General features: G+C 40.7%; 1 protein-coding gene and 1 long non-coding RNA gene across 5 annotated transcripts; one reads left to right on the top strand and one right to left on the bottom strand.

Annotated features, from left to right (window-relative positions):
• Window positions 1-3,951: 3,951 nt before the first annotated feature.
• On the bottom strand, window positions 3,952-14,073 carry LOC310849489. The gene is made up of 2 exons (XR_014566923.1): window positions 13,948-14,073; window positions 3,952-4,365 (listed from the first exon to the last, which is right to left on the bottom strand). It is a non-coding gene; the product is annotated as an uncharacterized lncRNA (long non-coding RNA).
• ANKRD33B (ankyrin repeat domain 33B) lies at window positions 13,962-49,467 on the top strand. Of its 4 annotated transcripts, none has more exons than XM_083749713.1 (4): window positions 13,962-16,137; window positions 33,875-34,004; window positions 41,401-41,541; window positions 46,549-49,467. In XM_083749713.1, the coding sequence occupies exons 1-4, from the start codon at window positions 15,643-15,645 to the stop codon at window positions 47,379-47,381; spliced, it is 1,599 nt and encodes a 532-aa protein (XP_083605839.1). In that variant the 5' UTR covers window positions 13,962-15,642; the 3' UTR covers window positions 47,382-49,467. The 4 variants fall into 4 exon arrangements, with proteins under 4 accessions (XP_083605839.1, XP_083605838.1, XP_083605841.1 ...); XM_083749712.1 differs by having other exon boundaries at window positions 13,963-16,137; window positions 46,528-49,467; XM_083749715.1 differs by lacking the exon at window positions 41,401-41,541 and having other exon boundaries at window positions 13,963-16,137.
• Window positions 49,468-56,953: the final 7,486 nt, after the last annotated feature.

The raw sequence follows: 56,953 nt of genomic DNA, 5'->3' as shown, positions 1-56,953 counted from the left end.
CTTCATCTGTTTGTGATTATATCTATACAGTGGTACCTCCGGTTGCGTACAGGATCCGTTCCCGAGCTCTGGTCGGATACCGAGGAGGGACTGCTTCTGCACATGCACGCACGGTGAAACCTGGAAAAATACGGGTTTGCCGCATTCGCATCCTGAAGGATACGCAACCGGAGGTGTGCGTATCTAGAGGTACTACTGTATATCTCTCTCTAAATGTATTAACAGTAAAATATTTTGAATTTCTCCTACTATACACATTTCTATATGCAATTTTCCCATATGTAACTATGTTTGAATGCTATTTTTATGCATACATGCACAGTTTACCTTAGTATATGCATTTTTGCACATATTACTTGGCCGGAAAACTACATTGCAAAATTTGGAGAAGTGAGAATTTCAAAGGATGATTGTGTTCCAATTAACATATGTTCACCTTTAATGCAAACTGAATCAAATTTTCCCCTGCTGAATCTCTAATGCCTAAAGGGGGTGGGGAACTTGTAGCACTTTTGACATTAGACTGCAATTCCCATTGTGCCTGACTGCTGGCCATGCTGACTGAGGCTGCTAAGAGTTGGAGGTCATTAGCAGCTGAAGGACCATAGGTTCCCCCTCCCTGCTATAAAAAAAGTGAAGGTGAATGGATGCCCCAATGATGATAAACCTCTTGGTAGGAAACCTAGATTTCCAAATCACACAGCAAAGGAAATGGGCATTGTTTCTCGGGAGTCCCTGTACCAGCAGCAATGCTTAGTAGGTACAACCTCACTTCTGTTTGCTCTGGGTGGATAATTTTGTGAAGTGATACCATTTTTTGCTCCTGGCAAGACAACGTCCTAGTTTAATCCATTCCTGAGTTTCATGCAATAACAGAGTGAAAACTAGTTCATATAGTCTCAAAAGGTTTCAAATAAATTAATCAGCAGCCACCATAACTCAATCAAGGTAGTTGCTATTTTTTTTAGCAGGTAGCAAAGTCTTGAGATACCTGTGGCTTCCCTTGTGGACCCGCAAGACAGAAAAAGCTAGGCGTTCTGCTGGCAGGATGAGGTACTGCAGGTGACTCCAGAATATTTGCAACTTCACATCACTACAATTTTCCAGCACAGCCAGGAAAACAAATTATCAGCTTGTCAAAAATGTAAGAAGCTATGGTGTTAGGTCAGTGGCATTTACTGTGTGGCTACTGGGATTTGAAAAGGACCCTTTACAGGAAGAGCCTTTACAGAGTAGCCATATAGCTAAGGTACACCAGTGCAGGTTTGCCCACTCCCTGATTTTCATTTTCTTTAGACATTAAGAATCAAAAGCATACAAAGATATCCTGAAAAGTCAAATATTAATGTTTTCTTTCAGACTTCTGAGGCAGATAACATTATCTTCGCTAAGCAAGTGTGCATGCATAATTTTCATGCATAATTTTATGAAAAAATGCATTTTGTTATATTACATTCAACTAAAAAACAAAACAAGTGAGAGTCAGAAAGTGCATTTAAAAAAAAAATAAACACTGCTGTCTGATTTACATTTATTTAGTTTAAACTGCACTTAGCTACCAGCATTCATACACGCCCGTAGGGATAAATAAGTGTCAAGGCCAGGGAATCCGGAGGTGAAAAAAGAAAGACAATGCTCAGAATACCTTACATAGTTTCCTAGTTTTCACTCTCAGTGTTAATGTTTAAAGGTAAAGGTACCCCTGCCCTTACGGGCCAGTTGTGTCCGACTCTAGGGTTGTGCACCCATCTCACTTAAGAGGCCGGGGGCCAGCGCTGTCCAGAGACACTTCCAGTTCACGTGGCCAGCGTGACGAAGCTGCTCTGGCGAGCCAGCATCAGCGCAGCACACGGAAATGCCGTTTACCTTCCCGCTATAAAGTAGTACCTATTTATCTACTTGCACTTAGGGGTGCTTTCGAACTGCTAGGTGGGCAGGAGCTGGGACTGAAAGAAGGAGCTCACCCCGCCGCGGGGATTCAAACCGGCGACCATACGATCGGCAAGTCCTAGGCACTGAGGTTTTACCCACAGTGCCACCCGCATCCCTGTTAATGTTTAGGTGACTATTAAAAGCAGTCCTGGTCACACTTGAAGGCTGCTATCCTATACATACCTGGAAGTAAGTCCGATTGAACATAGTGTTACAAAGGTTGCATGCCATGTCCAATCTCTGCTGAGATTTGAGGCATCTTACCCAGGGTCATGTTTCTGTAGGCAATCAAGATGTGGTGGAGACTGTCGTGACTTTATGATAGTTTATTTTTCATATATTTACACCAGAAGCTTTCAATGGAGGGAGTGCAGCAGTTATAGCATTCACATCTCAATAGGGGCTTGTTCACCCAGTAGTCCAGCACTAGATACTCAAGACTTCTCAAATGCCATCTTCGTGGCTTTGTCCCAGCCTGACAAGATGGATCTGATCTACAGCTCCCGCATGGAGTTCTGCCTCCTTTCTCCTCCTTTCCCAGAAAACCCTTTGCTCCTCCCCTTCTGTCTGCTTCCTGCCCCCACCACCATTCCCAATATTCCAAGCCTACTTTTAAAAGGTGAACATTTTTCCTCTAGCCTATATCATTGCTCAGCGTAACTTCGGCAACCTCTATTGGCAAAGACCCAATTATTTATTTGTGATGGACCATCCACACCTCATCCCAGGTAAGGCTCTGGCCTGGAAAGGAAGCTTAATCTGTATTTTTCACGCTGGCCTGGGATCTTGACTGTGGTTTTCTTCTGGAATGCCTTGCCAGGATGGGGCTAGGGAGCACAATGTTGCAGTGGTTCTTGTGTCATCAGAATGCTATCCAACTCTGTCTTTCTTGTCAATTAGATTTTAGGGAGGCAATGGAGGTCCTGAACTGTTGTCTGTCAGTGATTGACTAGATAAAACGTAATCCAGATAAGACAGAAGTGCTTTAGGTCAGTAGGAAAGCTGATCTCGGATTAGGTGTACAATCTGTTCTGGACAGGGTTGCTCTCCTCTTGAAGGATCCAGTTCACATCTTGGGAATGGGCCTAGGTCTAGTCTTGTTAATGGATGATCCATTGACCACTGTAGCCAGGAGTATATTTGCTCAGCTTCTGCTAATGCACCAGCTGCCCACTTTTGCTGGAGATGACAGATCTGGCTACTACCAGGCAGACTGGATTAGTACCATACAGTACCTTTGAAAAGTATTCATAAACTTCAAGTACTTTGAAATACTCCAGTTAGAATGGCAATGAGGGCTGGTTTTTCAGAGTACAATATTTCAATATTATACTCCCAAGATTGGCTTCTGGTCCATTTCTGGGCTTAATTCAAAATGATGGTTACAACCAGCACAAAGGAAGGATGGTAACTCAGTGGTAAAGCATCTGTGTTGCATACAGAAGGTCCCAAGTTCAATTTCCCAGCATCTCCAGGTGTCCTGAAGCACATTCCCAGGTGGGAGTGTCCTGTCTGAAACTTTGGAAAGTCATGACCATTTAGTGTGGGCAATACAGAGCTACAGCTTCCAGTGTCCCTAACCTTTGAATCCCTAAATGGGTTGCAAACAGGATTTTCAAAAGGCCTAATTCTCCCACATGATTCTGCCTACCCATTTAGATCTTTGACAGTGGCCTTGCTTCACATCCCTTTGCCAGCAGAGACACGGTTGGTAGGTATATGGGGCAGGGTCTTCTTGGCTATAGCATTAAGTCTGGGGGTGGGGAGTTAGTGAACCAGGTCTGGTTTTAATTGATAGAAAAGCAGTAACTAATTATAGAATGATCTAACTAGAAAGCAGGTAAAGATAATCCACTCTAGCTCCTAAATTAAGCAAGAACACACTATGTTGAGTTAAAGTATACCCAACCAATATATTTGTACTTGTCAGATTAATCTGTTAAGGATAATTAGCTCAATCATGTCAAATTCCCAACGTTTAACCATTTTTTAGTCCCATCTATAAGTGAGAACAATCTGTTTGTTGTTTATATATATATATATGTGTGTGTGTGTGTGTGTGTGTGTGTGTGTATGCATAGTGTTGACCCTTCTGCTGGAAAAGTAATTAAGTATTATACTTGTTCAGGATTAATTCCTCATGAGGCTGTTTCTGTTCTTGTTTAATTTTATTACGGTAGCCAATATGAAACATATGAAGGACGTCTCACTATTTCAACACAATGTTTTCAGTCTTGTAATTTCCCAGATGGGGATGTAGCAGATGTAGGTGAAGGCAGTTGGCGGATGGACAGACTCGGCCACGTCTGGAAATGGTACACCCACACCTGACAGGGGATTTGTTTCCTCAAAGCAGTGATCTGCATAAGGACTCCTGCTGGCAGCCAGCCAGGTGTAGATAAGGTTCCAAATGCTGAAGAGGCAGAGAACCTGCTGTAAAAATGACACAGTTCAGCAGGACATTCTGCACAGTTCACAGTTAAATCAATAGGAACTCCATGAGAATGTTGTTTATTTTTTTGCCATCCGTCTGTCTCGAGACAATGGAGTGCGCCTCCACGAGTGAAGTCAAACTGCTGCATTAGCAGCACCAAAATGACCTCCCCAGGATGCAAGCCTGAGCAGTGTATATGGAGGTCATGGGCTGCCCAGACAATAATACCCTCTTCCCAGAATACGTGTGGCGCCAGCTTGGCTGCAGGAGTTACCAGAAGGAGGCGTAAAAGGCACCATCCAACAGGCATAGGAACTCCATTCTGGATTTGTGTAGGGTTTATTCCTTAGCCTTTTCTTCTCCTGAAGATATGCTGCAAGACAGTAGAGGGTTAGGATGAGTTTTCCTTCTAGATGAATTACCTTCCCAGGTGGGTGAGTCCCATCTGAGCCTCACCTCCCTCTACAGCCCATGCAGAAACCATCTTCTTGACTGTGGGACCCATTATTGGTCTCATATGCTCAATCCACTGGAGCCTTTGTATGCAGGGGAAGTCCCTAACACACTGGGGGTTTGAGACCCATCAGCTGCAAAAATCAAAGGCTCACCTCGAAATCAGTGTATCTTACTTCCAGGTAACTATGTGATTTGGCTTTTATTTTATTGTTTACATATTTTACTTGTCCTGTCTAGAAAATATGAAAACTACACAAAGTATACATATTTTGTATACTCTAAACAAAAAAATTATATTTCTGGTTTAGGGTTTTTGTGACCGTGTTTTGGCAGTACAGCAACAAAATCTGTTGCAGGAACAAAATGGGTTTTACAACCTCTGGAACTTCAGGGATTCTGTTCAGGTATGGTTGAGGTTTGCCTGGTTAGCTGCCTGTATCGTGGATATAACAGAATGTGTGGGGTACTGTACCCTAATTTAATTAATTCAATATTTGCAAAGCACATTTTACCTCTCCAATCATATTTTTAAAATAACATTTTAAAGACAAAACCATGTAAGTGTGCAGTTATCAAATCAGCTTTGATGCCCAGTAGTTTGCATTCTAACTTTGATGGAAATAAGGTTGGTTTTGAAAATTGCCTTTGCTACACCTGTTGTTGACAGTATCCCCTTGTCCCACCATTAACTATTCAGGCCAATTTTACAAAGCAAAAACAGTTTGTAGAAGCAGCTGGATATTCATGAAATAAACATATTTTGCAGTAATTATTTTAATTAATGTTAAACTTTGTCTTACTACTGAGTCTTTTGGTGTTATCCGACACCCCTTGAAGTTCTGTGGTGGAGTGCATCCAAGACTGCCTCTCTAGGGCACAGTCTCACCATATTGTCTTGGAATGAGACAAAGGTTTTCTTATGCTCTAGGGTTTATTTTTAAAACACTCTCCTGCTTGCAGAAATAATGAACTCAGACAGCTCCATCTGCATTGGATATATTATCAGTAAAATTCTGTCTCATTATAAAATTGGGCAAGAGCATAACTGGTGCAACATCCCAGAGGCAGAGATTCTCAATAACTCATGCTGTCACCTTTCTAGGTCTGGGTCCTAGGCCGGCTAGGGGGGAAAGGAGAATATTTCCTTCAATAAAGTTTCCTCCAATTTTTGTTCTTATTGCTGGTCCTGCTTCTGCTCTTTCCATTGTTGTGGGCTTGGAGTACTTGGAGGACATATACCATACCATACCATACCATACCATACCATACCATACCATACCATACCATACCTATAAAAGTCCTTGGGATGTTGATTACAATATATAATCTATATTGAGTCTATACCTGAAGGAACATCTCCACCCCCATCGTCCAGCCCAGACACTGAGGTCCAGCTCCGAGGGCCTTCTGCAGGTGCCCTCACTGCGAGAAGTGAAGCTACAGAAACCTAGGCAGAGGGCCTTCTTGGTAGTGGCACCTGCCCTGTGGAATGCCCTCCCATCAGATGTCAAGGAAATAAACAACTATCTGACTTTTAGAAGACATCTGAAGGCAGCCCTGTTTAGGGAAGTTTTTAATGTTTGATGTCTTTTTTATTATTAATATTCTTTTGGGAGCTGCCCAGAGTAGCTTGTGAAACCCAGGCAGATGGGTGAGGTATAAATAAATTATTATTATTATTATTATTATTATTATTATTATTATTATTATTATTATTTTAAATTGTAGAGTTGGAAGGATCTCAAAAGAACATCAACAGCAACAACACCAAAACCCATCTATATAAAAGGGTTGCATTATTAACACTGCCCGGCACCTTACATTTTAGATTACATTGGAAAGAGAGGGGCTTTCTCAGTTGCCACCTGCAATTCTGGTTCCTCTTCTCACTGCTCCACTTTGAAAGATGGTTCATAGCCTTAAAGCCTTTTTTCTGTATTAATTCCTGCCTGTTTTGCATTTTCTGGATATTTTATACTATTTTTAGATGGTAGAGGGAGGAAATGTTTAGTGGGTAAGAGGGACTAGGCCTCACAATTATGAGTGTAGTGGTCTGAAGGAGATGGCAGTAAAAGGTTAGGCTCTTCCGGGGAGCAAAGGTTAAGAATGTGAGAGAATTTCCCTTTCCAATTCTCCCAACCTATGGTGACTTCCCTCCTAGCCTACTGTTGAATTCCTGGTCCATAAATGGACCTTGGCCAACTAGGGCTTGATCTTGAATTAGAATGCTGATCTGTGTGATGGAGACACTTGGAACAAGTAGGAGCAGTTCACTTTCTGTGCCTGCTCACTTGTTGAGATCTTTGGAGGGCGTGGGGCACTGTTCTGTATCCTACCATTAGGCTGGTGGGTATGTGAGACTAGACTTTCTCCATGGTGACTTTGGAGTTGCATTCCTTAGGAAACACATTTGATTTATTCATTCTCTTCATGGCAGATGTTAAGCCTTTTATGATACCTCGGGTTACATACGCTTTAGGTTACAGACTCCGCTAACCGAGAATTAGTACCTCGGGTTAAGAACTTTGCTTCAGGATGAGAACAGAAATTGCGCCGCGGTGGTGTGGCAGCAGCAGGAGGCCCCATTAGCTAAAATGGTGCATCTGGTTAAGAACAGTTTCAGGTTAAGAACGGACCTCCAGAATGAATTAAGTACGTAACCAGAGGTACCCCTGTAACTGAGCCTTGGTGTTGTGCATTTTCAGTCTTTTAAAAATCTGTGATGGTAGCAGTATATTAAAATACAACATATATTTATTTGCCATGATTTGTATTTTACTATGCCATCCGTGTTTTAATTTTTGTTAGGCGCTTCAGGGACCTTTGCCTAAAAAGTGGTATAGAAATAAACTATGACATGACATAATATATGAAAATGTGGGGGGGGGGGGAGACAGTGACCATTCAGCTCTTTCACTCAGTTTCTCATTTTCCAAACATTTAACAGCTCCCATTTCCTATGAGACATAAATTATTTGAATTCTTGACTAGGCTCATTTATGGTTACATTTAGCACACCTGCTGATCATGGCAGTTGCTAATTATTATCACTATGTAATTTTTGTTGCTAAGTGGCTCATAGGTTTTTCCAAGACTTTCTCTACCTTGGCTTTTCTGCCCACCAGTCAGAGTTATCTCTTCTTCTTCTTCTTCTTCTTCTTCTTCTTCTTCTTCTTCTTCTTCTTCTTCTTCTTCTTGAAAAAAGGAAAAACTGCTCCTGCTCCTGTGGTTTTAACTACAAGCCCCTATACAAAAATTCACCAAACAGCTGAGTTTTTTCAGGTATCCTTCTACTTATCTCCATTCCATACCTTTTAAAGCTTTACTTACATGTGAACATTTTAAGGAAAGAAGCATTATCTAATCCCTGCGGCTTACATCGAAAGAGCTCCTAGTAGTGTGGGAGGAAGAGGTTTACCATTTCCTGCTGATTTTCTCCACCACCCTTAAGTTACAGCCTGTGTCATGCTGTTCAGGAGGGTATACCAGCCCAGGGAACAGATTTCAGCAGGCGTAAAGAGTTGAAGCAGGAAAGGGAGCAGCAAAAGCTCTTTGCATGAGCAGAATTCCTCTTGCTGTTCTTTGGATAGTAGTGTGTGCTGGGCTGTTACTAAAGCATGTGAGTGAAAAAAATGCCAGTCCTCCTACCAGTTAAAATAATGCTGCTGGACTAATCCAGAAAAGGATTTTCTAAAATGCCTGGAAAATTGTTTTTTTCCTTTCTGAAATCAGCTGGCAATGCTTCATCTGCTAAGGCTTAGCCTAACTATGTTCCAGTGGCGTAGCATGGGGGGTGCGGGGGGGGGGGCGGCCGCACCGGGCGCAACATCTGGGGGTTAGGGTTAGGGGGCGCAAATCCACGGGTTAGGGGGCGCAAATTACCACTTGCCTTGCCCCGGGTGCTGACAACCCACCCTACGCCACTGCTATGTTCATTGTTCTTGGAGTATTTGATTAAAGATACACCTGCGACTACAACCCTGAGAGTAAGCCCCAATGACTTAAATGGGACTCACTTGTAAGTAGACACATATAGGATTATTCTGTGTGTCAATGAAGTTTCACCCAAATCCTCTTCATATATATTTTATACTAGCAAGCTCTTACCTATAGTTGCTTGGGCACTCTAAGAAACCACAAAATCAGTGAAGTTTTGAAATAAGTGGTTAAAATCAATTCAGATTTGGAAGATTCACTTCGCCATCTTAATTCAAGATGAAAGCACAGAGGCTCTCTTAAAGCGGCAAAGCAACCTTTGAACCAGCTTCTCTCTTCCTTTAAAGGCCAAGGGAGCTTGGTAGAAATGGTGCTTAAATGCAGTCTTTGTGCTGTGCTTCCATTGGAAGCATGGAGACTGACTTACAGTGGCAAAGCATCCTTTGAAGCAACTTCTTTCCTTGCCTCCACCCCAAGGGAAGAGGCTATTTCAAACAGCACCTTGCTCTGCTTCTCCTTTAAGCAGGTAGGCAGTAGCATTGGCGCCACCCCATTACCTGCTGAAAGGAGAAGACAAATGACTTTAATCTCTGCTCATCAGCTGAAAAGCGGAGATTAGATCCTGCTGCCTGGCAGCAAGATCCTGTTCCTTGCTGGGAGCACTGCCAACTCATGATTAAACCCTGTCCTCCTGCCCATCAGCTGACAGCAGTGACACCAGCTGGTGGGTGGGTAGGTGTGGGGCTTTTTTGGGGGGTGGAATAGCCTGGTGGACCAAAGTGGAACCCCTGGTTGGTCAAGTTGGCCCATGGGCCAAAGATCCCCCATCCCTGCAGTTAGAACTTATATGATCCCGTTTTAAAATAGCCACATTAGTTACCTGTTTGTTTCTAGGACCTATTTGAGGTGCTCACATTAGTGTCTAAAAATCCTGAATGACCCAGGTTCCAAACATGTGAAAGACTGTCTCCATCTCGACCAATACTCTTGGGTGTTAAGATATGTACAGGGGGTTCTATTGGTAGTTCTGAGACACCCTCAGAAGTGTAGGGCATGGTGGTCCAGAAGAGGGCTTTATCTGTGGAACTCCCTCTCCACAAAGGCGCTTCACTGTACAGCTTTCACTATATGCTGAAGACACACTTCTTTACCCTGGACTTTGACATCCAAGGTATATTGTTTTGTGGGACCCCCCTCTTTTGCTGAATGAACAGGATCTGAAAGTGATCACTATGTAATAATCCACAAATAGTGCAAATCTCTCTGTTGCAGTTTGTGTAAGAAGTGTGTGATTGTTGTGAACAGCTGAGCTGTGCCACAGTACAACACTCCCACAACAATATTTAATATCAATGCTGTTGTAACCTTACTGAACCCAAGGGAACATACTGTTTTATATATACAATAAAAATATAGATTGTTACTCTGAAAGCACAGTTCACTTCTTTTAAGTAATGTTCAGTGCATGGTACAAAATATATGCTTTATAAATTATAAATAGCAAATATAAACAAAGGAAGAAAGAAGTAGGCATTTTGCAGGCACGTTATACCTTTTAAGACTACAGTATTAGCAACAGCTAAAATAAACTGCTTGCTGTTCATGAAATTTCTGCTGGATCCTGCTTCTTGCCTGCCAATAATATTTATGTCAAAACATCCAAACATTCTTATAAAATACAGTCTTTTAAATGTTTGATCATCAAGAATGTTTGCAGAGCTTGTTATTAAATGGGATCTTTGATGATAGGAATATTATTTGTAAGAGATCATGCAGGCATGAGTAATATTGGGTTCATTTAACTATTACAGTATATATCCTTGACAGCATTTACGGAGTTCCAAGCACCCTCCCATTTAATTACCAGTCAAGGCCAGTTCTATTTAGGTGGAGAGAGAGAACCAGAAGAGCAGCTTTTAGACTAATAATAGCAGATCAGCATTTTGCCACATTTATATTCACCACTGCTTGCTCATTTCAGAAGCTCCAGAAACCATGGAACACTATTATGCTATACTTTCCACAGACACAGGAGATGGAAAGTCCTGGTTAAAGGAACCATGTAGTCTTGACAAGCCATACTGAAGAGATGTTATTATCTTTGCTATTTTACAGAGGATGGAATGAATCCAGAACTAAGTGAATGGCAGAAGTAGTAACTAACATCTGTTCTGTGCACCCCAACGTATTAGCTACCTTACAAGGGAAACAACTATTATATAATTTCCATGGTCCTCCCTGACTGCTCACCCTAAAGCTTTTACTACTGGCATAAATAGATAGGTCTAGTTACAAATGTTGACTTTCAAAAGTACTGTTGTATTTGTGTTTTTTAATTCACCGGATGCACACCTTAATTAATAGTACAGAAGGGAGTGAGGCCATCTGGGCAATGAGTTGTGTCAGAGATGAAGTGGAATTTCATAATGCCAGTGGATAATTTAAGAGGTGTAGTAATTAGTTGCACACGAAGGCAATTGATACATCTAAAGTCTAAGAGGGCAGAACTGAGGCTAAGGATCCCCTACTGGTGGAGCCATTGCACAAAGCACATTGCTCTTTGCATTCTTTCAAGTTTTATTGAAAATCAATAAATATTGTGAATCCCATCCATTTTAATGAAATCTGTATGGGAGAAGTTCCTGGTGAATTGTGCCCATATCATTAAGGATAATGAAAAAAGCTATCTAAGCTTCGCTGAATGCAGGAGTAATTAGACTTCCAAATTTATTTAATGATGCTTGGCATCATACTGCAAGAAGAACATGTGCATCCTGGAACATGGAAATCCCTTCGGTGAAAGAATTGATGCTGCCTGAGGCTTTGTTGTTCCTTTATCATCTATACTTCAAACTTAGGAGTGCAGATAAAACACCATGAGAATGATAAAACATAACAAATATATTTATTGAGAATGTAAACAGGCTTCCAAAATACTCACCTGCTAACTGCTTTTTTTTGGCACACCCTGACTATAATGCTAAAACAAATTTTCATTGATGGCAGATCTTAATATAAACTAGTTAATCTCAACACTTAAACCTGAAGCATATGAATCACAATAAAGGCAGTACCTCTGAGCACATGCAGAGTGATTTTCACCTCTGAGTAACCACAGCCACGTGACCCATATCTGGGATTAGTGAAGGATTTTCAGGTTAAATGTTTTGAATTCTACGTCAAGATTCAGCTCAAGCACATGCCACACTACAAATTAAGCATATTTTAAAGGCTACTTAGATCTAGCGGTGGCACCAGGGAGAAAACTCTTTTCTTCTCCTGCCACAATCTGCCAACACCACTATCAAATGCTCATATTTACATCAACCAATTTGTATGGTCCTAAAGAAAAATGGAAAGCACAACATGGGAAGTTGTCTTTTACCAGGTCTCACTCCATGTCACAAAAAGTAGGACGTACAGCATGCTTTCAAAATAACTTTTGAGATTGCCTATATTGTTTCAAGACACACTGTTACAATGAAAACAGTAATTAAAGCAAACAGGGTATCTGGATACAACATTTCCCTGTCAAGTGAGGAGAAGCTGGCAAGTGTTTACTGTATAAGGCAACACACACTTGCTGCTTTTCTTTTAGATTATTTCCCCTCTTCCTTGGTTTTTCCTTGCTGTATTTTTTGCTATACTGTATTTACCGTATTTTACCTTTTCTTTTTCACCAATTTATCCCTTGCTCCCCCTCCAATGAAGTTCCCTTGATAGCTTTGTTAGAGCACACATAAATGACAGATTCAAACTAGTTTAAAATTGGTTTACTGTTACAGCATCTTCCAAAGAACTATGGGAACTGTGGTTGAGTGCAACACTGGGACTCCTTTGATACAGAACAATCCTGTGGTGTTTACTTAGTTTCCGTTGTGTTTAATGGGGTTAGGGATAGCCAACATGATGCTTTCCCCTGTTTTGGGACTACAACTCCCATCATCCCTGACCAATGACCATGTTGGCAGGGGCTGATGGGAGCTGTAATCCAACAGCAGTATAGAGCACACCGCGTTGCTTACACCTTGTTTCCAGGCAAGGCAAGCTTGAGGATAATAAGTATAAACTGACCGTGTCACAAAAGTACTGATCACACCAATAAATGATGGGTCATATTTGGCAGTAGCTCTGGCAAGTTGCTTGCAGGGAAGGAATTGTTACTTGCCCTGAACAAGTTGTACAAATAATTATTTGCAAGGATGATCTAAACTTACCCTGGAAATCCATTTATGTATATGTCTTCCTTACAGCTTTTTAATATGGTTATGAAAATACTAAAATTCTTGAATTTTAAATACCTGCTCCCTTTCCCTTCACTCACAAGCAGCAGCAGCAGCAGCAGCAGCAGCAGCAGGGAAAACAAGCAGGATTGAATCTATGTCAATTTGCAGAAAAACTTGCAAGAAAGAAAAGGTCCACTGGCAACAGACAAGCATTCAATAGAGAGTTCTAAATATAGATCACTCAAAGACAAGATGAATGGAACAGATCACAGGCATTTAAAACTATAATCCTATTAAATAGCTATGCTTGAAACTGCTACCTTGCAACCCTACAAAGGTCTTTACTCTGACGTATTTATTACACTGCTCGCTTTGAGAAAGGCCACCCTACTTCTGTGATTGTTGTTGTTCTTGGTATTACTTTAAAAAATGCCACGGAACCATTGCCTCCTTGGCGTAAACTCAGTTGACTATTGTCTCTGTATTGACTAGCTCCTGCGACTATTTCAAGGGATTTACTACATTCAAACGTGGAATAGGCGATTCCAAGAAAGCAGGTTCCGTGTGATTACTTTTCAAACGCATCTTTCACTCTTAAAATATACCCCTAAAACGTGTATAAAATGTACTTGTGTCTCTTCATACAATGGATTTGTACTTTTTTCCGCAGCGATGTTAACTCACAGCTCCGCCCCGCAAAAGTTATGGGTTCCCGAATAGTTGCATTCAGCAACTGTAACAACTCCATTTATGTTTTAATTTACTCTTCCCCACCCCGATTTTTCACACCCGCCGCCCAGAAAGTGTGGGGACATCTGACGACGAGCCTGAGGAAACTTGGAGGTGGGGTCGTGTAAAACATTAGCGAAGCCATGCATGTCTGCAAAACTACTGAACTAAGAAAAGGAGAAAAGGCCGGCAGGAGATAAAGTTGAAGGTACTCAGGGAATTCAAATTACTCACCTGTCAATAGCAATTTTCTTCGCTGGTGCATAAAACCCCAACATGGACAGCTGCATGTAAATCGCTTTGCAAATGTGTCCCTGATGTCAACATGCTAAGCTGGAGCCTCAATCTTCTGGTGATCGGATTAAGAGTCACTGCCAGGAGTTTTCTAAACGTGTCGGTCGCTCTGTCTCTTCCCGCAGTCTTTCCCGGACCATATTTGGAACAAGATCTATCGCCGGAAATATTGCTTATTGTTGTGGTTTTTCTCCAGCACCGCCCCCCTCCCTCGTTTTCGCGACAAGGGCTTACGAAAGAGTGGCTGGCCTTCTGAAAAGCAGCCGGCGGCGCGGAGAAATTTTGCTTTAGCTCATCGGACCGTTACAATAAAATTTCAGGAAATCGGATGGTCCCCGAGGGAAGGCTCTCAGTTCAGCTGCTCCCAGTTTTGCCGCGTGTGCGAACAAACTTCGGTTTCGCTTTCTGGCGGGGAAAAAGCACCCTCCTGGTTGCAAAAGTCACCCTTTTGGTAAAAGCGAGGAGCTTTGGAAACCTTTTCGGAGTATTGTGCTCGGTTGAAACAGGATAGCGTGAGAAGTGCTGCTTTTGTTTTTTTTTCTGGAGATCAGCGAGCGCCTTGCCCAGAAAAGCAAGAGGAAAAGAAAGTTTGTTGCATTCTCGTTCGCCTCGGCGTTTTGCAGCCCCTCTTGGAAAGGAACGAGCCCGGGTTTTCCCGCTTTGCAACAGCGTCACGAGCGACCGCTCGTGTTTCCCCAAAACTTTCCACCGCCGTGTCACCCACGCGCATCAGGAAGCTGCGGCGGGAAAGGAGGTGGGGTGAGACGCTGCTCAGTCCCCCTGGGCAAGAAATGCCTTGTCATCCCAACGGCTAGGCTAGCCTAGAGTCGCCAATGCCTGGTTTTTCTTTTTAACCTGACAAAAATGCGGGAATAAACCCCAACTCTTTGCGTTTGGCTCAATAGAAGTCGAGGCAGGGCAAAAAGATGAGTGCAGTAGTATTTTTGCATCTGAAGTGCTCTTGAGATAACGGCATAGATTATGGGGCGGGGGAGTGTGATCCTCAGTGGATCCCTTCTTGATCTTGTCGCTCTGGTGCGAGTTAAGTAGATTTGGGACCGAGAGACCTAGTTTTTCGTGTGCACCTGAAGAGGGGCTGTGTTGCATGTCAGGGCATTGCAGGCCCCTTTCTTTCCAAAAAAATACTTGGACTGGGTTTTGTGTTTTAGTAAAAAAAAGAAGAAGCGGGGGAGCTCCACGGAGTGTGAGGATGTTGTCCTTGGGGCCAAGGTTTGTTCTCTAGAGAGCTCAGCATTGGTGGCTTGTTCTCAGTATGCTCTTGCTCTCACTGTGAAAAGATCCCTATCCATATTCTGCAAAGAATAATAAAAAGATTTGGATATTAGAGAGCTCAGCTTTGCCCCACGCTGCGCACACACGCATCCCCTTTATTTTGGAAAAGGGAGGTGGCATTTCCCTCTCAAGACAGGGGTGCCTGTTGCAGCTCTTTATGTCGCAGGTCCCCAGCCCCTCTTCTTCCCTCTCTGGTCATCCCGCCGGGCCTTGCACGTCTGAACACGGATGCATGCGTGCAGGAGACCTGGCGGCGCCTCAGGGGCGACCTTTTGCTCCCGAAGCTAAAAGCTCCCTAGAGAAATAAAGTCCAAACACCTCCCTCCGTGAAGGGAGGCGACGATGGTGCTCCTGTCTGGAGACGGCAAAGCGGCCGGGGAGGGCCGGAGTCCCGCCGCGGCAAAGCACCTGCCCGTGCCGCCCTCGGAGCCTGCCGCCGGGCCGGGAGCCGCGGCGCCTGAGGGGAGCGTCGTCGTCGGCTCCAGCCCAGCTGCCGGGGCGGAGAGGTCGCGAAGGGGCAGCGAAGGCGATGGCGGCGCTGAGGGAGGAAGCGACGAGGACGACGCTGGCGGCGACTACGAGGAGTACGAGGACTTCTCGGACCTCCCGGACACGCGCAGCATCGCTTCCGACGACTCCTTCTACCCGCCGCGGGCGGACGGCGACAGCGACGACGGCGACGACTGGTCTCTGGGAGAGTCGGACTCGTCGGCGGTAAGCCCCGAGGCGCTCTCTCTCTTCCGAGCTTGCTGCACCAACAACGCCGTGGCCTTGAGAGCCATCATCCGGCAGGGGCCCGAGGAGAAGGAGGCCAAGGAGACCGACCGCAACAAGAGGGTGAGCACCGGGGTGCAGGGGTTGGGGGAAGCGCCTCACGCGACGCGCGCCGGGAGCGCGAGGAAAAAGGCGGGAAAGTAGGCCTCAAAGTGCTCCCTCAGCTTTCGCGCCAAACGCCTCAGTTCACCTCAGGCAGCCCACTTGTCCCTGTGTCCTCCTCCTCCTCCTCCTCTTCTTCTTCTTCTATTATTATTATTATTATTATTATTATTATTATTCCTTCTCCTCCATATCTGAGCTTAGGCCACATTACGCTGTGTATGCCCGCAGCCTCTGTTTGTCAGGGGGGGAAGTAACCGTCGCCCTCGCCTGCTGCCCTTGCTGGCATTCACTCCTGTGCAAATCAAGCCCTGCTTCTGGGCAGGCCCAGACATATGGGCCACTTGGACCTGGCCTCCGATTCCAAAAGGGGCCTTGGTCAGCATATTCACAATTATTTATATACAGTGGTACTTCAGGTTACAGACTCCGCTAACCCAGAAATAGTGCTTCAGGTTAAGAACTTTGCTTCAGGATAAGAACAGAAATCGTGCTCCTGTGGCGTGGCGGCAGCAGGAGGCCCCATTAGCTAAAGTAGTGCTTCAGGTTAAGAACAGTTTCAGGTTAAGAACGGACCTCCGGAACGAATTAAGTACTTAACCTGAGGTACCACTGTACTTACTTATTTATAAGACTTCACGGTAAAAAAAAAAAGAGGGGGCACATTATCTACCTGGCCCGGGCCTATGCCTGGCTCTGCAAGGCCCTGCTTCTGGGCCCCTATCTTGTAGCCAACCCATGGTTCAAAATCAAACTGTAGTTTAGGCACATTTTATAATGTGCCCCAGTCACAGAGGTGCAGATCACAAGTAAAAGCCGCAACTGGCAAGGCCTAGCCTTCCTTTGTCCTCTTAACAGCCCCAAGTCCCAAGGCTGTCTCCCAAGGACAGACCATTTCTTTCCTGTCCGTAGTGTCCAGCCCCAGAATCTCCTTCTGGGCTCCGTTTCCACCCATCAGTCCACTTCTCATATTCCCTCACACACATTTTGCTAATTCAGAACAGAGTTGTGGGGTTGTGACCATCCCCACGTTGCTGCTGGTGCAGGTGCACTGGGCAGACTGTAAGAAATGCCTCTTCAAATGCATAGACTAGAGAGCCTTTACTTGCTTTAAATGCATGGAGGAGAGTTTTCTGTTTTGCATTTCTTTTAGCTGCCTTGTCTCCTCTGTGGCTATTTCCTCTCCCTCCCTCAACATAGCTTACTCAAGTATGAGCAAGGTCAAGATTTTGCTGTAAACCGCTCTGAGGTTTTTCCCCTCCTTAAAAAGTACAAAGCAGTATAGAAAGGAAGTGAAGAATAACATTTGTTTTCACTGTCCCGTTTCTCTTTTCTCCCAGTTTACGCGTTCTCTGCACTCGTTTTTCAACCTTTAGTCTCTCTGTCCCTTATATTCTCTGAACACTAGGACCTCTTCCCAATCCTTAGCTCCTCTATGAGGCTGTAATCCCAGACAAATGGACAGCTTTCCCTTACTTGCAAAGCTACTGTAGACTATTTATTTCCCAAAGTTCTATCTATGGCATTCCACCAGCTCAACCAGTCTCCTTCAGAAGTTTTACTACCACACGGGCAATACAGTATAGATGGGGTAAGTAGAAAGCACCACGAGGTGATCTTTTTTTAAATCTTAAACAGTTTCACGGATTCAGTATACATTGCTTTACTTTTTACCTGTTATGTTTATCGTGAAAAGGATTTTGCGGACAGCTTCCACTGAGGCTGTAATAATGTCTAGTATTAGTCGCTGATTTGTACATCCTCACCCCAAAGACCATCAATAAAGGGTGTCACACCTACATCATATTTTGCCAAATTTTGCCAAATACTTTGCACTTTTTTCTTGTAACTTTATTTACCGTATTTTTCGCCCCATAGGGCGCACCGGCCCATAAGGCGCACCTAGTTTTTTTGGGGGGAAATAAAGAAAAAATATTTTATTTCCTCCCCCAAGGCGCGAGGCTGGGGTGGGGGAAGCCCAAGCTTCCCCCGACCCCAGCCCCCAGACCAGGCTGCTCTCCGCAAGCCGTGGGAGCCCTCCCGCGGCTTGCGCAGAGCTACCCGAAGCCCCGGAGCGACTGCTCAGCGCGCCAGGGCTTCGGGGTGCAGGCAGCTCTGCGCAAGCCGTGGGAGCCCGGCAGGAACTCCCGCGGGCTCCCACGGCTTGTGGATAGCTTCCTGAAGCCTGGAGAGCGAGAGGGGTTGGTGCACACCGACCCCTCTTGCTCTCCAGGCTTCAGCAAAAGCCTGCATTTGCCCCATAGGACGCACACACATTTCCCCTTCATTTTTGGAGGGGGAAAAGTGCGTCCTATAGGGCGAAAAATACGATACCCACTTCCTTGCCTTTGATGCTTGAAATTCTGAATGGACAGCTCCTAGTGCTGGGGCTTGAAATGCAGTGGGATATCATCCCACTTTTAGACAGACGTATCATCATCTCAGTTCTTTTCAGGTGGAAAATAGTTGGGCCTAATCTCCTACTTCCTTTTTACCCTACTATGACACGTCTCACTTCCTTCAAAACTATCTCACTTTTCCCTCCCGCTTTGAAATAACTTTCAAAAACATCCCATATCCTATTTTCTTTTGCTTTGAAAATATCCCTCTTTCTTCAGAAACGTTAATTCTTCTCTTTCTTTTCCCCACTTTGGACACTGTATGTGTTTCTATGCAGATACTATCTTCCACTGCTGGTGATGCTGTTCGGAAGATGAAGTAGCAAGTAAAACAGAAGTAAAAGGGATAATTTCCAGTAATCTCCACATGTTAAACATAATATGTAGATTGGCCCTTACAATGTAGGAGATGCTTTAATAATTGAAACAACTGATATTTATCACATAAATGGATTCCCTGATTTGATAAAGTTTGGCCTGAATACACCTGCTGTTTTACACTAACGGCTAGCTAAGAAGTTCAGTTTGACTTGCTAGTGGTGATCATGCTTCTAAGATAACGTATGAAGTGAACACCTTGATTCCCTAGCCTTTTGTGGTCAATCTTATGTGCCATCAGTAATGAAATGTTTCTCAAATATTTTCCACATAAAATTGATAAGGTACCATTATCCTCTAATCTGTAGTTGCTTTAGTACACAAAAAAATCAATAGGCAAACTGGGCCACAGTAGATTAAGATACCATGCTTCACACCTAGTTGAACAGGTAAAGGTGTATGTATGTGTGCACGTGCAACAGAGATTTCACATCTTTTAGACTAGTTTGTAATCCTCCGCCCTGGATGATGAGTATACTATAGAGGGATGTGTTCATGGGTATATAATACATGTTATAGTATCCCTGTCTATTCTTTTCCTATACACTCATCAAGGATTATGTTGACAAAGGGAGGGAATGCAACTACAAAAGTCCCCAGCCACCACCAGTCCTTACAATCATTTATTAAAAGACTTTCCACACCACCATTACTGCCAAGGAAATTTTTGTTCTACTGTATTGATATCTGTACATATCCTCAGATACTCACTCCATCTCCACCCGCAGCCTATGCATTAAATAACTTCAGGTGTTGTGCTCTATTCATGCAGCAGTCCTATCAGAGACTCCTGGCAGCACTTTCTAAGTGTTCCTATAATATGTATTCTTGTAGTAGCAGCCAGTGGAGCTGCACTGCTCTTCCGCCTTCCCAATCCCACATATCTATGCCTCATATTAAGAGGGGGAGAAGCAAGGCAGTGGTTTGATGGGTTCTGGGGCCAAGGGCAGATCTAATCCAATATTCCTGCACTGCACTCGTGCCAAGCTCCTGCTACCTTGCTCCTCTCTCTCTTGGTAAGTGATAGCAACACACATCATTGGAAAAATAGGACTGCAGGCTTTGTTACAGTTATGAGTACACATTTTAATATATGAACTATTGCAGGACTTCTCAAACTTTTTGTCCCCAGAGCCCAACTGAGACAGCTAAAAATTACTGAGGCCCACCAGTCACAAAAGGATGTGCAGGGACAGTCAGTCCCAAGATGAGGCAGAGTTTGACATACTCAGCTTGCATTTAAGGACATAATTTTCTACTGATATCTAATTCGTCTTTAGAAATTGCTAAATTCTTTGCTACAGCATTTTCCTAGTGGCAAGGAGTACCATAGCTCAGACTTCCACAACTTAAATGCAGACATTTGCTGTGGAGATATTGTGACTCAGCCTTCCCTTTCCTGGCAGAATTTACTAGAAGCTCTAAGGAGAAAAAAAAATTCTTTTATATTTTTCCCTTCCCACACTCATATGTCCCTCAACCATTTTTACCCATCTCCTATAATATATTCTCCCATTCTCCTTTCACACTCAGGTTGTACTTTATTCCATTCTCCCCACAACCAGCCAGTTTCTTTCAGCCTTCCTGCCAGGTACTTTAAATTCACATCTTCCTTCTATAAGAGTTTTCCTTTCTTATCTTCCTTTTCCATTCTCTGTTTGATAAAGATGATTATATTAACCTTTTATCTCATTTTTTCACCTCCTCTGGCCCTTTCCTCTCAGAAGAAGGAGACCTTCTTTTCCCCTGAACAACTCTGTTTCTTGGCCACCTTTACTCAGTGGTCAAGGAGTCACCAGTGCTGGCACTGGTCCAGCCAAAAGACTGGCAAGACTAGGGAGCGGGGAAGGCAGGCAAGGGGGCCATGGGCAGGCTGTGATAAAGAGGCCCACCTCAAAGTCACCCAAGGCCTTTTTGAGAGACACAGAACTATGACATATGTATATCATGAACATGGGTGTTTTATTGTTTTGTTTCAAATGCTGTAAACTACTGTGTTTTGGAAAAGGCAGTATAAAAATCTTGAAAATATACAGGTACCTAAATATTATGGGTACAGTCCAGCCAGAGATTTCTGTGCCATTGATTTCATTGTGAGAATCAACTGTGCGCTTAACTGTCTTATCATTGAATTTAGTTGCACCCAAAATTGCTTACACTAGAATGGGATGTGACATATATGTGCATTCATGCATTTTGTGGGTACAGATGCAAGTTCATACATAGAGGTAAGCATATACTTACGTGTATATTCTATTGCTAATCTAAAATAACAATGTCAGAAGGCTAGTAAGATGACTGGGTAAATTTAATAATTCATAAATAATTTAAATTTAAAAACTCTAATATTGCATCAACATTTTTAATACACGAGAAAATTAGTGCTGAAATATAGTTTTGCTTTTATACTCAGTACTTGTTTATAATCCCCCCCCCCCCGATACTGGGGTCATTCATTTGAGCCTTTAATTTCCCCCATAGTAAATGGGAATAATTCACTTTTTGAATGGTGATGCTGTATGTTCTGTATTAAAACACACAGAGTTGTTGCTAGGCTTTTTTAAAAAAACACATGAATGCTGAATTGTGAAGTTGCTTCAGCAGCCGGGTGCTAAACATAAGCCTATGAAGCAATACACTAGAGAGGAGCACAGAAATATCAGAATCTCATAGGTATACATTATTTTGCTCACTAACCAAGCAAACAAGAACCTATTGCAACCCATTATAAGCACACATTAAACAACAAGCTTGTCGTAGAAATGAGAGTTCATTCCAGCTATTGAACAAAACTACTGTACTGATGAAACAGGGTAGGATTTTCAAAAGGAATTAAATCTTTTGGAGAGTTTCAAAAATAAAGACCCTGGAATAAACAGAGAAAAGCTCTGTTGCATGCAACACTGATCTCTTTTTTTGTACGTTCCATCTGTACTGTTTAAGGTACTCCACAGTGAATTATATAATCAAGACTATGTCTCATCTGCAATTCTATACTTGGGGAAATTGTCCTCGACTACTAAAACATGATCTAAAATAAATAATAATAATAATAATAATAATAATAATAATAATAATAATAATAATAATTTATTATTTATACCCCGCCCATCTGGCTGGGCTTCCCCTTCTTATCCTACTTTTCCCCAGCCACTCTGGGCAGCTTCCAAAAGAATATTAAAATACATTTAATTGCTGGTAAATTGATTATAGCACTCATACTAAAAAAAACCCATACATTCTGAATAGAGGGTAAATAGAGACTGTTTTCTTAAGGATTTAGTTAAATTGACCAACATGCCCCTTTTGAGATTTATTTTTTTAAAATTCATGTGGGCAAAGTCCAATAATATTGAAGAAGTATTCAGTATCATAGTAGACCAAGGATTGAAGTGCCTCATAAAAATACACCCTAGAGGGCAAATTCACATAGTGATGTACATTACTTAGCCTACTGTTATACTTACCCTACTTCTCTGAGCAGTGAGAGAGGTTTCTTGGATATGGCAGTTACCTAGGCTTGTTTTCCTTTATATAGTAGTCATTTGAGCCTTTTGGCCTATCATGATATTTGAATTTATTTGCAAAAATATAAGTTGAACACAGCTGGAGACAAATAGCGGAAACATTACAGCACCAAAATCTGTTGCCCTATATCAGATCTCCAGAGAGTTAGCCAATACCCCCCAAATGTTTATTTAGCTGACAAAAACCCAAGGCAGCACTCCCTCCCTTTCTCTGTCACTCTACAATTCAAAAATAGCAAATTTAGTAGGTAGGGAAAATATGCCTTTCTATCCCACTTAGAAATTTTGGGGAAGCAACCACCTAGCAATCTCCCTAGCAAAATATGTACCTGAAAACATGTCACCAAAGACTGGGAATTTTCAGCATCTTCAAAGCCTTCTCTTATCTAGACCTCAGATTTTACAACCCCATCATCTAGTATGCCCAATACTAGTAGTGATTAAACTCCCCTTGGCTTCATTTCTCTCATTGGGTTCAGCAAAGCAAACTATTACTCCCAAAATGGAAATTAGCTTGTTCTTCCCTGAGCCCAATTCTGAAATTCAGATCCCATCATGTTTCTGTGATGCAATCAGTGAGAGCCTCACTTTATTAAACCCTAGGTATCCTGAGAGATCCTGCCCTGCCACACCTTAACTTCCCACTAGCCCAATTATGGTGAAGAAGCCATTCTGTGGAGCCTCCCTCCTTTCCTTGGACCTTGAACTCTGCAGAAAGTGTGTATCAGGTAATTTCCAGGGAACTCCATTGTTCATGTTACAGAAAAACCCTTTAAATCTATGTTTACTGGGATACTGACTACTGTTGCAGTTACATAGGCACCAGATAAGATGATAGGTCCACAGTGATACCTCCTTACTGTTGCTGAGAAGAGAAGTAATGCTGGAACAGAGTTCAGGGGGCTCACAGGGGATTGGGGGATTAATGGGGTATTAAAGTCCCTACCAAGCTCTGTTGGTTCAAATTTTGGAATTGGGCTTGTGAAAAAAACAAGCTATTCTCCAGTTTGGGGGATAATACCTCAATTTGCCAGGCCAAGTTCTGAACTGCATGAATACTTATATGCAAAGGTTTAGATGGTTAAACAAACAACTTTGCTTAGAAAAAGAATGCATTTACACAAGGATATTCATCTCCCAATAAGTACAAATTTAAATGAATGAAATCTGAAATAGCTCTCAGAGATCAAATACTACAGAGAGAATTTTCCCATCACCCCAAGGACCTTTCAAATGGTGGCAGGACACACTGTACAGTGGTAATCATCAAGTGTTGATAATTCATTGATAAAACATCAATATGTGTTTCCCCCCTCTAGTCTAAAATTTTACATAATAAATATTTTATACCATCCCAGGAGTAGAGATACATCATAAAGTACCCAAATGTGGACAGGAACTAGACTAGTTTTTCCCAATTGTGTTGTCTCCCAAGCAAGAAGTGATAATTATATTCTATAGTTGGATTATCTAGGCTCATAATAGTTTATTCTGAGGTTCTCTCCACTTCACCTAGAGCTTTTTACCTGCATTACCCTTGGGAAATTTTGCTGTCTTGTTTCACATGTCACACTTTTTTTGACTGGCATTAACTTGCTCCAGCAGAACACATTGTTTAAAAAATAGCTAGCTCTTGTTCTCACTGTCATAGCTGACCTATTTTTGTAGAATATAATGGAAACAACTGTGTACAGTAACAATATTCAATATGTGACACACTGTTAATGTAGACTTTGCATTTAAATTGGCATTCTCTTTTAAAGACCAAACAGTTAAGAGATGTTTGCAACGTTCACTCCACGTCATAATAAAGAATAATTAAGAACCATATGAAGATTAGAGCTGCACATTTTATGTTGTCACATCTGGGTGCAAATTAGTAATTATATCGATTGTTAAAACCACAATGTGGAAAGATTCATTTTTTCCAAGTTATTTTGTTTTTTCTCATGGGAAACAATTCAAAACTACTCTGTGAAAATCAGACTTATTCTGTTTTCTTTGCAAATTCCCACCATTTCTAAGTTCTTTGAAGTTCAGATGCATTTTGTGGGGAAGAGCCAAAATGTATTCAATCATATTATGTGCTGCAGATGAACCTTCATTGTGGCATGCTAGATTTTTTGTTTATGTACCATACAATGCCTCCTATTTAATTATACCCATGACTGAAGTCTCTGAGGTCTCCATGTGAATGAAAAGCTGAAAGCCGTGTATGATGATAGGTATTTTTAGGGATGCAGGATTTATGTGAGTAAAGTTGTATTTAAATAAGTAGGAGTTCTGACTGCATTTGTACTGCAGAATTCGACTTCTAAAATTTTGTCTTGCTGCAGGATTGCAATAAACACCTTGTGAAGCAATTAGATTGCACATCATTTTTTTAAGTAGTTGGTGGAGGACACTGAAATTAGTGTTTAAAAGAGTAAAATAAAAGCGTGTTTAAAAGAAATGTAGGAAAATAAATCCTGACAGAATCCTCAGAGATATAAAATGCATAGTTTAGTACTTAATAGCCTGGTCCTCTACATCTTCTATCAGTGCTATCAGTGCTTTTTTGCCACTGGAAATGAAGCAGCATCCTATGCTTAGTTCAAAGTAGTATCATTGTACTTAAGAGAAAAATACAAGAATTTGTAAACATTTCCACTTTGGGTAATTGTGTCGGTCATGCTGTTATAGCAAGAGTAGTCAGTGTTGGGTCCCCATGATATTACTTGGATAAATAAAACAAGCACAGGGTATTAGGTCCACTATGTACATAGGTTCTAATATGTCTTTCTGTGCATAATTCTAGCATTTTCCTTCTTAGTGTAGGAGTAGCCAAAGTATGGCAGTTTCCAGGCAAAAAATGTCATGTCAAAACAGTCTTTGCTTTGCTGCTTCCCCCGCTAAATGCTGGAATCAAGAAAACACGAGATGAATAATTGGCAGAATCACTGTCTGTGGGAATTGAAGGCTTGGCAGTACAGTAATGAGAAACTGCAGCAGCACATTCACTACCTAGGGATTGCTAAGGGAGGGAGAACTGTGATGGAGGACTGGGACGGCTATGAGCAGAGGAAAGGAGCTATGGGTAGTGGCTATGCGAAGGGAGATCCAGTGGCAGAAGCTGTGGGGGTGTGGAAATGGTTGAGGTAGATGCTGTAGCAACAGAGCCTGTGGTTTTCACCTTAATAATACTTTAGCCTTAGGATAACCTTTGCCTGTTACTGTTGAGTTAGTCATAACATTCAGAATTAACATATCCATATATGTGAGCGTTGGGATCACCTGCTAAAATTATTATTTAAGTCTTGGGCAATATATTTTGCACCATAAGGAACAGTCCTGTTTTATGTTTAAAACATCATTCCCAAAGTCCAGTGGACTGCTTTTCCTTACAGTAGCTCCCGACAGTTCAGTAAACATATTTTTGTGTACATGTGACACAGATGTATCTCAGATGTATCACTGAAAAGATACTGATATGGGAGTTAAAAATCATGCGATTAAAAAACCATTAATGACTTATTTTTACTATTCTCACTGCCCATGTACACAGTGGACAAATACCCAAGAGGAAGAAAACTGTGTTTTATTTTATTTTTTTAGAAAACCAATATGAACAGATCCCTGTGTACAAGAGTCCAAAGGAACTCTTCCACCAGAACCTCATTTATTTAGACACTGCCAGTGTACCCTTCTTGTTACTCTTATGAGAGTGAACAGTTATCCCTGGATGGAGTTGCTTATCATTTCAGACTCTTACAGGGATATCTCTTGTAGGCTTACTGAATTTTTTTTCTGCAAGAAGGTTAAACTGGATTCCTTTCAGCTCTCTAAGCGAATTCCAGAATTGGCCATCCAAGAAGCAAAGTAACCTCCTTTGTGTGGGAAAAATAGGTGGTGCAATGGGTCCCACAAGCCCAAAGAGACTTACAGTGCCTTTTTCTTTTCCTCTGGTCATAAGTTTTACTGCTCTGGGTTTCTCTCAATGAGTTGTAATAATTAGTTGAGTTGTTTAGTAGATGTCTGGTAGGTGCTGCTGTTCTCACAGACATTCCCCACCTGCAGCTCTCTACACTCAGATTTTTCCAAACTGTGTGTCATGACACGTTAGTGTGTAGGTCGCAGTGTGTAAGTGTGTTGTGTGAATGCTCCCCAAGGTCCTCCTGGGGCTGGAAAGGGGTTAGTTTAACCTCTGGTTTGCTAGTAAAATTGGATTACTGTGTCATGAAATGATGCATGTCTAAAAAGTGTGCCACCAACATGAAAAGTTTGGAAAGCTCTCCTCTATGGTCTACTGTTTTAAGCTTGCATAGAGTCAAATGACCTGTTCAAAAATATGATACAGTGTTGCCCTCGGGAAGGGTGATTATGCTACTTAGAAAGAGTGTTTTAGGTGCAAATGTTGCCCACCTCCCTCAGTAAAGCTAATAGGGAAGGCTAAGCTAGAACCATCTCCCTAAGAAACTAGCTTTCAGCTGATAATATTTTAATGTGGGAGAGCATTCAAATACAGATTCCCACCCCTATCTGCAAAATGAAGAAGTAAATCAGAGTAGGGCTATACTACACATTTCTAAACTTATCATCCAGCTCTTCATCTAATATAGTGTTCCCCAAACTTGGGTCTCCTGCTGATTTTCGATTACAACTCCCACCATCCCTAGATAGCAAGACCAGTGGTTAGGGATGATGGGAATTGTAGTCTGAAAACAGCTGGAGACCCAAGTTTGGGAAACACTGATGTAAAAGATTCAAAGTTCATGTAACATTCAGAATACCCACATTCCTTAAATTGAATGGAGAGCTCACAGAGATAGAGAACCTTTTGCACATTTATGCATGTTGTTCCATTACTGAGCCACAATTTTGGCCTTGCCAATTCAGTGATTGGCACTATTTTAAATAAACATTTCAGTAAATTTTGCTTAAACCATATCTTAAAGTAGGAGCTCTGTCCATTAGTAATATCATTCACAGGAGAATAATCAGAACAATGTAAGATAATATAGTGATTCGGAAATTCGTACCTCTTTAAGAAATACATACAGCAGATTACCAAGATCTGAAACTAAGCATGCAGTTTTATAGCAAAATTGTGATGTTGCATGTGTGTTTTATGATTTGAAAAAGCAGTGTTAAGAGATGCAAAAACATTTCAATATTTACATTTTTTTCTGTAACCCTTAACAGTTTTATATTGTATTTTGGAGTGTTTTATTTTGACTGCTATTGAGATGACAATACTACCATTATGCAAAAAAGGATAGGATAAGTATGGTGTTTTCAAAAAGAATGTTTATATAAATATAACTAAATATAGAGATTTGTGAAGAAATTATAATTTGTTTCTGTACCACTGGCAAATAAATAGACCACAGGCCAGTGATGAACTTAAATTGAAAAAAAGGGGACAAAAATTCTCAGTTTAAACTGTACAAAATTAATTGCAGCAATTCTTATACACAACACTGGGTTTAATAAATACTTCTGTACACTAGCTTCTCCAGTGTTATCAGCTTTGGCAATGCCCACCAACTGCTGTAGGCTGGGGGAGCTCTTGGATCTATTCCCCATCAAAAAAGTGGCAACCATCTGCTGGGTGAGGTGCATACTTGTATATATCTTTTAAGTTTTGTTTACTAAATATAAATCAAATAAACATGCAAAATCATATCTCCATTGATTTTAGGGCAGTGGATTGTAACCCCTGTGTAAGTGAGGAGACGCTTGTATATGTGTTCTTAGAAGTAAGCCCCACCCTAAGTAAATTAAAAAATGTTACACATTAATACCTGATTTTGAATACTGGAATTCAATTTTATTTATAAATTAACATAAATCAATGTCTTTTGATGAACTGTAATCTTGCTGGCATGATCAGTTTTGCTGATTAGCTACAAAGTGGATGAAATAAAGTCTTAATTTAGGCAGCCCATACTAGAAAAAATATTATTCCTTTTCGTGTTCATATTAGAAACACTGATGACTTTCATAAAAGCATTAAAGTGTTTTCTGGATAATACATGAAACAAAGTGAGTGCATTCAAATTAACTCTGAAAACTGATTTTAAAAGGATTCAAGAGGACTGTCATGCATACTTTGCCTTCTCCATCAAAGTAGTTCTTGAAGAGATGGATTAGTTTAGAGTCTCTGTAAGGGACCATCTTGGGACGCGGGTGGCGCTGTGGGTAAAAGCCTCAGTGCCTAGGGCTTGCCGATCGAAAGGTCGGCGGTTCGAATCCCCGCGGCGGGGTGCGCTCCCGTTGCTCGGTCCCAGCGCCTGCCAACCTAGCAGTTCGAAAGCACCCTCGGGTGCAAGTAGATAAATAGGGACCGCTTTCTAGCGGGAAGGTAAACGGTGTTTCCGTGTGCAGCTCTGGCTCACCAGAGCAGCAATGTCACGCTGGCCACGTGACCCGGAAGTGTCTTCGGACAGCGCTGGCCCCTGGCCTCTTGAGTGAGATGGGCGCACAACCCCAGAGTCTGGCAAGACTGGCCCGTATGGGCAGGGGTACCTTTACCTTTACCTTTTAAGGGACCATCTTATTGGGCCCTTAAGTTTGATTCTCCCGCAGAGCTTCAATACAGGTCCTGAGCATCATTAGAGACTGATTAATATTTTGTGCTTCCCGTAGTCTGTTCCCTTCCGCTTTGGTTCTGTTGGTTTTCCCACTCCCTGCTAAGTTAACTAAATATAACTGGCTCAAGGTTATCAGCTCTCTGTCCTGTAGAACATTATCCCCAACTGGCATCAAGTGGTGCCTGCAGTCCATTTTGATCAGGAACACACTATGGGAACAGCTGGATTCATGATTGAGTTCAGTGTTTGCAATGTGCCTCTTCTTTTGGCCTCTCCAGAAGACTTCAAAGGCTTCCTCCGTGGATGTGACTCCCACCTCCGTGCATCCTGCAATGTACATGTTGTGCTTCTGATCCTTGTGGAAATTTTTGGACTGGGGAAGTTTTGGTTTGATGGGGTTGAAGGGGCCTTCATCCAAAAGGTCATAGATGTAGTTGTTATAGATCTCAATGTTGGAAACAAACACACTGTAAACATTATCTTCATCAACTTCTTCTACTTTGCAGTTGTCTTGGACATTGATCATATCAGTTATTTCAGGGTCAATTTGCCACCAGTTGCTAGATGGAGTTTTTGGAGTCTGAAAAGCTTCTAGTTTCTGAAGTTCAAGTAAAGCATCAACATCACACTGCACCTCAAGCCCATTCTTATCATCCAGCTTGTACACATATTGTTTGGCCTGCAGAGATCCCATGCTGTTGAAGATCATGTCTAAGCAGCAAGGAAGCAGGCCACCCCCACCAGGAGAGCCAGTCATGGTGTGAGTTTTCCCACTCCCAGTGACACCGTATGTAAAAGGGAGACCATTTCCCCCATGAATCAGATCATCCACTAGAAGTTTAGCAACGTCAAACACATGTCTCTGAGCCCCGCCAACATTAAAAACCTCTTTGAACGAATATTGAACCTCCTTATACATGCTCCCCATTGCGGAAAATTCAGTATCCATCTGGTGGGTGAACCTTGACTGTTGTAGTATTGATCACTTTTATGCAGCATTCTTGGTCTGGCACACTGACTGGGCGCAGCCTGCAATATACCCCAAAGGGTCCTTCAAACTTTTCCTGCATCCATTTTTCTGCCCAGGCTTCCTTTAGGTTTCGGTTTTCACGGCCTCCTTCATCCCGCCGAGGCCGCCCCACTCATCCTTCCTTTTCTCCCTCTCGCTGTCCTCTTGGTGAAGCTTCGGTTTGAACATTCCCTCCCTACTCTGGTTTTCCTGAGATCGTATAAATCTTTCAGATCATGTGTGTGATTCAAGAGGAGTTGTTTTTAAAGTAGTTGATGCACAACAATATAGCAGCCTGAGTCAAGATGCTTATACTGTCAAAGTGAAAGAAGTGCAGGAAACGATATTCCTACTTTGAGTTGTGAGCTGGCTTTAGCATGAAGATCCTGGCCTGTATCGAGCCCAGGTTCCTCATTACATTTTAACTGGAACCAGGAACATTTTAACAAACCAGGAAAATGAAACAAGATCATATTCAGATTTATGAAACTTCAAACAATCATCCAAACCAGGCTACTGTGTTTGTTTGTTTTTTAATTTTACCCTCATGTGTGCTGGTAACACCTCCCCTCCCTCAATCAGTGGGTCTGCACAGGTGTAACTAAAGCTCGATTTTGGACTGTGTTCTGTCTGTGAAAATCTCATACTTAATCCTCTGTAATCTAAATCTTTGCTAAAAATAGATTTTGGAGGAATAGAGTAGTGGTTGCTTCTACATGCAGATGACAGGAAATGGCATTATCTGCTAAGATGGCTGATATAGTGATTAGGTTTCGCATTAGCATAAGTTTAAAGAATTCCTTCCAAAATTTGTATGAGAATATACAGATTGGCAGAAACTCTTGGGCTACAAAAATAAATTGCGTTTCTTAGGGAAAGTGACATCACATACAACAAAATTTATGTGCAAGGACATGTTCACTTTTGCTTCTCACAGGTATGTTAAAAATGCCTATCTTAACAGAAAGCGTCTGCTGAAGGTGAAGCGGAATGTTTTTTGGCCAGGTGCAACTAGGTGGCTTATACTCCTTTAACCAATCTTAGTAGATTCAAGGCCAGCAGGAAATGCTGTCATGGAAACGTCACTTGCAGCTGTAGGCTATTTGCCTTTTTTTTTTTTGCAATATTTATCATTTTATTTGTATGCTGCCCTTTCCATAGTTAAAACCATGCTCAAGGCGGTTTACAACATGAACAAAATTACATAATTACAAACATAACAAAAATCATCATAAAAATAAATAAAACATCAAAATGATTTCCACATTCATGATAAGATCTAAAATAAAGATACAAATAATAATTTAAATAACAGCAACAATGCCCTCCTCCCAATCAAACCCTCTAAACAGTACCCCACTTTAATGGATTTTAGAAGCAAATACAAAGCCTTAAAAAAGCTAAATTGTGTGATATAATATTTAGTGACCTGGCTGCTCTTTAGTGATGTGGATTTTCTAGAAAAAAATTAACTGGAACATTTTCTCAGGGGGAAACTGCATATTAGACTGATTTGCCTATGGAAATTTGTATCAGATTTTGTTTTGTTTTGTTTGCAGTGGAAAATTTTGTGATGTCCTAGGGAATGATCTAATATACCATGTTTATTTAGTAAATTAAACTAAGGATGTACCCCATGTTAATTTATTGTTCCAATACAGCTCAAATGTGACCTGGATTCAGTTAACCTATTGTGCTAGCAGAAACCAACACAAAGGCTTCTGCTAGTGCAATGGGGCTTTCCTCCCATGTGCCCCTGCACTTCCTTCAAATCTGCTCTGCTTCTTTGAAATATCTTTTTAAAAATGTAAATTTGGAAGTGAGGATTCTGTATCCAGAAGCAGGCTTCCAAACATGGATTCTATCTCTGCATTGAGAATCATGCACACATAGCATATGTAGGGAGAGCATTGGGTGTGCACTGCATGACAGTTACACATTCACAGGCAAATAGTCCACGATGGCGATACTTTGCATGACAGCCATAGGCAATATACTTGGAAATACTTGTAGCTGGAAAGCACAAGAGGGGAGAGTGCTCTTATGCTCAGGTCCTGCTTTCAGGTTGCCCACTGTGAGACTAGGATGTGGGACTATATTGCCCACTGACCTAATCCAGCAGGGCTATTCTTACGTGCATATTAATTTCTCAGCAAAGAGAAACCATAGTGCTTAGCTAAGCTACCATAAATTACTGTCATAAATAGTACCTAATGTGCACAGTGGATTAAATGTCCCCTATCAATTAAATGTATATAGTTGCATTCCCGAGCGTTACAGTAATCAGCAAATATATTCTTAGTGCTAAGTGCAAGTAGAAGTAGTTGGGTAGAACCGTTTCAGGGATGAAACTAAAATGTTACAGAACTTCCATTATACTACAGCTCTTCCCTTCTGGGACCTATTTCTGTTTCCTGCCTTTGCTTACATGAGATAAGTGGAACAGAGCAGTGGATTATCCAATACCTTCTTCTAAATGCATCTGAGGGAAGGAAGATAATTATTTAGGAAGTAACAGCAAGATATTACTGCTCCACATTTCAGGCATAATCTATGGGGAATGGTATTTTGTGCAGCTCCCATTTATTTTAGAAGTGTTTGCGCAAGAGAATTTCCCCATGATTGTGCCCTTCATCTCATTTAGCAATTTGCTTAGGGCTATGAGTTCACAGTGGGACGCGGGTGGCACTGTGGGTTAAACCACTGAGCCTCTTGGGCTTGCTGATCAGAAGGTCGGCGTTTCGAATCCCCGCGACAGGGTGAGCTCCTGTTGCTCAGTCCCTGCTCCTGCCAACCTAGCAGTCTGAAAGCACACCAGTACAAGTAGATAAATAGGTACCGCTCTGGTGGGAAGGTAAACAGCGTTTCCGTGCACTGCGTTTCCAGAAGTGGCTTAGTCATGCTGGCCACATGACCCGGAAGTTGTACGCTAGCTCCCTTGGCCAGTAAAGCAAGATGAGTGCCACAACCCCAGAGTCATCTGTGACTGGACCTAATGGTCAGGGGTCCCTTTACCTTTATGAGTTCACAAGTAGCCTCTGTATTTTAGCCTCAGCTCTCCGAGGCTACACCTATTTTTATAGGGCTCTTCTGAGTACTATTATCAAAATATAGGACATGTAGTACTAGTACTATATAATCATTGTCATAATAATCACTAGCTCTCAAGTAATTAGCAAAAATTGTCTAGTCATGAGGAAATGCTGCAAACTACCCCCAGAATCAAACACATAGTTCAACCAGCTTTGGCGGAATTGCAGTCTTTCATCCCCACATTTCTATTGCAGCCCTGACTTTGTGAATATCTAAATGTAGAAGCTCTTTAGTTATGTGACTTTCTCTCTTCCTTAGGAAGCCCAAACACAGAATTATTCAGAAAAAGTGTAGAAAGGCTGTGGCGGGGGTGGGGTGGGGTGGGGACACACGGGACCAGTTACACTTTCATGAGCTAGACACTTATAGATCTGCCTCCTAGCACTGCTTTATCCTGTCCTTGATTGGGTGCTTTGTTTTCTGCACATTTTGTTGCATTGTTTTATTGAATAGTTTCCAGTTATTTTATTAATTTAATCTCATGCACTTATATATTTGTTAGCTGCTTCCATGGAGTAGGAAATCTACATTTTAAATGTTAGAAGTAAATTAGAAATAATAATAATCAATGCATTCTGATTTGTTCACTTGGTTCCCACTGCTAAGTATTTAGTTTACATTAATGCCCTCATGTAAAATAATAAAATGTGAAATAAGATTTGGAGTTCAAAGTGCTTGAGCTTGCTTCCCTTTAACCACCACTTTATTTTTTATTTATAGACTGGCCTTATTGTTGCCTGTTACCAAGGGTTTGTGGATATTGTAATGGCCTTAGCACAATGCCCTCACATTGATGTAAACTGGCAGGACAATGAAGGAAACACAGCTCTAATTACAGCGGCCCAGGCAGGTAAGGAGGTTTGGTCCTCATTTCATTTTTTTTGTCCAACAGTTCATGATTGTAAATGCCTATTTATTGTGATTGCATTGAGCAAACAAATGCCAGGTCCCCCCCCAACGTGAGTCTTGAGGCTAGCCCAGCAAGTATTGCTGCTCTGTCCTCTTCCGTACATTTCAGAGAAGCTTGTCCCTTTTAATGCAGCTCAGCACTATAATTAGTGACACTATTATTAATTTAATGCACACCAGGCTCTGCTTACTAGATTAAATCTTCTGGAAGTGATTAATACTTTTCATGGGGAGAAGATGATGTACTCTCTATTACTTCTATTACTGTATACCATTAAAGCTACCATATTAGTGAAAAAAGTGTCCACTTTTATTTCTGACCAATATTATTACAAATAATATTACAAATGGGAGCTACAACAAAGTGTTGCATTGTATCCATCCTCCTAATACTCTTGTTAAGGAAGTTATTCCATTAAAGAAGGGTATTCAACTTTGTTTTCTATTTCTCTTTTCTTGGTTTTCTATTTTTCTTTTCTAACCCCAAGCAGTTCTCTGAACCCTGAACATACTTTTTCCATTGCTGTGCTGACAAAAAAAGAATTTAAAATTGGCCTTCAGACAAATATACAGAAGAGTCTAAGGCAACTGTGCTGCTGCAGCCTTAGAAAAAGAAGTAATGAGAGCATAGCAACACTTGGGCTGCAGATAAGCCTATCAGTGAAAACGTTTGATGAGCACAAAAAGGTGCCTAGCACAGCTTCCCTGCTCTGAATCCTCTCTCTCTCCAGCCCCCCAAGATCATGTTATGTCCTGCATACAAAAGCTTTCCTATTCAATTCAGTGAAAGAGTGCAACAAATATCAGGTTGAGCACAGATGCTTTAAAATATTATTTTGCATTAAGAACCAGGAATGTAATCATGTTCAGTTCATCATACTGTGCAATACAGAATTGGCAAAAGAATGAAGTATGAAGCTTTGAAATGATAAATTCTGGGAAAATTCATTTTAGTTATATTATTTAAGAGTTGTTTAGAATTATAAACTAAATATAGTTTGTGCTAAAATTATTAAATTAATGACAACAGATTCTAATTATTGACAACCTATAGACAGTGTAATGAAAAATGTGTCATGTTGAATTTAATAAATATTTGGTGAAATGCAAGCATGACAGTTACTTCCTTCTTGAGAATCACTGAATGCTGTTGTAAAAAAATATTAGAGCTGATACAGAATAATGATTCATAATTATCTTCTGGAATCCCATTACCAGAACATGTGTGTTTTAACTAAGCTATATTCATTTTAAAAAATGAAATGAAAAACTCTTACCTTATCTGATAATTGTTTTGTTTCATTTTAAATGCACTGTGTGGCTATAATTTTTTCTACAAAAGTATTTGTGTGTTTTCACAGCTGCCTTTATAGAAAACCAATGCCTGATACAGCTTTTTAACAAGAGTTAGGCGGTCTCAGATATTGTATAACCTGCTTTGGGTTTTGTCCACCCAGGATATATATCTGTCCTGTTAACGGATTAGATTTAAGGCTGCTCTTTTCTGACCTTTATATTTAATTATAATGAGCTCAGTATTAATCCAGAGTGTTGACATTGGCTTGATACTGTCTGCCAGTATCTGATACTGCTCCCTAAAGAAAATGAGGCTAAGTAGACCACAGGATATATAAGAAGTTTCCTATAATTGTATGGAGTTATTTTCCTCTTTTCTAAAGCTGAATGACATTGGCCTTGATCACATATCACTGCGTAAGCTGGGGCTAGGTCTGCGTGCATGATCCAGTCCACCAAGCCTTCCAGAGTCACCTGTCAGCCCCCAACCCAATTTACTAGGCTTGTTCCTGGGGGGGGGGGGGGACACCCACCAAAGCACGGAGAGCAAAGACTGTGGTAGTGTGGTAATCCTTCCTAAGTGGCTAGCCAGCCCCCAATTCAATTAACCACCAGTAAATTTGGGGCAAAACTAAACAAATCAAATCCCCTCAACCAGACAGAGTTCCATCCCACCCTGTGGTAACAGCCCTAACTCCTGTATGGATCCAGAAATGGCTACATATTACACACAGTCCTTCACAGCCATTGTCCCTGAACGTGCTCCAAGCATGACTGGTGAGAGGGAGACTGTTCATGGACTTGCTATGACATGTTGGTGCCACCTTGGAGGAAGGTGTTTTTTTTTTTAGGACTTCCTGCCTTTTCAGGGTTGCTGCTGGGGAAGATTGGTGCTGCTTCTTGCCAGGCGTGGCTGTCTCTGGTTTGCAGAAGAACAAAAGCAAAAAGGATGATTTCTGTCTGCTTAATATTTGGGGTGAAGTGATTGTTGTGGCTAATCAGTGGTGAGAGGATCTGGAAAGGGACTCCGGAGAGAAAAGGCAGTGAGAGTGTATGTAAAAGACAAGAAATGGAGAGACAGGCAAAGAGTGGAGAGAGAGAGAAGTGGAGATGTGTGTGTGTTACAGATGTTTCTTGGTAAGGGAAGGGAAGTCTGCAAAAGAAGGGACTGGGACTGGGTTCTTGAGAAGCCATGCCCACTTTAGAAATGTGGCCTCAAGATTGCCCTTAGCTGAAAAAAGCTTTCCCATCCCTGCAGTAAGCCACAGTTGAGAGTTCTCACCATCTTTGTTGTTTGGTTCTAGAAACAAACTATGATCCCTAGCTTAACTGGGGATCATAGTTTGTTTTGTTCAAATTAGCAATGACCAGGAAGCCAAGAACATCCCTTGGCTTTGTATTGTGGTTCGTTTCTCCCATGTGGGAAAGTGGGAAAGATTGGCGCATTCACAGTAAACCTTTTTTTCAGGCATGATCTTGTTGCACTGTAGAGTTTAGTACTGGCAGAATTGGAGCTATGTTTTCACAATTGCCAAAGTCCTATTATTAATTAATAGACATTTATTTGAAACAGCCTTATAAAGAATTTATGCATTTTAATTAAAGTTGCATTTATTTATAGATTTTTAAGAGCTGATTCTTTTTCAACATACCACTTTAAAATTTGAGGGTGGCCTGTCATTTCTTCTATTCCATTTCCATGTCACATCAATTGCTTCGCCCTCTACCAGAATCCTAACATTGCTATTTTCTGTTGACTTTATTCTGCATCTCTGGTCTTAATACCACTGTTAAACTGTCTTGAAAACAGCACACAGTTACACATCCCTAGGACACATTATTTCAGGCTTACTGTTGCCACCTGAAATTATAAGTTAAAAAAGAAGAAGCTCCTGAACAGGAACCTAGAACTCATTTGAATCCAATATTGATGAAAGGAACACTTCAGCTGAGTCCACGTCCAGATCTGGCCTCCTACTTTTTCTCTGTTAACCAAGCTACAGTTGCATAGGAGAGCCATCCCTCTATCCTATAGTTACTGTGCTCAATTCTCTCTTGCCCTTTTTTCAGATAGCTACATTTGTTGGCAGCTTTCAGGAGTCTGCAACTGCTCCCACAACTGAAAGAGCAGTTGTAAGTTTAAGCTTTTTCATGGAGTATTAACATTCTGAATTAATTGTGCATTGTATTGGCAATCTTTTCCCCTAGCCCAGATAACTTATGTTAAAAGAGTTCATAAAAGTAGAAATTCTTACTAGCATCTTGCATTTCTCCTGCTGCTTCAAATGTGAGCATATATAAAGATTGTTTTCTATAAGAGCTTTTAAATGGAGTTAACTGATTGCCATTAACTTGAATTAGCAACTGCACCTGAAACTGCAAGTCTGAATAGTGCAACCATTTGTGCCTGAATTCAGACTAAAGAACAAATCTTTTTTTTAAAAAAGGTTACCAGGGCTGTATTCAAAGTAGTGTTAAGCAGGTTGTTTTGTCAGTGCAAGGATTTATCCTTGTGCAACAGAAAAAAACCCTCTTCCTCTGGGCCCCCAAATTTGTTCTGGGTGTTTCCCCAACCCTCTGGAACAGCTTTGGGTATGGCATGAGGGGTGCAGAAAAGGAGGGAAATCCCATTGCACTAGCTCTAATCCTATTTCTAGCACAGCTGTTTAGCTCAATACTATCCAAAGTGAAATATTGAGCTGGAGGACTGAGACTGCATATGAATGACATTTTATTTTAGAATCAGTGAGAGTCTGAGTACTTCCTTTTTCTTTGTAGTCCACACACAATCTAGATCTAGTGCATATTTTTGCTCCTGAAAAGTGCATTTTGAAAAACTGGTTGGTTCATTCCAAAATAAAAGTTCAGTGCAGATTGATTCTGCATTTCCCCACAGTGTGTCCATTTGAAAACAGATGAAGGTGGTTCCAGCAATGGGGGAGTGTATCCACACCTTCCCTTCTTCATTCACCCAGGGCATATGCAGGGAGGAAAAGGCATTGATAACCTAATCAATGGAGGTTTTTCAAATGGTTATCCGATAACCACACCCACCCACCCTTCTGGATGGCAGGATTTAGAGTCAATCAAGATTGAAAGCAGCATGCTGAGGACGACCATGAACAATTCCAGAGTGACAAAAAGTATGCTTTGGTACTACAAAGGGATTGGTGTGTACACAGCCTGAGCCTTATGTCCTTAGTGCACCTGTATGAATTGCACTGCGGTGGCCAAAATGGTGGCCTTCAGATGTTGGACTACAGCTTCAATAATCCCTGGCCAATGGCCATGTTGGCTGGGACTGGTGGGAGCCGGGAGCCCAAAAACATCTGGAGGGCACGGTGATGTAAACCCCCAAATTCTAATGTTGAAGCATGTACTATGAAAATGCTGCTACTAACTTTTTTACTCAAAAATAGTGAGGCCTTTTCTGTTAGTTAGAGATTCTATTTCTAACAATTCTGTAAGGGCTGCCACCCATTTTGCAGGTGGCAAAGTAAGGCTGAGAGTCTGCTGAGGTATGATTTTTCAAATTATTTGGCATGATTTTTCTTATATTACCATGAGGAAATTAGCACAGGTCTCAGTTCAGTTAAACAGAAGCTTAAGGAGTTAGGGGCACGTTCAGAATGTCAGCAATACTGGGCACCTCAGTAATGAAATAGTTTTAATGCAGTTGTGAACAATTATTATCAGAAGCCCTTTACCTGATAAATAGGAGGGGAAAGATACCTTGAAAGGAAAACCTATATTCATTTTATAGAAATGAAGTTATTTCCCATGGATTGCAGTGGGACTTTGCACTTAATGCAGCCCTTTGAAAGGATATTATTTGTAAGGATCAGGTGCCTGGTTTCTGCAGGAACATTTTGGTTGCTTTTCCATTTCTAGTGACTCATTGGTGCTCAGAGAGCACCAGTGATATAATGAGTAATGATAGAAAAGCAGTTTCCAAAGTGGTTGTTTGAATCTGCTCTACGGGGTTTTGTGGAGTTGGGCATGCCTATGTCTTGATTTTTGTACTTTAAATTACCTAGAAAGTCTAGGAGTGTTCTGAAGTTATGTAGGCCTAAGAGTGTTAGGGGTTGGGTGATCAGACAACAGTAAGGATCTCCAGCGGAGCCCATTGCTGATCAATTCAAAAGGACATGAGCGCATGATAAGGACGGGAAAATATCAGAAGTTCAAATCGGAAACGTCCCTAAGAACAGGGCAAGTAGAGACACTGCAAATGAATGCCTGACATTTTCACTTCTTTCATAATTTTGCATTATTGTACCCTGTTGCTATCTAGGTAGAAGGACTCTGAAAAAGGGCTCCAGTTAGGAAAGAGGCAACCAAAGAGCACAGCTGTCCATAAAATACCTGAGTAATTAAAGCTGCTTAAATAGATAAACATGCAGCTCTCCTCCTTCTAGAATATTGTTTGGGTGCCATGAAGCCACTGATCATTAAAACTGTACCAGATGTTCTGCTATGGATTTTGTTTAATTGCTTGTATGAAACTTCTTCATAAACATTCTTGGATAAATTTAACTGACTGACATGTATTGCAGAATATTTAACTGGACTGCAAAATAAGACGAGGGAACTTTTTTTATACCGCTTACAGTAATTAAGTTGTTGTTGTTGCAGCTGGCTGACAGACTACATTATTACACAAACCATCAACCCATCATATAACAAATGACAAGTGGGGGGAAATGTTCTGAATGAGCAATAATGGCACTAGATGTTTGTCTTGCTCTGTCAGTCCAATTACAAGGGCTTGATGGTTTAATTGGTCTTCAGACTGTTAGCTCCCTAGCGTCTATAATTTTAGCCTGTGATAGATTTTTACCACTCTACATATTTCAGTGATACTGGCAAAGCAGGCAGACCTTCTGCTGGAGATTATGCCTGATATGGTCTGCTAAAAGCATTTCTAAGAATATATATACTGTGTCTATTTATTTATTTATTTATTTATTTATTTATTTACTCACTCACTCACTCACTCACTCACTCAGTCATTTTAGTTCATAATCTGTCCTGTTGCTAGTTCAGGATAGGAGAAGCTTAATGACCAGAGTTTTACAGCAGAGTTGGGAAACTGAACCCTCCTATGGCTGGCAAGGCAACAACAGATCTTTAAACTATTATTTCCACTTACCATAGACTCTCACAAATTACCATTAATGTAATCATATTTATAACTCTCAAGCATTCTATGTAGGCTTGCCACTGGTAATTATTTGGAAATTGCATGTGATGGCAATGAGTGGCTAGGAAGAAACTGGATTCATTATCCAGTGTTTCAATTAGCTTCCTATAGCTTTCCAGGCATAACTCAAAAGTACTGCTTTAATCTACTTGGCACTAAATTGTATGAACATTACATCCTAGAACCCACCTTCTGCCATGATTAGCTTAAATTATCCTTCTGAGCAGGGATAGGGAATATGGATAGACCAAATCAACTTTCCATTAATTTTCAGTTAATATACTGCAAACAAAATTTTGCATAGCTTTCATTTCTAAGGAAAAGAAGTATGTGTATTTGCCAACCATTCAGAGAGACATATTCAGGGAGCACCAGTGACTGTGTGGGAAGGAGAGGGTGAAACCCATTTTGTTAACTTCCTTATTTTAGGATTGAACTAAGCCATAGTATTTTATAGTTCTTGGTAGTGGCGCCTGCCCTGTGGAACACCCTCCCATCAGATGTCAAGGCAATAAGCAACTATCTTACTTTTAAAAGACATCTGAAGGCAGCCCTGTTTAGGGAAGTTTTTAATGTTTAATGCTGTATTGTGTTTTTAATATTCAGTTGGGAGCCGCCCAGAGTGGCTGGGGAAACCCAGCCAGATGGGCGAGGTATAAATAATAAATTTTATGATGATGATGATGATGATAGTTTAGTGGTTTTTTGACGCTGAGGAGTGTGTGTGATCTGTCCTTAAGCTTCAGAATATGTGAGTTAAAATAAAACAAGTAGAATTCACAGTGGTTTGAAAATAATAAACTTTTGTATTGATATTTTTTATTCTTTTTTTTTGTAGGACATATTACTATTACACAGTATTTATTAAACTATTATCCTGGCCTTGATATTGAGAAAAGGAATGTCTTTGGATTTACTGCACTCATGAAGTCTGCAATGCAAGGCCGAAGTGAATGCATCAGAGCTTTAATGTTGGCAGGTATAGAAAAATCCTATGCTTCATTATCCTCATTCCCTTGAAGTACTGTAAAGACTACTTCTAAATGAAGGACTGCAGTTCTTGATGTTTACTCTGTTGGCAGCCCTGCCTACTCTAATTACAGATTGGACAAAGAGAGAGAGAGGGAGAGAGAAATGCAAAACCATTGTTGCTTATTGTTGTTTTCCACCACTGAATTTTCTACAAATGGATCTCATTAAGTAAACTAAATTCATTAATTTATTTATAAACATGAATATCCTACCATATTTTGCAAAAGCAGTACCAAACATGATCTAGGGCAGCTGAAATTTCCTTTCAGTGCCTGCAGGGTTTACATACTCAGTTTAAATGGAAGGCATAACCCAGTGAACTTGTACTAACCCTTGCAAAAATAAGTTTGCATAGTACAGAACTTTCATAAAACACAATAGGAAAAGCAGACAAAGCAGCTGAGTTAAAAGCAGAGAGTAACATTTGGAATACTAAAATTATATTAAAAGCACCCTGAAATAGAAAAAAGAAAAGTCTTCAGCAATCTGCTGAAGCTTAAAAGAGAAGAGTCCTGGCATGTCTCTACAGAGAAGGCATTTCACAGTTGTGGTTCTGCCACTAAAAAAGACTGATTTGAGTGCCCATCTTCTGATGTTACATAAGGATGGAGCAGAGCCTCTGAAGTTGACTTTAAGTGGCAGCAGGCTCGCGTGCTTATGCTGAGGGGGGGCATACAACATAATTAAGACAGTGTTACTAAATATCTGCAATAACAATAAAAAACTAAAAACACACCTCTTGAAAATTTACAATTTTTATTCACAGGGTTATTTCAATAGCTCATGGAGACCAGAGTGTTTTTGTGTATTTCAGGTTATCAGGAAACGGGTTAATAGCAAAGTGATGTGGAGATAGGCTATTACTTCTGCTCATTTTAGGGAAGCTGTCAGGATGGCAGCTACTGGCCAGACATTATATTTAGAAATAATTCATGGATTAAGGACTGCTCAGCAATTGCAAGAAATAATGGAGCTTGTAGAGTGCTAAAGAGGATGAAACATGGATTTATTGCCAAAAGGCTCAGGAGAAACAGAGCTAAGCTATTGCGGCCTTATTTTGAGAGAGTATCCCTAAGCCAGGGCAAACCATAGTGATTACGTATTGCTTTTAGCAAATATTACAGAACAGGAATTCACACGAGATACAAATATGTTCTTCTATTCAAATACCTGAAGGCTCCCATTTGTTAAATATGGTTTAACATATGGTAAAATGGTAAGATACACAATTTCAACCCATCTAAAGGCAATTGCACAAATATTCTCAGCTGCAAATTTCTCCTATGCTGGTTAGGTTGCTGTGGACTCCCATAGTTGTTTGAAATATTTGTAAAACTAGAGCCTAACCCCACTTTACTTGGGAGTCAGCCCCATTCATTCAATAAGATTTACTTCTGAGTAGGCTATTACATGACCAATTTACTCATACTGAAATGAGTCGAAAAATGAAGCTATGAAACAACTACGTTAATATTGCCGTTTTAAAAAACAAGGGCCCAAAAGTTCCTATAAACTTGGAGCTTTTCTGATGTTTTTGCTGGAAATCTCAGGTCAGATACTTCAAGCATATTTCATTTGCAGATAATATTGCAATATGTGTAGCGGTATTAATTTAATGGAATATTAATATTCCAAACTGACTGGGATGTTCAGGTTACTTATTCTGAAAAAAACCCGTTTGTAATATTAGATTTCTCTCTGGAAAATCAGGTGTAAGTGGAGATGGACACGTTTCTTACAAGCTGATTTTCAGACTCAGTGTAATTCAGAATGATTGATAGAATGCCATGACACTAGGAAGGAGGACTTGAATATTCATGTGGGACCCAGGTAGCAAAGTACCTAACCTCATTTATGTTCATGTGGGATTAGTTTTAAAGAAGTCACTGCAATACTTCAGTAGTGTTTAAAGCAAATCTTGTATCCCAAATAGATTTCCTGAGAAAGAACATACAGCAAAAAATTGACAAGCTATTAGAGAAGACTTATTTGTGGTTACTGTGCAGATAATCTTCAGTATTTTCTATCTACAGCTTTACTGGTAGAATTTCCCCATTTAGGCAGAGAGGGTGCTGGAGCTGAGAATACCATATTCCGTTCATTTCTTTTCTTAGTCCTACGACAACAATAACACAGAAAACATTACCTGAGCTCTGTATTGTTTCTACTATTCATTCCATTAGTATTATTTATTACTTGATTCAATCTTTGTGTTCCGTGGGACAAATGTTCATATTATCTTCAGAGTCTCTTTCAGTGATGGTACCAGCACACACTCCAAGGTATGCTCCAGTCACCCATCTGTGCGATTGGAGAGAGATCAAACAGGAAAGACAAGTTGCTTACCAGTAAATTGCGTTATTTGATTGGTCATCTGTGCAGTCACAGCTCATGTAGTTTCTTCACTGCTGGTGCCGTCAGTTCGTTGAAATCATCATGGCAAGGCTGAAGGAACTGAACAGGAGGCAACTGCCTCACCTGTTTCAGGCCAACCCTTCTCCCTGAAAGGAGGGGACAGGAATACTAACCCCCTGACTAACATATTATAAACTCCTGAAAACGTTTTACACTCAAGTGTGACTGCACAGATGGCCACCATTACAGGTAAACAGCCTAATTTTGGTGCACTTGATCCTGAAATACAATCTTAAGAACAGCTGGGAATGTACACACATGGAGTAGCAAAACTTCAATGCCTAGAGCAGGAAAAGCAGTCAACTACTTTGTGTTTGCCTGAGATAAAACAGCAGAAAATTACATGAGGAGGAATACATAATGCCATTTTTTGTTGTTAAATAAATATAAAACAAGAACACAGCCAACATTTTTTATTTAGCAGAATATAGAGTAGTGTGCCTTAGTATTTGCCAGTATAAGGGTAGAGATAAGGAGGGGTCAGCGAACCACATCTTCCTATCATCTTTCCTCCTTTTCCTGTCTGGCATTGGATGGTTTCAGATAGATATACCTTTCACTGACTTATTCTGGTCAGATGTAATCTCAAATTAACCTCTTAACCATTCATGAGATTAGCCTAAATCCACAGATTTGGGTTTCTGGCTGTGCCATCTGGTGTGCTGGAATTGTCAGCAAACACTATTCACATCTCTTCCATTTGTCCTTTCAATAGCTTTTGTTTGTTTTTTACTGGTACTTTTTTGTTGGCTGTTTAGTATGTGTAATTTTGCTTTCATCTGCAAAATGAAAGGTCCATTGTAGACCTAACATTCCGAGTCTTCTGGCCATTCCCCCTTCCAGTCCGTTTTTGGAGCTGACTGTGGTGTACAGTTTACATGGCAGGCGGGGGGGGGGGGGGAGAAAGAGGACCATATGAGCAAGACTCCCTTAGATACCATTCTTTTTCTGAATTGCAGTCCTTCCATTAATTGTATATCTATCTGTTGCAAACCCTACACCTGTAATTTGCTACATTTAGAGATACTCTGCTTTCAAATTACATTTAGAGATACTCTGCTTTCACATTTGTGTGGACAAATGTGACCACAGCCAAATTTCATCTGGCCCTCTGGGGTGGGTTTGATGTTATGTCAATCACAGTTCCTTTGCAATAAGATCATCACAGAGGGAAACACTTCTCAGCAGACTTTTGTTCCTTGCAAATATAGAAATAATAATAATCCATGCATTTTGCAATAGCATGCATGCAGTTTTGGGGATGTAACTGCATTTTGAAGTTTGAGGTTTTAAATAGCTGTATGTGAAATTTTGCTGTTCAACTAGGCATTGATACTATTTGCATTCTTCTGGGATTACAGAGTTCCTTTTGCCTTTTTCAGAGACAGGACAGATTAAAATGTAGTCCGCAATATCATTTAACAAATGTTAAAAACAAATGCTGAAAACAAATGTTGAAAAATAAAAGGCTAAAGAAAAGTAAAGGAGAAGCTTGAGTGGAGATACACTTATTTAATTATGATACAGTTGTACCTTGGTTCTTGAACGCCTTGTGACTCGAACGTTTGGGCTACCAAACGCCACAAACCCAGAAATGAGTGTTCTAGTTTGCGAACATTTTTTGGAAGCCAAACGTCTGATGTGACTTCCAATGGAGTGCAGGAAGCTGCTGCAGCCAATCGGAAGCTGCGCCTTGGTTTTCAAAAATCAAATGGACTTCTGGAATGGATTCCATTTGAGAACCAAGGTACGACTGTATCTGTATCTACAGAAAATAGCTTGGATCTAGCCATGCCCACTAATATGGGGCCACAAACAGTTTTATGTAGAGTAATGTGGCCCTTAGTCTACAAAAAGTTACCACCCCTGCCATGGGCTGTAACAAAATAAGATAAATGGAAGTTTAAGTTTAATGTGAGAAGCGTTTGTATGGTAAAATCATGTTTTCCTAGGAACAAAACCTAGAAAAACCATTCATTCACAATACAATCTTCCACAACATTCTTTACTGGGGATTTGAATTAAATAAGTATTTAAAATACCTCAGAGATTATCACAAAACTGCACTTCATTAAGACTTTTGAGATTGATACAGTGTTTTTTAAAACTCCAGCTCAATGAGACAATGAAATGCAAGGTCAGGCAGCACTTACTTGTGTTGTGTTGTGATGATGACACATGTTAAACATCACTCTAATTTCACATGGTGTAGCTATGGGGTCATAACAATATCTGCTGGCTCTCACTACAGTTCTGTACTGAGCAGTAAATATCTAAATAATTTGTGTAGCTAAAAAACCAAAGTAAAATTGGGTTGTTTTATCAAAATACCAACTGACAGTCAAAATAAGAGTTGTCAAGCAGCTAAGGTTTCAGAGTTTCCTAACGCAATATCTTACAAAATTCAGGATATGCTTAGTTTTACCTATATAATGTGGTCAGCTGCACTTTTAAAAAAAACAACAACAATAATAAAAAACCTAACTCTCTCTCTCTCTCTCTCTCTCTCTCCTTTGAGGGGCAAACATTTATGCCACAGACCCAGGCCGTGGATTCACATCTCAGGAATGGGCATGTTTCACAGGAAGAATAGAATCTGCCTATCTTATGCAAAGACTTATGGACAAGCCATGTGCTGAGCAATTTTGTGACCACTATGAGCTAGAATGGCCAAAGTTGAAAGAACTTCTTGCCAAGGCTGCAGAGCCAAAGACCTGTTTGCAAAAGATCTCGGAAGGCGTCAGATCAATAATAGCTTCCAGAGGTTTCAAAGGCCCTGAAGAAGATGGTGTCCTTGATCATATGGTTCAGGTGACGACAAGTCTAAGGAGCTCTTTTGTTGCCATAGCTTGTAGGACCGTGTGCCCTGGAAGTCCGCCTGGCATAGGGAAACGCAGGCCTGCTGTACAAGAGATCTTTAGGAAACAAAGAGCCAAGGAAATCAAATCTATGGATAGCAAAGACCATTTTAACAGCTATGAGAAGCTGTTTCAGAACTCCAGAGTTATGTTAGTCTCCAAAAAGAAGGAAAGGCGAGCCAGCCTCCAGCCTTTCAGTCTAAATGTACCTCAGGTTAGCATTGTGGTTCCAAGGAAATCAAGCTTGCTGCCACTACACTTGCTGAGAAGGAGCAGTGTGCGCCCAGGATTCGTCATCCCCAAAGTCCGAATCAACAAGGCACCTCCACCTACTTTCCAGCCGGAGAAAGTCAGGCGAAAAAGCAGTGCCGGTGATGGGGCTTATCTGCAGATTCCTAAGTGGAGGTATAAAGAACTGAAGGAAGAAAGGAAGAAGGCAGAGGAGGAAGAAAAGAAAAAAGCAGAAGCAGCTCAGAAACAGAAGCAAGGGTCTCCTGTGAAAAGCAAGAGTTGAACTGAGGCTGAGACTCATGATAAGCACTACTGAGATCAATAGAAAAGTCAAGTTGCTGTATTGGGGCCAGCTGAATGACACAATTTAAAGGAGAAGAAATCATCTAGAGAGCGACTGATATGGTAAAGTGTATATACGTCAAGAAATGTAAGGAAAGATTTAGAGAATCTGTGAACAGGTTTAAAATATGGAAAAGGTAGTTTTCTTGGGGTGGAAAACAGATGTCCCACAAAAGGGGTAATGGGATTAAGCTCCAAGAAGGGAGAGCTAGTCTGGATATCAGACATTTTTCTATACATAAAAGAGTATTGAGCTACAGAGTATGTTTGCAAGGGAAACTAATATTAAAAATAGATTTCATAAGCACTGGCTTGAGGATAAGTGAAAAGACAAGTCTACGGATTTTGTACAAGTGTATTATGATCTCCCCATCCCCCACACTAAAAAAAGGGCTTTATCTTGATGCTTGCTTTTAAGAAAATAGGGACATTGTAATGAAATTTCAAAAAACAAAAAACCAGACATTGAAAGGATGCAAAAATCTCAGGGCATTTTGTAGAAAACCAACTCTATGAATAAAATTTTTGTAAAGCATTTCTTCTGAAAGTTATGTTAATGGAAACAAAAATGGTATGAAATTATATATTTTGTATTGAATGAGATTTTACTGTTTATTTATAAAAAGTGTAAAAACTACTACGAATTGGGTTAATTTCACAAAATGCAACATTTCTGAGGATCCTCCCCAGTTATTTTTCAGGATTATGCTCAACTTTAGGTTCTCCCACTTCTGTATTCTGAAACAGATCTGCAGCAAAATTTGCAACGTGGTGTGCTCCCTGTTCAGGATTCCAGCTGTCACGTTCCTCATCCACACCATTTTTATTTATTTTTTGAACTCTCAACAGCCAGTCAGCATGCTGTGGCCACTGAACATTTGAGCATCCTTTGAATCCCTCCCGACTTCTTCCTAAATATGTTTTCTTCTTCTGCAGACCCCTATACCTGCTGTTACATTCCTAGCTTGCGTGTGGGCAGTGCCATCTTTGCTTTATAAGAAGCTGCACTCATTTCCTGAACATCAGAAATAGAGGGAATGGTGCTTTTTCCAAGAAGCTCAAGGCATTTTTAGTACATGCAAAAATTCTGTTGAACACCACCATTGAACTTAAAGTGCAAACATAACCATTCTGAGAAATAAACCCCACTGAGTTCAATGAATTTACTTGCTGGCAGGGTAGAGATTTGATTCAGTTCTCATTTAAAGCCAAATTTATCAAAACAAGAACTGGAATACAGCAATCGTTTGAAATTCACATAATATCTGAATCTGCAATGCAGTTTTCCAAGCAGTGCTTACAAAAAATGCATGTACCGGTATATAATTTAGGCAAAAGTATGCATAAAAAACACTAAAATGCAAAAGGATTTGCATGAGGGCTTTTTTTTATGCAGACTGTTGCAGAAATGTGGAGAACTGAATCTAAGATTTGAAAAATGAGAAACAGAATACCAAACTGAGAGACCGTTCCAGCACTACTTCCTGGTCTATATGCGACAGGAGCTTTAGCTAACCATGCATGTTTCTAGTACGGAAGACCATCAACTAAATGAATGCATATACATTTTTGTCCATTTTTTAATCAGTTCTCTGCAAAACTAAATTGCTGATAAGTATTAAGTTCTGCTATTACTAAAATTTATGGCATCCTAAAAAGATGTCGGTAATATTTTCAAATGACGCTCTCCCCTTTTTTGTAATTAGAGGGCAAGCTTTTAGATGCCCATGGCAAAACTGCCTATATGCATCTTTCTCTTATGCTCCAACAGAGATGATATATTTTTTTCTTCACAGCCAACACATTATATTTACATATCAAATCAGTCAGTTTCTTTAAAAAAATCAATTCTTACCAGCAAGTACATGAATTTGCACTTTGATTATCATCTAAAGGACAGGTTCAGCTGAAATGCACTATCACTCTCAGGGATGAATTTAAACAGTAATGTTCAAAGGGTGTAACCCATTTATATGTGTATATGTTATATTTTCAATTATGTTAAACAATAAATTCTGTTTAAATTATGGCATGCCTTACCTCAGTTTGGTTTGGGACCAGCATGATCTTATGATCAGCTTCTAACACCATGAAATTGCCCCGCCCAGCTCCTACCTTTGCACATTCGACTAGGTCAGCTTCAACTTCAGCTGCCTTTATGGCCAGTGCTCCATTAGTGGAGATTTGTAGGGCAGCCACTTGGTTGTCTCCCTCCACTTTCACAAGACATTATTAGTTAGATCAAATGTTTTCAGCTGAAGCAGCTTTTAGCCACACGGTATTACTTCAGGTCTTGTAATCAGTGCACCAAGCAGTGTGGACCCAGCCAGTTGTTGGGAAGTTCTGTGGTATGTCCCAATCCTTCCCTAAGGATTAGGCCTTCCCTAAGATGGTCTGCAGTCACACTGATTTCTATTTTTTAGAGGGGGTTCTGTCTCCTGTTTTTTAATTGGTTTATGAGCTGGGAGGGAGGCAGGCTAATATTCCATTTTCAGGTGCTTTGGTGTATGGTTTAGGGAAGTTTTTAATGTTTAATGCTGTTTTGTGTTTTTAAGATTTGGTTGGGAGCTGCCCAGATGGGCGGGGTGTAAATGATATATTATTATTATTATTATTACTATTACTACTACTACTATTATTATTATTATTATTATTATTATTATTATTATGCTGTTTGGCGAGTCCAAAAAAACTGAGCAAGTGCCTGCCTTCCACAAGTCTTTGCTCCTGCCTGCGGTCATGTGAGCGGACTCACGCAGTCTGCTGTCCCCAGCATCCCACTCCTAAATCTACACTTCAGGTAAGCCAATCGTTCTTTTCAAAACTGTTAAGATGCATGAAGAGAGAGAGACCATTTTCTAGAATGCGTTACCTGTATTTTTTGCACAACACAATAAATCTGATTCTTACTGAAAACTTCAGGCAGAGCTTATAAAACTTAGGCATTCTACTGATATCAAAGGGATCTTGATGTGCTTGCTCTCCAGTTGAAAGCCATAGTACCCAAAAGCAAATGAACTGAAGAGCTCTGCCAGATGATGTCAGAGGCCCATCTAATCTCCAGCATCTTATTTTTACAATGGCCAACCAGATACCTATGGGAAGCCCTTAAGCGCGAATTGAGTACAACAGCACCCCCACCTGTGATTCCCAGTAACTGGTATTCACAGGCATATGTTACCTCTGACAGTGGAGGTAGGACATAGCCATCATGGCTGGCAGCTACTGAATGTCTGACCCTCCATGAATTTGTCCATCCACATTAGTTGCCATCACTGCATCTTGGGGTAGCAAACACAAGGAACTAGTTCCCCCCTGTCCAGTGTTTTCCTATCAGCTTAATAGAACTTTAGCTGTATTGTGCCCAAGAGATACATGGAGCTCAGCTAGCATTGATGTACGTGTGTGTTTTTACAGTGAAGTCAAACTTTGCTTTTCTGTTATTGCTTCCTGAGTTTCAGTCTTCACTGATTTATTAGCAGTGCTATGCTACTACACCTGAAGTCAATATTTGAACTCCCTTTATGAGAAAAGAACCCTAGAAGCTAGCAAGCAAAAAATACTGTATCGCACAAATGTATGTTTGGCCACTGTTGAAGGATTTTGACCTTTTTACTTTGAAAGTTGGTTGTGATCTTTGCACAAGACATTATGCAATCGTTTTGTATTATGTCTAGGTATATAGACATACACGCTATTCCTGGATCTACTCCACTGTTTCAAACCCTTTGTAATACTGGGCTACACATTTTTCATCTAGACTTTCCTAAAATGGAAGTCAATAGAAACCGTTCAATTTGTTTTTTTGTTGCAGTGGCTTTAACTAGTTAATAGTTGTAGTGGTGCCTTATTTTCGAGTACAGTGATATAGTTATATCACCCAGAAGACAATACATAACAGAGGCCACTCAAGTTTCCTCAAACCCAAACCGGAGTCTAATTTTACATTTCACCAAAATAAATAAATATTTTGTTGTCCCCGATGCTTCTGTTCATCCTCCCAAATGTCTATTTAATTTACAGCTTCAAAACAGCATCCAACTATCTGAGCAATAAACTGAACACTGGGTTAATCACAGATTTAAAACAACCAACAATTAATTGCACCCCATGAGCTTGATTTTTTTTTTTGCGTAATTGTAGCCAGAACATTTTAGCTTTCTTAATTCTTTTCTACACCTATTAGCAACCACTGAGTGAAGATATGTATTCTGCACTAAAAATAAAATTAAGATAAATTCCTCCCCCACACCATTACACTCCTCCCCAACCAACAAATGTTTGAAAATAGTTTTGTCACCACTTTCTTTTTTTGCAGAATTTAGCATGCAATTTTTACTCGCTCTGTTTTTTAATATATAATTTAAAAAATAGTTTTACAATATACCCCCAATAATAGCCAAATTATAACAATAACAATTTCTTGATTCTGGTTTTACCAATCATAGTGAATGGCAAGGAGCAATACAGGGAGGTTGCATTGCAACTACTGGAAATTTCCCCCCACTCACATTTCTCTTCCGAATTTCAACTGGTGTGACTTTAGCAGAAAGGACTGCTGCTTGCACAAGTCCAAGCATTGGTGTGTGTTGGGGAGATGAGTGAAAATTGGGTGTCCCAATTTGCACAACTAGAAGCACTTTCCACTAAAGCAAAGCCGTTGGATATGACCCTTGAAAAGCAAAGAAAACTTACCTTATGGAGGAGAGAGATATGATGACTCAGGCCAAACTAACTCTAGCTGTTCCCTGCTTTGCTAAATGCCAACGAAATGGAGAATCAGGCATTTCCCTCATAACCAACAGAACCTTATATAAAACTCTAACAAATTGCCTATGTGCATTTTGGTGCCTCTGAGTTAATGACAAATATGCTCAAACTGTATGTCTTTAATCCAGAAGCTTTTACCTGTTTACTCATCTTCCTCTAGCATCAAACTAAAGGAACAAAGAGCAGAGCTTTTACACTAGTGGTGCCCTCACTATAGAACTGTCTTCCCAGCAAAGCCTTGCAAGGCCAGTTCTCTTTTAGGGTGGCTAAACAATGCTTTCTTCTCTCCCACCCCTCCTCAAAGATAAATTGTAATTTATGCTCAAACTGAATTTTAAATGGCCTTTCTGTTTGCGATTTCTCTAATTTTCATAATTTTTTTCATGCTATTCTTATTCGTATTTGATTGTTGTAATCTGCCATCAGGTTCATAGTTTAGTTGGAAAGTTAGAAATTAAGGTTGTAAATCCTAAATCCATTGAAATTAATGGACCTAAGTTAGTCATGCCCATTAAATTTAATGGATTTACTTGGAGTAGAACTAACATTGGATAGAATATTATATGTATCTCTCCCAATGGCAGGAAACAGGATTTCCCGTGTGATTCAGTCACAGATGGAGCCTTTGATGGTGAGATTAAGGCAAAGGCACCTGTCCTATTCAGGTACAACTAACCTAATTAAGTTGCCACCAGTCAAACAGCTGCAATGCAATCTTGCAAGCAGATAATTACTTTGGCAAAATCTGGAACCACTGCCAGCACCTGGACTCCTGCTCAGAACTTCCCGTTATAAATTTTCCATTCTTTTTAAATTGGTGCACTGTGCAAAAAGTTGTTCCATTTTGTTAACCTTTCCTTGCGTCTTCTAACAGCAGCACAAGACACAGAAATTAAACATAACAGGAGTTTCTTCTAGCATAGAGTGGTGGAAACATTTTTTCAGTCTAGTTTTATAAAACTGGAAGCCACTTCTTGTGTGATAGATAGCATCTTCAGTGTGTTCTGTTTGTCCTGTACATATTTTCTTTTTGGGGGGGGGCGGGGGAGTTTACCTTGGAGATTAATAAGAATTAACTAGCTCAGAAAAAGACATTAAGCGTTGGAGGATACTAGTAGCAGCTGCACAGTGCTGGTGTCTTGTTTCAGCTATTCATCCATTATGCCAGCCTCCCCCAATCTAGCCGGAGTTGATGGGAATGGTTGCCGAAAGCATCTGAAGGTCACTAGGTTGATTAAAGCTCCATTATGCACTGGAGTGACATACAAAGGCAGCCCACTCTGTGTTGTAGCATATGTATGTGTGTGTGTGTGTGTGTGTGTGTGTGTGTGTTTCTGCTGCACCAGGGGTCCAAAAAAATCCAAGGGTTTTAGTAACACACTAGCAATTCACCTAGTACCATAGCTCTGTACATTTCCAACATTTACAGAATAGCAAAAGGAGATGCTGTGCTTTTAATAAATGTTCCCCTAATGAGCTCAACTGAAGAGTTTATTTAAGGATGTTGTTTTTGTTCCAGATTCTTCCAGGTGTCACATTTGTCACATCAGTTGCAGGCTAATGTCCTCTCTGTTTGATAAACCATCACTTGTGGATGTCATCATGCCAGTTGATCATAGTATCATGAGCTCATGGTGAGGCAGCTCAGGTTAATTTCCCCCCCACAGAAAAAGCAACAGTGATTTAAAATGCAGTTATTCACCGTGCTGAATTTTTAAATGGACAAGGCTGCCACAAGGTATTCAATAAATATGGCTCCATTGAAAGCTAATCTAATGTTGCACCTGCCAGATAAAAAAAGATGCCAGATCTTAAATTCAAAAGCAGTTGGCTTCCTTGCACAATAGGATGCAAGGTTTAATGCTACATACTGCTCTCTTAAATTTTGCTAAAACTGAGTGGATTCCCCAAGATGCAGTATTAGACTTTTGTGTCAAAAACCACTCCCATCTAACCTTGAATTCAACTCCAGTGATGTTTGTAATAGCAGTCAACCGTGACAACCAAGCAAGCAAACTATACTTCCTCCAAATAAGATTTGGCTAACAATTCTACTTCCAAAACGCAATCCCAAATCTGATTGTATCCAACTAAGTTATACAGATGCATTACACACATACATTTTGTATACATACACATACATTTTGTATACATACATACACACACATATATGCTACAACACAGAGTGGGCTGCTTTTGTATGTCACTCCAGTGCATAATGGAGCTTTAATCAACAAAAAATGTATTACACACATACATTTTGTGTGGTGGTTCCATTCCCAGCCCCTGCACACATCAGCAGCGTATACACCCTGACCACATTCTGCCCTCTTCTGGGTTCAAAAGGACCTGTGGTCACCATCTATACTCAGACTAGACCCATGAAAATTTATGGACAAGTTAGTCATGCCTATTAATTTCAATGGGTCTACACCAGTGTTTCCCAAACTTGGGTCTCCAGCTGTTTTGGGACTACAACTCCTATCATCCCTAGCTAGCAGGACCAGTGGTCAGGGATGGTGGGAACTAGTAGTTCAAAAAGAGCTGGAGACAAAAAATAGGGAAACACTGGTCTACACTGATTTAACATTGAATACAACTGTATTGCATTAGCATGTTTTAAATAGAGGTAATAGGAGTTCAACATTATCCAAAGAATGTATTCAAAACAGTGACAGGAGGAGTGCTTATTCTTACTACCACAGCATGGATAATTAATGTAACGTTTTTACAATGCATTTTATGCCAGCAGTAAGGCTGTATAAAATTAGAAGAAGCCAAGTAGGTAAATGGATAGGTTAGGATGTCCTTGGTAGTCTTTCAACATATTGTGCTTTCTTCTGTTACAGTTTAGTAATAATGAATCTCTTTTAGGCTTTTATGAATGCAGGATATATTAATTTAATATTGGAGGTACGCCCCCCCCCCCCGTCCCACTAGTGAGAAACTTTTTAAGGCTGGTCATATATATTTGGTTTGATTGGTCACAAGTTTTACAGGTCTGAATGATTCATTACAGATACACTTGACAATTTTTTTTTAAAAAAAATCACAGAACTTGGCATATTCCATATTTATCTATCACACATTGTTTGGTGATTGCCGTTTTGTGGATATTTGCAATATTTCATGTTGCCATGGTCACAGCACATAGGTCTCTATTCGCCAGGCACAAGTAGTGAACAGGTTCCAATGACCCAAAGACAGTTATGAGCTGCAGTTCTCCAGAAACTTTAATTCAGAGCTATTATTAAGAAAGAACAAAGTGCCGAATACAGTGAAAGGATACTAGTCAGCAAACATAGCCTTGCCCCATTAGGAATGGATGTATCCACTGGTATATTGACCTTAGTCAAAGCAGCCTTGCATGGGCAGCCACAAACACCACCTCCAGCAGATAACATCACCTCTCCCGCAATGCTTTTCAAGTCACGTCAGTTTATCATCGAGTGTAGGGATGGAAACAAAACTGTTGCAGGTGTATGATCCAGGTATTAGGTGCTGGTTTCAGTGGGTCCAACAAATGAGCAACTGAACTCCAAATAGGACCTAGGTTGCAATGCTAAACATATTGGAATGGGAGCAAGCCCCGCTGGACCCAGTGAGACTTCTCATACATTGAAGAGTTGCTCATGTTTTCTTGATGATGTACATAAAGCCCAGTTTGATTTATATCCATAAAATACATCACATGTACAGTTATTGAGATGAGCAGACTTTCAGAGAGTAGATCGCTACATTGCACCTCATGACAATAACATTTAAATTATATGTGTGTGTATGCAAAAGATTTTATTTATTATCTAGCATTCAGTTTTCATTTGTCACAAGGTAGTTATTTCAATGGCACTTCGAGAAAGAAGAGTTTGCCTCATAAGCTACACATGCTGAAAGTTGATTTCAAAAAAGGCAGAATATTTTTTTCTGGAAACGAATTAGAACCAAGTCATTTAAAGCCAGTAACATATTTGCCTTAGGTTTCACTTATTGTTCACATGGCTTATTCTGGTCAAGTCAAGTATCTCTAGGACTTCAGCTGTTTTATGCACAGAAATCTGATAAGCATATACGTACATGAAATAAGTATAAGGATACCTTTTAACATTTATCCCTCTAGCATTCTATTTCCAGTGGGCAGCCTGATGATTTTGAGTGCTCACAAAGCACGGCATGAAAATGATAGCCTTTTCTCCATCACAAGAGCGATATTCCCCCTCCATACACGGAGTTCCAATTTAGTTACCATGGATAAGCACATGAGAAGCACACTCCATGAATGTTTTCCTCAGCAGAGAGACTCTGCCACTGAAATGCCTCAAGGGTTTGAAAACATTTTTCACAGTTACATGTGAAAAGAAACATGCAAACAAGAGAACCATTTAGATTGCAACTATTTAGATACAGAGAGCAGCAAATCAACTCCATCTAAAGAACTCTAGGCAGCATGTTGCTCCTATTCACCAACTATTCCCGTGTTGATGAATCGGTGTCTAGGTAGGTAGGTTCTATGGCACAGTGACATCTAGGCCATACTGCACCAAGAACCACATGCATTAGGCAGTTTCTACTCATTTTTCTTTCTGCTCAATCATGTATTCATAGAAGAACCAGGCAACCATGCCTTAAAACGGATCGGCAAGGTTTACCTCGCCTGGGCCGGTTCACTCCAGCAGAGATCCCTCTGTGGGCCGGATTGCACGTGCGCCTGCGATTTCCAGTGTCTGCACCTGCGCAGACGTGATT

This window comes from Podarcis gaigeae (assembly GCF_964106915.1).
Source record: "Podarcis gaigeae genome assembly, chromosome: 7".
NCBI classification, from domain to species: Eukaryota; Metazoa; Chordata; class Lepidosauria; order Squamata; family Lacertidae; genus Podarcis; species Podarcis gaigeae.
This window is presented reverse-complemented; position numbering and strand designations above follow the sequence as displayed.

What these genes read in the sequence shown, in the direction of transcription:
- ANKRD33B (XM_083749712.1), top strand. Translation starts at nt 15,643, where the DNA reads ATGGTGCTCCTGTCTGGAGACGGCAAAGCGGCCGGGGAGGGCCGGAGT. An exon ending in AATTACAGCGGCCCAGGCAG is followed by an intron (nt 34,005 to 41,400) that starts GTAAGGAGGTTT and finishes TTTTTTTTGTAG; the next exon opens with GACATATTACTATTACACAG. An exon ending in CAGAGCTTTAATGTTGGCAG is followed by an intron (nt 41,542 to 46,527) that starts GTATAGAAAAAT and finishes CTCTCCTTTGAG; the next exon opens with GGGCAAACATTTATGCCACA.